At 39.8% G+C, this 69,334-nt stretch overlaps 2 protein-coding genes across 4 annotated transcripts in view; one reads left to right on the forward strand and one right to left on the reverse strand.

The window, feature by feature from the left end:
* The window catches only part of LOC149018826 (ABC transporter C family member 3-like), a 17,897-nt gene extending 7,944 nt beyond the window's left edge, over nucleotides 1–9,953 (reverse strand). Inside the window, exons 1-4 of the mRNA XM_089154434.1 lie at nucleotides 7,602–9,953; nucleotides 6,850–6,936; nucleotides 6,123–6,773; nucleotides 5,852–6,016 (exon numbers count right to left, since the gene is read on the reverse strand). Coding sequence (XP_089010560.1) covers nucleotides 5,852–6,016; nucleotides 6,123–6,773; nucleotides 6,850–6,936; nucleotides 7,602–9,923 — 3,225 coding nt within the window. The 5' untranslated portion in view covers nucleotides 9,924–9,953. The remainder of the gene's footprint in view (nucleotides 1–5,851; nucleotides 6,017–6,122; nucleotides 6,774–6,849; nucleotides 6,937–7,601) is intronic.
* Nucleotides 9,954–34,831: 24,878 nt separating this feature from the next.
* On the forward strand, nucleotides 34,832–41,888 carry PAP28 (purple acid phosphatase 28). 3 transcript variants are annotated; one of them, XM_089152955.1, is made up of 4 exons: nucleotides 34,832–35,282; nucleotides 35,377–35,524; nucleotides 40,461–40,885; nucleotides 41,082–41,888. In XM_089152955.1, the coding sequence occupies exons 1-4, from the start codon at nucleotides 35,094–35,096 to the stop codon at nucleotides 41,538–41,540; spliced, it is 1,221 nt and encodes a 406-aa protein (XP_089009081.1). In that variant the 5' UTR covers nucleotides 34,832–35,093; the 3' UTR covers nucleotides 41,541–41,888. The 3 variants fall into 3 exon arrangements, with proteins under 3 accessions (XP_089009081.1, XP_089009082.1, XP_089009083.1); XM_089152956.1 differs by having other exon boundaries at nucleotides 41,085–41,888; XM_089152957.1 differs by having other exon boundaries at nucleotides 41,070–41,150.
* Nucleotides 41,889–69,334: the final 27,446 nt, after the last annotated feature.

The raw sequence follows: 69,334 nt of genomic DNA on the forward strand, positions 1-69,334 counted from the left end.
ATTGACCCTCCGGCAACTAACTAAAGCTCATTTGAGAGACACTCCCAGGCAACAAAGAAGCCATGGGAAAGCCATAACTATTTGAAATCTATGCCAAAGAAGATAGTTGAATCTATTGGTTCCATCAAAGCCTCGCAAGTCGCCTTTCTGTTCTCAAATTGATTATCAACTTCTTTAATGTCTTTTGGCCGACTACACTACATAGGCTAGCAATCAGTTTGATGAATTGGTTGCATCTGGTACAAGTCCTAGTCAACATTTTATGGAGTGTCTAGTCAGTTATCAAGGGAGCAACACAAGGCAAGTAGCAAAAAACAAGTGGTGCAAGTTTTGAGACTTTGTAATCTATTTCTGATAGAACTTTGGAGTTAATTTTTTCAGATGTAGGGGCCCCTCCCCCCTATAGTCCATTATGGTTATCGCTACCATGTTATTTTTGTGGATGATTTCAGCAAATTTATTTGGTTTTATCCTATGACTGTCAAATATGAGGTTGTTGGTATTTTAAGAGGTTCAAGTTGCTTGTTAAGAATCTCTTTTCTAGATGTATTAAACGTTTTCATAGTGATTGGGGAGGGGAGTACAGAACTGTCTCTACCTTCCTTCAAGAAAATGGAATTGAACATAGACTTTCCTTCCCTCACACATGAACAGAATGGGGTTGTTGAGTGCCATCAGCACCACATTGTAAAAACTAGATTGACTCTTTTGTCTCACTCCTCTTTCCCAGAAAATTTTGGATGTATGCTTTTGAACTGTAGTGTTTCTAATTGATAGATTACCTACTCAAGTTCTAAAAAGTATCTCTCCTTACTTCAAATTATTTAAAGTAAAGCCTAATTATGATTCTTTAAGGGTTTTTGGTTGTGCTTGCTATCCTTGCTTGAGACCATATAATAAACACAAGCTGGAATTTCGATCTGCATTGCGTGTGTTTCTTCTTGGGATATAGTTCCTATCATCATGAATATAAGTGTTTCTACACTAAAAGGATTATTATTTCTCGTCATGTTGTGTTTGATGAAAGGCGAGAACACCTACCTAATTCCACCACTTTTCTTACTGTTAGGACCAAATCCACCCAAGGGTTTTATTTTGCTGACTCCTACTCTCCCGCACCTCCTTCCCGGGGCTTCATCTACTAGCACCCATGATTCTAGGGTTTCCTCCACTTCCTTGTCCGAATCACCTTCTCCCATTCAACTAGTTGTGGATCTCCCCTATGCACCACAGGAGACCCTACCTTCGTCCACCACAAAACCCTCACTCAACATTCATCCCATGGTCACTCGATCCAAGGAAAACCCTACGGTTTTCCTAACCTCTCATACCAATCCATACCCTACCCAAGTTGAGCCCACCTCCTTTACTACTGAAAATAGATTCCCATATGGGCAAAACGCTATGGATGAAGAGTTCACTGCTCTCTTGAGAAATGGTAATTATTCATTTGTTCCACCTCCTTCATCTCATAATATTATCAAATGTAAATGGGTTTTTCGGATCAAGTGCAAGACAGATGGCTCTAAGGCTAGATTAGTTGCTTAAGGGTTTAATAAACAAGAGGGCTTGGACTACAATGAAACCTTTAGTCTTGCTGTGAAACCAACTACCATTCAAATAGTTATGAAACTTGAAGTGTCTCGTTCTAGAACTACCACACAATTGGATATTCAAAATGCCTTCCTTCATGGTTTTCTGAATAAACCTATCTATATGAAGCAAACTCATGGGTTCATTTATTCTTTTCATCCTGACTATGTCTGCAGACTTCATTGCTTTGTTTGGTTTCAAATAGGTTCCCTGTGCTTGGTTTGACAGGCTCAACACTTTTCTTCTTGAGTGTGGTTTTATTGGTTCAAAAACTGACATATCCTTATTTATCTTTCAAGGATCTAGTAGACTATGTATATTTTGCTTTATGTTGATGATATTATCTTGACTATCAATTCTCTCTATTGACTCACTTTCTATGGAAACTTGGCGCTGGTTTTGCTCTTGAGGATTTAGGCTTTCTACACTATTCTCTTTGCATGTCTGTCTCCAGAGGACATGGTAGTATTCATCTTTCTCAACATTAGTATATCTAGGATTTACTTAAATGGGCTAATATGTCAAATTGCAAGCCTGTCTCTACTCCTATTTCCACCACTAACAAACTAAGTTCACAGCAGAATTAATGGTTGATCCTACACTTAATCATAGCATAGTTTGGGCCCTTAAGTTTGCCAGTATGACTTGACCAAATATTCAGTTTGTTGTTAACAAGGTTTGTCAATTTATACACTCTCCTACTCTTGATCATTTGTCTATAGTGAAGAGAATTTTAAGGTACTTGAAAGGGACTCTTTCTCATGGTAGTTTTATTTATTGTCCATCTTTAATAAGTTAATTGGCTTTTTTGGATGCCAACTCACTGGTTGCCATGATGATCAAAAATTTATTGGTGGCTATGCTTTATTTCTAGTGTGTAACCTTATTTGGAGTTCTCAAAAACAACACATTGTGGCTTGATCTAGTATTGAGATTGTATATCAAGCCCAAGCAAATGTAGCAAGTGAACTTTCCAAGCTTCAATCTCTACTTAAGAAGTTATATGATTATATGCCTACCCCTATACTTTGACGTGATAATGTTGGTGCCACTTACCTCACTGCCAATCGTATCTTCTATGCACATACAAAACACATCGAGATTGATTTTCATTTTGTTCAAGATAAAGTTGCAAAAGATCTTCATGTTCAGTATTTATCCACAGAGGACTAGCTTGTAGATATTTTCACCAAGCCTCTCACACATCAACGGTTCAACACTTCACTGTCCAACCTCAAGGTCTCATCTCCACCCTTGAGTTTCAAGGGGCGTGTTAAAGATATTTCTAATGATTCTCATGCTACCCTAGCTGCCTTCCATTCATCAAGGGTATTTTTGGAAGCTCCCCTACAGCCCTAGCCGAACCAACTACTTTAGCAGAAGATAACACTCATTACTTATCTTATTCAAGACACAAAATTCTACATTATCTCAAACACCTCAAGGTCTTCAGAAGTTTGCATTGTCTCAACAATTGAAGCACACTCAAAGGTGTACATTATCTCAATCATACAAGAGGCACAATCTATGTAAAGCCTTAATACCTAACTTGTGTAAATAGAACTCTAGAGCGTAAGAGTCCTAGACTTTTGCTGAACAAGGACTCTTGTATATATATGTAACATGCAGCACAATCAGAAACTAAGGAAGCAAAATTAATTTTCCCGTGGACATAGGTTGCACCGAACAACCAAACTAAATGTCTCTCTTGCTTCTTTATACCATGTTTCTAACAGAGTGTTGTTATTTTAATCAAAATGCGGACTTTGTGGAAGGGCTGTAGAAAGCGCGCACCTTATCTTTACTCAGTGTGAGTTCATTGATGAGCTATAGAGGTGAATTTGTCAGGTATTTTTCTTCCAATGGAATTCGAAGCAGTCCCTAGCCGATGGAATTCATGGCGACAGAAGAGTCACATTACAACCCTTGGAGGTGTGTGGATGAAACACTTTGTGCTTATTCCACACTATACTTGGCTGGAGTGGAATGCTAGGAAAATTGATACAAAGGGTCGTGGGGTAGAATGGATGTTCAAGGCACTTTTGAGGGAGTTGCAGGAGGATCTATATCAAGTAAGGGTGTCAATTATCCATGGTTACCGTTTTGCCCTACCGAACCATGCCAGCACCATACCGCATCATTTTCAAATTCGGTACAGTAAGTACTGAAACCATTTTTTGGAATTTGGTACAATACGGTTTCGGTTTCAGATATTGTACCATCAGTACATACCGAATACCATACCATTGTACCGAATACCGTATTTTTGACCAAATTTGTAAGGGTATTTTTGTAATTTGTTTAACTCTTATACCCATTACCCCTAAGACCCTAACTCTAAACTCCTTCGTTTTGTTCTGCTTTTCGAGTTCAAGAGTTCGAGTTCATCTCTGTTTTACGACGACGAGTTTTTGTTCTCTCTCTTTTTTTTGTAGCCGGCGAGTTCATATTAGGGGGGAATATTACTAATATAGGTGATGCCGGATGGGTGCAAACCCAAGACCTCCCCATGGGAGTTTGGGCTTTTATCCGTTCAACTAACCCACCATTGGCTTGACGACGACGAGTTCATCTCTTTGATCCAACAAGTTCATCTCTTCAATCACCAAAGCTTCGTGGGTTGGGTTTTCTTGCACTCTTCATTCGACTTTGTAGTTTGTACACCGATTTACTTTTGCTCACTGTTTGCACTTAGAGGTCCTTGAGAAAAAAAATGAAAAAAGCAAATCTTTTGAATTAAGTTTCAGTGGAATTTGGTTCGGCAAAATCCATCATTGTGAATTCCCTTGTCTTACTTCTAGAATTTGTACTGGTTGCTTGTTGTGATTCATTTTTCATTTTGCTCTGAAATCTTAGTTTTCTTCTGATTTTTGTTTTGAAATATTCTCCTTTAGTTTTAAGCATTGGCCGATATGGTAAATCTGTGTGATTCGGATTCGTCGAGCTGGGAAATTTGGAAGAAACTATATCAAAATGTGAATCTTCTTGGGCAGTTAAGCGAGGTGGAAGCTGATGAGAACCTGATGACTTTTGAAAATACATCATAATGGGTAGAAGCTGCTACGGTTTTAGGGTAGTGAGAAAGGGGGAATATGCAATAACTTTTCTTCTTGTTTTTTTCAGCCAAAGTTCTCGTGGGGTTGTTTGCAGGAGTTGCAGACACTAATAAGAACTCCTAAATCATAACGTCCATGTTTCAGCCGAAACTTTTAAAGGTGTTTTTTCATTTTTTTGGGGTGGGGTGGGGGAGTTGTGATTTCATTCTGGCCCCTATAATGAGATTTTGATCTCCAGAACCGTCAGTAATCAGATAACTTAAGCATTATATTTCAATATTATCTCCTGATGACATGATCTTATTGCTGAAACTGCTCTACTGTTTCAAGAATGTTAATCTTACCATCAACTCCTAGCTCTTACTATGTCCTAATCTGAGCTCGATACACCACTACGAACTCAATTAGCAACTAATATTTTATAATTACTTTGCATTAACCCAAGCTTACCCACTGAAGCCAACAGAAACCTGGCTCCACTATTTCTAAGATTTCCAAGAATCAAAACAGGGACTACATCCCTCTACTCAAGAAGAATATGTTTTTTTTTTATACAGGAATTATATCGAAACTGTACCGAACAGTGCCTTTTTTCTCGTACTGATTTTATACCTAACCATACCAAACCATTCCTAAAAGTATTATTTTCGGTATGGGGGTTTCAAATTCAGGACTGTACTGTACTAAATTATATAGACTTTCTTGCAAGATATGTTGCATGGGATCAGACTTCTAGCCCATTAGGGGAGTGACCTGACCATATCTAGAGGGAGTTGCAATGGGATATTATGCAACTCCCAGGGTTCAGGTTTAGTTAATACTATGTCATGTTGATCATTCTTTCTTGCTTTATCTCTAATAAAGGAACTAGTAAGTTTTGGGTGTAGTTGGGGCAACTGCTATTGCATGGACGAGTATGCGGTCCTGAGTGTGTAATCCTATCTTAATTTATTAATAAAATATGAAAAAAAGAGTGTAGGCCACAACTTTCATACCTAAATAGATATGCACATACCACTACATGAGATTTGGTGTGAACAGAAAAAAATTAAGAATTCATTGATATTACAAAGCTTTGAAAACTTATATTTTAGACTTTTAACCATAAAAGGGATTAGCAAAGCTTTTTGTGAAGATTTTATAATAAGAAATGGATATGAATAGAGAAATTTTGACCAAAGAAAAGAAGGATAGAGAATTACCTGATACCAAATGCATGTTACAATCATTGGAATAAAAATTATAAGCATTTTCCATGCAACTTGTGACATTACTATAGCAGTTCCCATAAATCCGACCACTGAGATAAGAAGCTGTTCAATTTGACGTGGAATGAAAGAATCAACAGTACTTTGATCTACTGAGACCTGTGTAAAAAAAATAGAGCTTACTTACTATTCAAATTTATGTCATATTTATGATGATCAAATAAAATCATTTAAATTCCAAGAATAAATAATCATATTCTCTAACCCGATTTAGAATCCTTCCACTTGGAGTAGAATCGAAAAATGATTGTGGAGCACGAAAAATGCAAAAATGCATCTTGGTGAAAAGCAAAGTGGCTGTTTTGTATCCAATGGTTACAATCAACATGGACCTTATCAGTGCACACAGAGAGCTTCCAAGAATCAGGGCAACATAAACAAAAATGAGAGTAGATCTTTTAACATTGGGTTCCGCACCATCTGAAATCGGGGTAGCCAACACCATCCAGTAACTACTAACTATTTGGAGAATCTCAACGAGAACTTGAGCAAGTAATATGAATGGCACAAAAGCCCCCTTATATGTTGTGCTAACATATTTCCAGTAGAGTAAAAGACTAACTCTATCTTTTTCTCTCTTTTCTTCTTGGACAAGCTGCTCTTCTAATCTTACAACCTTTTTAGTTTCACAGTCTTTTGATTCTCCTTCCTCATCATCTTGAATCAGCTTCTCATTATGTAAAATGTCATCATCTTCTTGACTATTAGTTAAGTTATTTGAAGTAGTTCCACAATCTTCATAATTAAGGTCTGCTATAGCTTTCTTATGTGCGCCGATTAATTCCATAAATTCATTTCCTAAACTAAGCATTTCTTCGTACTTTCCTACTTGAGTAACCCTTCCATCTTTCATAACCTGCCAGACAATAAATGCAAGTAATTACCTTGAACTAGTTTAGGTACTTGGAATAAAGAAGAAAGAATGGACTCACCAAGATAAGATCAGCCGAAGGTAAAAACTCTACTTGATGAGTAACATAAATTACAGTTTTTGATCCCAATATTCCCAGCAAACATTCCTGCCATAGAAGTCAGATGTCTTTCTCAAAAAGACTTTTAATTATTTAAAAGATTCAAAAGAGTCATAATTATTATTATTATTATCTTCATTATGATAAATGACCTTATATTCAATAGTCTGAAAAATTATATGGCACTTCAGTGAAACAAATCTAGTCTTAGATTGCCAATGGTGGGTCAGTTGATGGTTAAAAGCTCAAATTCCCATGGGGCGGTCTTGGTTTCACACCCATCTGGTGGCATCTATATTAGTAATATTCTCCCCCCCCCCCCCCCCACCTAATATAACTTCGCCGGCTACCCAAAAAAAATCTAGTTTTGGATTATCTACCCTCATCAGCAATGACATCTAAAACTTTCAAATCAACAGCGAGGTAACATGACACTATTTTATATGAGATTAAAAGGGACGGGTATGGGAATCCTAGATTTAGATGTGATAGTCATGATATTCTCAATTGTGAGGATTTGCTTTCCTCTTGATGGTACTACAAAAGGTGGAAAGTAAACTCTCGCTTCTTGCTGTTTGATTGTATTTGTTTGTTGTTCTTTTTACCCTTAATATAAATGATGATGTAGATTGAAATAGCATAATAATTCATTCCTCTTAAGAAAGATTCAATTTCTACTAAAAAAGAAATAGTTATTCTGTAATAAGACGTACCTTAAATATATGAGTTCCTGTGTGAGTATCCACAGCACTAAAAGGATCGTCGAGGAGATAAATATCAGCATCATGATATAAAGCACGAGCAATTTGAATTCTTTGCTTTTGCCCACCACTCAAATTGATTCCTCTCTCTCCTATGATAGTTTGGTCCCCAAAGGCGATAAATTCTAGGTCCTTCTTCAATGAACATGCTTCAAGGATTGTCTCATACCTTTCCTTATCCATTTCCTTGCCAAACAATACATTGTCTACTATCTTTCCACTTTGTATCCAAGGAGATTGTGCAACATAAGCCTTTTTCCCATTCAATTTAATAGTTCCAGATACCTTTGGTACTTCCCCTAATATGCATGAAAGTAGGCTTGACTTTCCTGACCCTACAGAACCACAAATAGCTACTCGCATACCATGATGTATTCGAAAATTAAGATTTTTTAATGTGTAATCAGAAGAGTCAAGGTCCCAAGAGAAATTTCCGTTGACTATCTCAATAACAACCTCGACATCATCAGTTGGAAGTGATTCTATTGTATTGGTATTTATATCTTCAAGACAAATAAATAATGCTAACCTATCAAGGGAAACTTTAGTTTGAACTACCATGGAGATCATGTCTGGTAGAGTATAAATAGGAACTTGCAATACCTCAAATGTTGCAAGTGCAGATAAAATGTTGCCCGACTCTAATGGAATTTCCATAAGCAGACAAAACCCAAAAGTAGCCATGGATACGAACATGGGAGCAGAAGAGTAGACAAATGCATTAATAGCTGATGTATAAAGTAACTTTCTCAACCATCTTGTTTCAAATTTCCTTAGTTCAAATATCTTAGCCAAAAATTTCATCTCCCAACTATGGAGTTTGAGAATCCTTATATTCTTCAACGTCTCAGATGTTACCTTCATCCGTTGATCCTTTGAGTCCATCAACTCCCTTTGAAATTTCTCTTGTACTTTTCCTATTGGGACATTTGCTAACATCAAGATCACCGTGGAAACAAAAGCCGCAAGTGAAGCAAGCCCAAGATTCATGTACAAGATCAATAATGCTAGAACAATTTGGATAGGAACTTTCCAGATATCATGCAAGTACCAACTAAATAATCCAATCCTTTCAACATCCACACTCATTAAATTGATGTTCTCCCCACTAGAGTGGGCTTGCTTTGATTGGTTTGAAAGTCGGAGACCCTTCTTATAGATTATTGAGAACAAGGCTGCACGAACCCTAATTGCCATCTTTCGCAATTGAAAAAATAAGTGTCTTTCTGAGAGGCACTTTACGAGCTTTGAAAGAAAGAAAACACCTACTAGCACATACCCTTTATAATTTAGTTGGTGAGGATCATTGAGATACCGAACAAAGCTACCAATAAGGTACGGTCCAACATAAGAAGCCAATGTACTTATGATGGAGAGTAGAGTCGTCCATAGAATTTCCTTCCATGTCAAGAGAATCAATGCTTTCACCAACTTGAGTGTGCTTATCTGACCACTATTACCACCAGACGCAAGCTTATTTCTGAAACAACCAAATAACACTTCGGCGCTATCAGAATTTGCCATTTGTGGAATGTCTTCAAGGTCTAGTGTCTTTTTGTACCCAAGTGCAAGCAATGGGTCCATCCAACCAAAAACAAAAGTACTAAAAATATTAGCAGTTGCATACGGTGTTTCACACTCTCCATTGACACTGGATCTATGCTTGTGGTCACTATTCAAAAAAGGCTCCAAAAGATGGAAATCAACATCTTCTCGTCCCTTAGTAAATAACCCAACATAACATAAGAAGAAACTAGTGATAATGGATATAGCATCAGAGACCCATAATAGGAGTTGTAAGGATGATTTTTTCTGATAAAAATGAAGATGTATAACAAGATAGAAACAAGACAGTAGGAAGTAGAAGACGCACCAGATCCTCAGTATGGTAGGGAATCTATGCTTGATTGAATGAGAAAACTGGGCGTACAAGTAAGAAGCAATTTCAAACCATGCAAGTGTTCTCAATACAAAATCCATTTGGGCAACAATTTTCAGATGAGACCAACCAAATCTATTCCCGGAGAGATAATTTAATATGCATAATAGAAGACTGTGGAAAGACAGACACATGCATGATATTAAGGCTGACCAATAGCATAAAAAGTGCGTATTCTTTAATATGGGTTTTGAATTTTCAAGGACGGACGTCATACGTCTCTTGCAAGCCCATGAAATGGCGAGAACAAGTAACAAAATTAGGTGTGAAAAAGCAGAAAAGCCGTGCATGAAAGTGGTTGCAGAAGATTGTGAGAAAAATATAAAGATATCCATATTTATCTTTGATTTTTCAGAAGCATCAATATTTGACAATTTTCCTTCTTTTATCTATAATCTTGTGTCTCACTTCAGGTAAGTCAGAACAGAAAAATGCTGTCAGACCCACATTGTAAATATCAGTGCTCCAATTCCATCTTATACCCTGAAAAACTCCCCCCAAAAAAAATGTTAGTATCACTGTTTAGTTGGAGCTGTAAATGATAAGACATAACAGAAGATGTTTAAAATTGAAGAGCAAGAGAATTAATAAGATTTTCTCAAAAATCAAGAATGGAAGTAGCTGCAGCTTTTTATGATTTATTCCATATTGGAGCAAGATTAAAGGAAGGACAAATATCTCCATATCCAAACACACCAAGTTAAAGGAAAACGAAAAAGAAAAAACAATAACTAGATTCAGTTACCCACTAAAGGGGGTTGTATGGCAATTTTTTTGTTTTTTTCTTTGTTTTAAGGTAAGAATAGTTTTTCCTTTCTGTAAGCATTTTTGTTGTTTCTCATTGTTTCTTGGGTACCAAAATCATGTATGATTAGTCAGGAAAAAAAAAATGGTAATATTTTAAATATAATGGATGTATCTATTTCTTGGGTTTTGGGATTTAATTAAATGAAGTGCCATTTTATTTCTATATCAAGAAAATATTTATGTTTAATCTTAGATTGGATACCGAGTTGTCGGATTCTAAGTTAATTAATAGGTATTTCCTATCAATCTTAGTTTATGACAATAGCTATTGCGTGTGTGAATTCACAAGGGATGATGGTTTACAATTAAGCGCTCCTATGTGGCGTAGGCAAATCGTGCGGCCGAACGATCCCACCATTCAGATCTAGGCATGTATGGATATGCCTATACAAATATACACCTAAATGTACATTCATGAATGGTACTGAATAGGTACCTTTCTAACTAATGGGTGCCCCCTGATTCACAAACAAGATAAAGCATTTTTCTTCCCCCCTTTGTGAAAAATTATTCGAAGTGTGCTAAAATTGTGCCAAAGCATTGGTTCATCTCAAAAATGAAAGAAGAAAAAATAAATAAACTGAATACACATACATAATTTGAGTTGTTTCTATCCCCTCCTCCTACCAAAAGAAAATTAAGAAGAAGAAGAAAAAAGGAGGGAACATTACCACCACAAACCTTGTGGAGATGGGGTGAGCAGTCCTGCCCATATGAACCTTCTTGCAACAGTTTCCATGATTAAGTTTGATATTCAAAGCCAAAAGTTTTAATCTAAATACCATAAAACTCTATTTGTTTCAACCAACATTATTTTCCAGAAATAATGATAAAAGCAATTAAAACATTCTAGGCTTAATAGAACACAAATTATTTATTGAAGTGTACATCATGTGTCTATATTACTTGGTAGTAAATTTCCTACAGTTCTACTTGATATGCCAGGCCAGTTTTTCTTCGTAATTCTAAATGTGCCAAGAGAAAACATTTGGCATCATGAAGCTTTTTTATTTATTTTGGTGAGAAATGGATTTACTGAAAGCATGTGAACAAGCAGTGGCTTTGTAGATTCAAAGTTTCTGAAACAACAGAATGAAAAGCGATTAGTCATCTGTCTCTCTTTTCTTGATTTAACTCTTGATCTTCATAGACAACATAACATAGTTCAATTCTCCTGAAAAGAAAGGAAAGCAAACAAGAATCCCAGAGGGTTTTTGAGAGATGAGATAGGGAGATGCACCTTGGCAAAGAAGCTTCAAGATGTTCCTTATTCCCGGATGGCAAATGTCTAACTTAATTATCGAGCACTTCTAAATAAACCAAACGATTTACCTTGCACCTCTTAAACAAAATTGAAACCTGAGAAATAGCTAAAGAAATGTAAGAAAGAGAAGCTCAACCCATAACATCCGGATCTCACAAAATTCACCCACAAATACTGAACGGCAACTTACTTTATTTATAGCCTTTCAAACTCAACCTCCTTTAGAAGAAGGGATAGAAAGGACAGAGATCTCATTGCTCACTTAAACTTGTAAAACTTAGATATCTCAACCATGGTTTGTAATTTCAGATCGGATAAGCAGAATTTGGTTAGATTGGCAGGGTATCAATCTAGACTTCACACCGACCAGTACCGGTCTGATCCACTTGTACAGCATTATATGATCCAAATTTATACACTTCCAACCAAAATCATACAATTGTCTATAATATGTATATCCTAGGTTCAATGTCAGAAGAATCAAGAATTTTAGGGCTTGTTTGGTTACATGAATTCAGAGATTTCAAATCTCTAGATTCGTGAATTTGAGAATTATACCCGTTTGGTTGTAAAAATCTCTAGATTCATGAAATCTAGAGATTCACTTTTTTACACTAAAAACGTAAATCTGTAGATTTATTGGTAAGGGGTGAAATCCAGAGATTTCAAAAAAACTATATGTTGTTCCATTGGCCTAAAATGAAGGTGTTGTCATTGTTGGCAACTTAAGTGGGTTTTTATATGGTACAGCAACACACAAAAAGGTTCCGAGAGAAAGAATCCAATTCAAATAAAGAAAACTCAAGAATCCCGTTTTTGAGGGTCTCTGTCCAGTTTTGATCAACCTTTTCATCGGATGGTCATCCAGTGTCCGATTGAGCCGATTTTTGGAGGAGAGCTTCACGACTTCTTGATCTTCAAATCCAACGGTGGGATTTTTCATTGGAGATCTCTAAGTTAGTCCGATTGGTACGTCAAAACACTCCTTGTTTAAGTCAGATAGGAACTCTGAGTTTGACTCAAACTCTGAGTCCAGTTTTGATCAACCTCTTCATCGGATGGTCATCCAGTGTCCGATTGAGCTGATTTTTGGAGGAGAGCTTCACGACTTCTTGATCTTCAAATCCAACGGTGGGATTTTTCATTGGAGATCTCTAAGTTAGTCCGATTTGTACGTTAAAACACTCATTGTTTAAGTCAGATAGGAACTCTGAGTTTGATTCAAACTCTGAGTTAAATTAATCTATAAAAGGAGAGCAAAAGAGGTGGACGTTTTGAGGAGCTGGGGAATAGCGTGGAGGTCGAACCAGAAGACGTTGGTTGGCTATGGAGATCTGAAGCTTGGGAATAAGAAGTCTTTTGTTTTGCTGAACAAGAAAGAAAGTGAAAGAGAAGAAAAGAGAAGCAACAGAAGAAAAGAAGGGAACATGGTTGTATGGCTTTTTTAAAGAGAGAAAACTGAAAAAGATTGAAAAGAGAAAAAAAAAGAGTTGAAGAAAAAGAGAAACAAGTATTGTTACCATGCATCTTACACAAGTTGAGGTAACCCGTATTCACAAATCTTTTTTGAGGAGCTTGGGAATAGCGTGGAGGTCGAACCAGAAGACGTTGGTTGGCTTTGGAGATCTGAAGCATGGGAATAAGAAGTCTTTTGTTTTGCTGAACAAGAAAGAAAGTGAAAGAGAAGAAAGAAGAAGCAGCAGAAGAAAAGAAGGGAAAATGGTTATATGGCTTTTTTAAAGAGAGAAAATTGAAAAAGATTGAAAAGAGCAAAAAACAAAAAAAAGAGATGGAGAAAAAGAGAAACAAGTATTGTTACCATGCATCTTACACAAGTTGAGGTAACCCGTATTCACAAGTGATTGTCTATTATTTTCTAGGTTATGATTAATGATGAAGAACCTAGATCATATGTAATTTGGGGAACTTGAATTATTGGTTTACATTGTGACCTAGCAAGTTGGAGCTTGTCTAGGGGGTTGGGGTTGGTGCCCTTGTCTGAATTGCATTTTAGACTATAGCAGGGATTGGTGTTCCTGGACTGTTGTAGCAGTCAAAATAATGTGACCTAGCAAGTTGGAGCTTGTCTAGGGGGTTGGGGTTGGTGCCCTTGTCTGAATTGCATTTTAGACTATAACAGGGATTGGTGTTCCTGGACTGTTGTAGCAGTTAAAATATCTAAGAGTGTATTGAGTAATATACGAAACCCTAGGTTGGGTATTATTCCGTGGATGTAGGCAATTTGGCTGAACCACGTAAACTCTGGTGCATTGCGTTTTTGTTTATTTCTCTTTGTTGCACATATTGGAGTGCCTTGATTGCAGAGTGGTGGTACATTGTCTGGTAGACCCAGCCACATTGTGGTGAATTTTTGAAGACACTGATTCACCCCCCTCTCAATGTCAATCTAGGAATAACAATTGGTATCAGAGCCAAGTTCCCGTGAAGAGAAGTGTAACCGCTTCGGGATTTGATCAGAGAGTTTGTAAAAATGGCCACAAGTGAAGGCAGCTCCAAAGACTTTGGGAACCATTTCAAAAGGAGAAATCTTTTGATTAAGAACGAATGCTACTCCTCTGAAGAAGAATCAGATGAAGACAATGACTTAACTAAGAACGAATGTTACTCCTCTGATGATGATAATGAAGACACTGAAGGTGAAATTGATTATGTTGGTGAATTGTACTCTGCCTTGCTTGATCTCAAAAAGGAAAGGAAGAAAAATAGAGAAATGAAGAATCAACTTGAAAATTCTGAGACAAAAATCAAGGAGTTGACTGTCACAATTAGTGAATTGGAGCATGTTATAAATGACTCATCATCTTGCCTCTCTCTCAAGTGTATAGAGTGTGAAGAACTTGAGAAAGAAGTTGGAAGGTTAAGATCAAAACTTGAAGGAGAACAAAAGAGGAGTTATTTAGAAGCTACCACATCATCCACTCCAGTTACATTGGACTTAAAGGACAAGACAGTTGAAAATCTAGTGACAGGGACTACTCATTTTACTTCTACTTGGGGAAGAGATAAGGTACTAGATGAGATCTTGAGTGTTCAGAGGTCACCTCATATTAAAACTGGTCTTGGATACTCAAAGGGGGAATGTTCAAATGTAAATAAGACCAATGGAAATAGAAATACAACAAATCCAATGAGTCTTGATGAGGAGCACCAAAAGAATCTATATATTGGAAAGACCAAGCCAAAGATGAGTAAAGAAGGCAATACTGGAGCTTATCATGAAACATTTAATGGTCAAGGCTTTAATGGGTATTGTTATGGATGCAACAACTTTGGACATAAAGTGGCAAACTGTAGAAGACAAAACAAGGTTGTGGCATTCAACAACACAAACAGATTTGCTCCATTGGATAAGGTTAAAATAGAATGCTTCAGGTGTTTCAAGTTGGGACATATTGCAAGATATTGTTGGACTGCTCTTCCTTCACAGAAGGAGATAAACCTTCCCCAAAAGCTAGCTCAAAGACATACACAAACAATTCAAAGAAAATCGAGGGAACCTATTGATGTATCAGATAAAGCAGTTTGGGTTGAGAAAGGACAAAAAGGGAAAATGATAAATTCCTTGGTAGTTCAAACAGATTTCAAGGCTCATAGTAGTGAGACACCTTGGATTCTTGATAGTGGGTGTTCCACACATATGACAGGTGACAAGAATAGGTTCTCAAGCCTTGATGTAGTGAAAGGTGGTTCAGTGAGATTTGGCAACAATGATGGGGCCAAGATTGAAGGTAGAGGCTCAGTTAAGCTGGATGAAGGAAAGTTAAAATCCAATAATGTTCTATATGTGAGTGGGCTCAAATACAATCTTCTTAGTGTGAGCCAAATCTGTGATGGTGGATATGAAGTTCTTTTCACTAAAGAAGGTTGTGAAATCAAGAAGCCAAAAAATGGCAAAGCAGTGGCTTTAGGAACCAGAACAACCGGAAACTTATATGTCTTATCAAACACTAGTGAAGACAGGTGCATGGTGAGTCAAGAGGATGAAAGCTTGTTATGGCATAGGAGATTGGGGCATATAAATCTCAAGAATCTTGCCAAGCTTAGTAAAAGGGAAGTTGTGAGAGATCTTCGAAAGATTAAAAGGCCTTCAAATCATGTATGTGGTCCATGTCAAAAAGGTGAAGTGAGTTTGGAGTTTGTTCTCACAGAAAATCAAGTGGCTGATATCTTCACAAAACCACTGTCCAAACATAGTTTTGAGATTAAGAGTAAAGCTTGGGATTGTGGCTCCAAGGGGGAGTAAGTGAGAAAATACATAGAACATCATTTCTCCATAGGATAGGAAGGTGCGGTGTGCACTCCTATGGAAGAGTCTATGTAGGGGGAGCTCTATGGTAGGGGGAGCAAAGCATCCTTTGTACTTGTTGTCAAAGGGGGAGAGAAAAGAGAAAAGGAGGTTGAGTTGCCAACAATTCCAAAGGGGGAGATTGTTGTTCCATTGGCCTAAAATGAAGGTGTTGTCATTGTTGGCAACTTAAGTGGGTTTTGATATGGTACAGCAACACACAAAAAGGTTCCGATAGAAAGAATCCAATTCAAATAAAGAAAACTCAAGAATCCCGTTTTTGAGGGTCTCTGTCCAGTTTTGATCAACCTCTTCATCGGATGGTCATCCAGTGTCCGATTGAGCCGATTTTTGGAGGAGAGCTTCACGACTTCTTGATCTTCAAATCCAACGGTGGGATTTTTCATTGGAGATCTCTAAGTTAGTCCGATTGGTACGTCAAAACACTCCTTGTTTAAGTCAGATAGGAACTCTGAGTTTGACTCAAACTCTGAGTCCAGTTTTGATCAACCTCTTCATCGGATGGTCATCCAGTGTCTGATTGAGCTGATTTTTGGAGGAGAGCTTCACGACTTCTTGATCTTCAAATCCAACGGTGGGATTTTTCATTCGAGATTTCTAAGTTAGTCCGATTTGTACGTTAAAGCACTCATTGTTTAAGTCAGATAGGAACTCTGAGTTTGATTCAAACTCTGAGTTAAATTAATCTATAAAAGGAGAGCAAAAGAGGTGGACGTTTTGAGGAGCTGGGGAATAGCGTGGAGGTCGAACCAGAAGACGTTGGTTGGCTATGGAGATCTGAAGCTTGGGAATAAGAAGTCTTTTGTTTTGCTGAACAAGAAAGAAAGTGAAAGAGAAGAAAAGAGAAGCAGCAGAAGAAAAGAAGGGAACATGGTTGTATGGCTTTTTTAAAGAGAGAAAACTGAAAAAGATTGAAAAGAGAAAAAAAAAGAGTTGGAGAAAAAGAGAAACAAGTATTGTTACCATGCATCTTACACAAGTTGAGGTAACCCGTATTCACAAATCTTTTTTGAGGAGCTTGGGAATAGCGTGGAGGTCGAACCAGAAGACGTTGGTTGGCTTTGGAGATCTGAAGCATGGGAATAAGAAGTCTTTTGTTTTGCTAAACAAGAAAGAAAGTGAAAGAGAAGAAAGAAGAAGCAGCAGAAGAAAAGAAGGGAAAATGGTTATATGGCTTTTTTAAAGAGAGAAAACTGAAAAAGATTGAAAAGAGCAAAAAAAAAAAAAAAAAGAGATGGAGAAAAAGAGAAACAAGTATTGTTACCATGCATCTTACACAAGTTGAGGTAACCCGTATTCACAAGTGATTGTCTATTATTTTCTAGGTTATGATTAATGATGAAGAACCTAGATCATATGTAATTTGGGGAACTTGAATTATTGGTTTACATTGTGACCTAGCAAGTTGGAGCTTGTCTAGGGGGTTGGGGTTGGTGCCCTTGTCTGAATTGCATTTTAGACTATAGCAGGATTGGTGTTCCCCGGACTGTTGTAGCAATCAAAATAATGTGACCTAGCAAGTTAGAGCTTGTCTAGGGGGTTGGGGTTGGTGCCCTTGTCTGAATTGCATTTTAGACTATAACAGGGATTGGTGTTCCTGGACTGTTGTAGCAGTCAAAATATCTAAGAGTGTATTGAGTAATATACGAAACCCTAGGTTGGGTATTATTCCGTGGATGTAGGCAATTTGGCTGAACCACGTAAACTCTGGTGCATTGCGTTTTTGTTTATTTCTCTTTGTTGCACATATTGGAGTGCCTTGATTGCAGAGTGGTGGTACATTGTCTGGTAGACCCAGCCACATTGTGGTGAATTTTTGAAGACACTGATTCACCCCCCCTCTCAGTGTCAATCTGGGAATAACACTATACATTTGCACATTCACAATAATCACATCAATCAAATAGTTTTTTAGGATGAATCCACAGATTTCATTCCACAACCAAACATCTAATTTTATAAATTATAACTCCATAGATTTGAAATCTATAGATGTGAAATCTCTAGATGTTTGAAATCTCTGGACTCATGTAACCAAACAGGCCCTTAATAAATCAAACCTAGGAATTCAGCTAGGGGTGGTCTCGTAATTACAAGTTACATTTCAGAACATAGGTTACAAATCAAGAACCTGGTGTCGAAGGTTTCTGCAATGCCGAAGTCTTTGGAGGTAATCTTTTTACCAATCTCATTTCAACAATTTTTGCTGAGAGACTTTTTTTCAATACTAAATTAGTCAATATTCAGTTCTCATGGTTGATAATAGGTGGATTTGTTTCAATTATGTTAATGGTTCTTCTTTTCCATCAAGTTTGCAACTGAGCTCTAACTCTCAAATTTGCTGCGAGCAAATTATTCTAGATTTTCTAAATTTCTATATGGAAAGTTCCTACTCATCCTAGGTTGAAAATATTTTGCAGAGCCCTAGTCAGTGCAATTCTATCTCAAAAGGCTTGGATTGATCCGTCTTATAGGTTTAGTGGAACTCCAGCTGAATTGATCTAAAACATTTTTCTTTCTGTGATTGTTCTAAGTGCATTGTTTTAGTTTCTCGATCGTTATTAATTCGTAATTGTTTTATTTGAACACAGAGAAACATAATAGGAATGGCTGATCGAGCTCTGATTACAAGTTAGGTTTTTCACAAGGTGAACTTTTGTCTGTGTCATCTACTCATCTGAACATTAGCCACCTCCCAGCTAGCTTTGTATCTTATTGTTTGGGATATCCATGTTAGGATTGGATGACTCTGGCATAACGTTACTAAATAATTTGGAAGGTAGCCAATACCTGTAATAGCCAAGCCCCCGTTTAATTGGAGCTGGAACATGTAAAGAAGACCCAATTACCATAAATATCCCTCCCTCGATGATATGAACCAAGGGGTCACCCAAATCACTCCTGAACCAGATCACACCATGTTGTTCCATTGGCCTAAAATGAAGGTGTTGTCATTGTTGGCAACTTAAGTGGGCTTTGATATGGTACAGCAACACACAAAAAGGTTCTGAGAGAAAGAATCCAATTCAAATAAAGAAAACTCAAGAATCCCGTTTTTGAGGGTCTCTGTCCAGTTTTGATCAACCTCTTCATCGGATGGTCATCCAGTATCCGATTGAGCCGAGTTTTGGAGGAGAGCTTCACGCTTCTTGATCTTCAAATCCAACGGTGGGATTGTTTATTGGAGATCTCTAAGTTAGTCCGATTGTACGTCAAAACACTCCTTGTTTAAGTCAGATAGGAACTCTGAGTTTGATTCAAACTCTGAGTTTAATTAATCTATAAAAGGAGAGCAAACTCCAGCAGAAGAGGGAGGACGTTTTGAGGAGCTTGGGAAGAGCGTGGAGGTCGAACCAGAAGACATTGGTTGGCTTTGGAGATCTAAAGCTTGGGAATAAGTTTTTCTTCATCTTCTTGAACTCCTCTCGTACACTTGCGTCGTACTTTTTCATAACACTGCGTTTTTGAACAATAAGAAGTTGTTGTTGAAGGAAGTCTTTTGTTTTGCTGAACAAGAAAGAAAGTGAAAGAGAAGGAAGAAAAAGCAGCAGAAGAAAAGAAGGGAACATGGTTGTATGGTTTTTTTAAAGAGAGAAAACTGAAAAAGATTGAAAAGAGAAAAAAAGAGTTGGAGAAAAAGAGAAACAAGTATTGTTACCATGCATCTTACACAAGTTGAGGTAACCCGTATTCACAAGTTATTGTCTATTATTTTCTAGGTTATGTTTAATGATGAAGAACCTAGATCATGAATGTAATTTGGGGAACTTGAATTATTGGTTTACATTGTGACCTAGCAAGTTGGAGCTTGTCTAGGGGGTTGGGGTTGGTGCCCTTGTCTGAATTGCATTTTAGACTATAGCAAGGATTGGTGTTCCTGGACTGTTGTAGCAGTCAAAATATCTAGGAGTGTATTGTGTAATATACGAAACCCTAGGTAGGGTATTACTCCGTGGATGTAGGCAATTTGGCCGAACCACGTAAACTCTGGTGCATTGCGTTTTTTGTTTATTTTTCTTTGTTGCACATATTGGAGTGCCTTGATTGCAGAGTGGTGGTACACTGTCTGGTAGACCCAGCCACATTGTGGTGTGTGGTGGACGTGTCCTTGTGCAGTTGATAGCTACGAGTGGTACACTGTCTGGTAGACCCAGCCACATTGTGGTGTGTGGTGGACGTGTTCTTGTGCAGTTGATAGCTACGAGAATGTTCTAATTAATCTTGTTTCGAGATTAAAGAAGCTTCACATTGAAGTGAATTTTTGAAGACACTGATTCACCCCCCCCCTCTCAGTGTCAATCTGGGAATAACACACCGCATCTGCTGTAAACATGCAGGATTCAAATGATAAAGGTGTCGTACCAACAGCGACTAAGCATGACACTGAGAGACCACAGAGGCAGCGAAGGAGGCCTGTTACCCTAGCAGATTATGTGACTTGTGTGGACCATTAGATAAAGTAGGAATGATGTTATCCATTAGATGAAGTGACATTGTTAACAAAAGAATGTTGTAAGAAATATTAGAGAGGAATATTACCAATTGGGATGTACTGGAATTAGGCTATAAATGTTGTAAGGGAAACTTGAAAGAGATATTGAATTCAAAACTTCTCATTCTCGATCTTCTTTCTTCCTTCCCCATCTATTCTCTGAAGGTGACCCCCTCGAAGCGGTCGAATCGTTCCCAATCCTTATCATTGGTGCTTTCACTGAGAACTCAAATGGAAGAAGGAACTCGCCTCCGCATTTTGGATGAATCAGTGAAACCGTTGCAGGATACCACGACGTCCTTGCAGACAACTACGACTAAGTAGCAGCAGGCCATGTCGAAGCTCATTCATCTGGTCTCTACTTTGGACGGCAGAGTTGAACAAGTAATGCGCAAATTGGACACCATAGCAGAGGAATGGAGTGTTGCCGGCGTCCTAAGAACCCCACCTAGTTCGTCCATTACCGAAGATCCAGTCGCAGCACACCCTACTCCACAAATTCCTCAGACCAATTTGAACCCTATCCAAACCCGCATCCTATGCTTGGATTTTTCTCGCTTTGATGGGAACGATCCCATAGGTTGGATCTTCAAGGCAGAGCAGTTCTTCACATATCCTGGCACCGGCGAAGCGTAGCTATTGATCATTGCAGCAGTACATATGGATGGCTCTACCTTACAATGGTTTCAATGGATGCATAAGGAGAAACAATTTTGTTCATAGTTGTATTTCACCCGCCAGTTAGAAATTCGGTTTGGACCTTGCGATTTCAAAGACCCCCAAGCAACCATATGAAGTTGTAGCAGACCAGTACAGTTGCTCAATATCAGTGCACTTTGAGATACTCGCCAACCATATTTGTGTTGTGTCCGCACCCTTCATGGTGAGTTGTTTCATATCAGGTTTACACTCAGACATTTGGCACTAAGTGATGGCATTTCGGCCCTCTACCATATCTCAAGCGGTATCTCTCGCTAGGCTACACGAAGCTAAGATTACTAAGAGTCACCATACTCAGTTGCAACAATTACCAGGGCGTGGATTCTAGCCACCACCCACTGCCAACAATACTTCCGACACCCCTGCAGGCTCCCTCAATTCCAATCAAATGCCTCAATCCCCTGGAAATGCAACAACGCAGGGAGAAGGGTTTGTGTTACAATTGTGAAGAAAAATATTCCCCCGGACACCACTGTAAATCTCAACAGTTATTCCTCTTGGATTTTAAAGATGCGGACGACAGGGATGTACCTCCTTCGGTGGAACTAATTGTTGATCTTCCTAACACACCCCCAGCCGAACAGATGCAACTCATGAGCACCAAGCTCTCGTATTTGTCCTTGACAGGAGAATTTTCTCTGACCACTCTACATTTCATAGGGTACATCGCCAATGAGCCAATCCAACTTTTGGTCGATGGTGGCAGCACGCACAACTTCCTTCAAAGTTGCCTCACTGCTCATTTCTCCCTTCCAATTGAAGCCGTCCCGGCCATCACAGTGTTGGTGGGTAGTGGGAATCGTCTTCGATGTGAAGGCGTGGTGCACGGCCTCAAAGTGAAGCTTCCTACCCACACCATCACTATTGATGTTTTCATCCTTCCCATGTTCGGTGCAGGGTGTTCAATGGTTAGCCCAGTTGGGCCCCGTCAAATTTGATTACACAAAACTCACCCTTAACTTTTCATGATTGCGGCCAGCTGGTGACGTTATGTGGCGAGCCAACATCCACACCCACACAGTTACAATATCATTAGGTATGCCACTTGGCTAAAACCAATTCCCTTGTTGCTCTATTTCAGTTAGAACTCCAAACCAACTCTTCCAACCATCTCGCGATGATCCAACTTCTGCAAGAATTTTCTGCTACTTTTGCAAAGCCAAAGGGCTTACCACCAACACGGGACCAGGATCACCAGATCCATTTGCTTCCTTCAGCACTGGTGAACATGAAACCCTATCGGTATCCCTACCATCAAAAAGCTGAGATCGAGCGCCAAGTGTGGGAGACGCTTATTGCCGGAATTATTCACTCAAGCACCAAGTATTCCTCCCCGGTGTTGCTGGTTAAAAAGAAAAACAACACCTGAAGGTTTTGTGTGGACTACAAAGCCCTCAACGCCATTACAATTAAGGATCAGTTCCCCATCCCCACAGTAGATGAGCTGCTCGATGAACTCCATGGGGCCTCCTGTTTTTCAAAACTTGACTTACGCTCAGGTTATTATCAAGGGTTGATCCGTGAGGGAGACATCCACAAAACAGCATTTTACAGTCACTACAAATTTTTGGTGATGTCGTTCGGCCTATCCAACGCCCCATTCACATTCCAAAGCCTGATGAACTTGGTATTCACCCTTTCCTGAGCTACTTTGTCTTTTTTTTTTTTTTTTTTTTTTTTTTTACGATGTGTTGATCTATAGCTCAAACCATCATCACCATATCTTGCATCTACGTATGGTGTTGCAAACTTTGGTGCACCATCAACTCTTCGCTAATCGGGACAAGTGTGCCTTCTGCCAAAGCACCATTGATTATCTCAGCCATTGCATCTCTACACAGGTTGTTAGTGTGGATCCGGGGAAGATTTCCACTATTACAGGATGGCCCCAACAACATCAGGGAACTCTGGGGTTTCCTCGGCCTCGCTTGCTATTACCGCCACTTTGTCTGTCGTTATGCCCATATCGCAGCTCCCCTCACTGACCTCTTGGAGAATGGCAGATTCGTGTGGTCTCTAGTGGCTCAGCAGGTTTTCCTTGCTTTACAGACCGCAATAATAACCACACCAGTTCTACAATTGCCAGATTTTTTCCCTCACTTTCACCATGGAGACTAACACATCGGGTGAGGGTATTGGTGCAATTCTCTCTCAACAAGTACATCCCATTGCCTACTTTAGTCGCCGTCTCTCTCCAAAGATGCAACTCGCCTCCGCTTATGTGCTTGAGATGTACGCCATCACACAGGCTGTCTCCCATTGGCAACAGTTATTTGCTCACAGCACCTTCACCATCCTCACCGACCAGCGAAGTCTATAAGAACTGACTACCTAGGTAATCCAAACACCTGAACAACAACATTGGCTCTCTAATTTATTGGGTTTTTCCTTCCAGATTCTGTATAAGCCAGGACGCGAGAATTCTGCTGCAAACGCCTTGTCTCGTGCCTTGTTCCACTGCGAACGCCTTGTCCCATGCTACCCTGTTTGCCTTCTCGTGTCCACGTTTTTGACTTTCTGGACCAACTTCGCACTGAAGTCGCATCTGATCCTGAATTTAGCTCCTTGTGCACCGCCCTACAAGTTGATCCTCAAACTCACATCAGTTATTCCTACCGCAATGGGTTATTGTTCTATCACCAGCGTTTGGTCCTCCCCGACAATTCTCCTCTGCGTCAAAGTTTCTTGGATGTACTTCACACCTCGCCAATTGAGGGGCATGCCGGGTTTCTGTGCACCTACAAACAGGTCATCGCAAGTCTCTATTGGAAAGGCCTTCGTGACTTTGTCCGCCAATGTCTCTGCATGTTTTATTTGTTAGCAAATGAAGGTTCCCAGCTATTCCTAGTGGTTTACTTCAGCCACTGCCAATTTCAACGACAGTGTGGGAGGACATCTCTCTCGATTTCATTGTCTCTCGTCCATCCTCATCTAGGAAGACGACCATTTTATCTGTCATTGACCGCTTCAGCAAATATGCGCACTTTTGTGCACTACCCTCTAATTTCTCCAGCTCCAGTGTTACCGAAGTGTTCCTTATAGAAATTATTCGTTTGCATCGGTTCCCTCGCTCCATCGTCAGTGACCACGACAGTGTGTTCATCAGCCAATTTTAGTGTGAGCTATTACGCCTCTATGGTACCACTCAATCAATGAGTAGCACATAGCATCCCGAAACCGACAATCAAATAGAGGTTCTGAATAGAGTCGTTGAATTGTACCTACGCTGCTATGTTGGTGATGCCCCCAATGATTGGGTTCACTATTTACCACTTGCCGAATTATGGTATAACACTGCTTCTCATGCTACTGCTGGCATGACCCCCTTTCAGCCCTATATGGACGCTCTCCGCCCCAACTAACCAATTATATTCCAGAAGCAATTGCTAATTTGGTCGTCCCCACGTCCTTAGCAGTTGGGACATCATTCTACAACGTCTGAAAATGAACCTACATAAGGCACAAACTCGCATGAAGTTTTATGCTGACCAGCATTACACCGGAGTTATGTATGCTATGGGTGATTGGGTTTTTGTTTGCCTCCGCCCCTACCGTCAAACTTCCTTGGCCATCCGCAGCAACCAAAAGCTCGGCCATCTTTATTTTGGTCCTTACAAAATTCTTGCTCGCATTGGGGTTGTGGCTTACAAATTGGACATTCATGCCATTGCGTGGATTCATCCTGTGTTCCATGCTTCCCTGCTGAAACTCTGTCAGGGTGATCCGACAGCCCAACATGCACCCCTTCCTCCATCCTTAGGTCGTTTGCCCACTCTGCAGCTTCCTCAATCAACGTCAACTTCATCGTAGTGGCACCACTATCACCCAAGTTCTTGTCTGGTGGTACGACTTACCCATGGAAGATGCCTCCTAGGAGGATCTTCACATGCTGCAATCCCTCTACCATGCCCTGAACCTTGAGGACAAGGTTTGTTTGGAAGAAGGAGGCAATGATACGAACCAAGGGGTCACCCAAATCACTCCTAAACCAGATCACACCGCATCTGTTGTAAACATGCAGGATTCAAATGATAAAGGTGTTGTAACAATAGAAACTAAGCGTGACACTGAGAGACCACAAAGGCAGCAAAGGAAGACTGTTGCCCTAGCAGATTATGTGTGACTTGTGTGGACCATTAGACAAAGTAGAGATGGTCTTATCCATTAGATGAGGTTACATTGTTAGCAAAAGAGTGTTGTAAGAAATATTAGAGAGGAATATTACCAATTGAGATGTACCGGAATTAGGCTATTAATGCTATAAGGGAAATCTGAAAGAGATATAGAGTTCAGAACTTCTCATTCTCGATCTTCTTTCTTCCTTCCCCAGCTATTCTCTAGAGGTGACCCCCTTGAAGTGGTTGAATCATTCCCAATCCTTATCACCCAATTAATTATGTTAAGCCTAACTAAAACCTCCAACTCAAAAATTAGCGTTTCATAGAAGAGAAGAAGAGGAGAAGATCAGGAACCTAGAGGCTAAGGAGATGAGGGAAGGCTGTTATATTGTTGCAAGAACACCTAGGGCTATTGGATTCAAGAAAAACAAATTATGAATTCAGTTAAGCATTGCTTCTTCATTTTCTAATCAATGTTATTAGCTTCTTTTGAACTTGTTGGATTCAAACCTTAGAATTCATTAGATGAAGTCTAGAACTAGGATGAAACCCAAGGGTTTATGAATGCAGCGATTGAATATGCATTTCCCTCATTGGAAAGTGGATAACCCAAAAAGAATGAGAATAATTGAGGTAGATCAAATTGGTGTTGTAATATCCCACCTAGACCCTAACTAGCCCAATGCTATGTTTTAGGACCTATGCCTGGGAGGACAAGTGTGAACATGTTACGGTCCATTCAAGTGGAAAACACAGCACTAAAACCTGAACCCTAGGAGATACAAGAATAGGACTCCATAGAGGGTGTTGTAATTAAAGAAGAGAGGAAGAATGGCCCTTATATTGAGGGTATGGGAAGGTGAACAACATATTTCCAGGGGCTAAATAAATCAATTAAAGGAGAAACTCATGCAATGATGGGCTGAATCAAGGAGAAACTCTTCAAGGTCTAGGAATCAAAAACCCCAAATTTTGGATTCAATCTTGGTGGAGGAGTGCGAGCAAATCCCCAAACCACTTAGGCGAGCAAATCCCTAAACCATCCGGTTTATTTACTTGTGATGCATTGAACTGAATGAACCTAATAACCTGCTTGATGTAAGGTTTGGTGACCGGTTCCCATTTTATGTGTATTTGCCACTAGTAGTTTATATAGTGGTATTATTACATATTACTTCTGATGTCAAATAGGTTGCACTCGCTCATGCATTTGGAACGTGTGTGTGTCCCTTCATGATCTCGATGGAACTGACCTCATGATTGTTCTCTTTTTATTAGATGATGGAATAGGTGTAACTCAAGACCAAGGAGGGGATGGCAATGTTGTCACCGCCGAGCAGGAGGATACTACATCTGTGGTCCAAGGGTTAGTCTGCATTGCTGACTCGGCCCGTTGGGTTGGAGACTTGGAGTGTGGCAGCAAGTTCCTAGGATAGCTAGAAGCAAGCAAGCATTGTCTCTCCTTTCAAGTTTCTTTGAAGTTTTCACTTCTGTTCTGGATCCTTGATTTCTTGAGGGTTTTAAGACTCAATCTTCGGATGGACTGTCCATTGGTCAGAGTCTTTGCTAACAAATCCATCCTCTTCATTCATATTTAAGAGTCGTGGCCTTGAATTTGATTCTAAGTAACCAACTCTTCTTGTGGTTGCTGTTCTCTCTTGATCTTCTTGGTATTGTGTTGGTATTGATCGACTTCATACATCGCGACTCCTTTCACCTGAGGCTCACCATCTCTACTTGTCATCGTTTTTTACTCAAGTGGTTTTATCTATTCTTTACTATGTCGTCATGGCAGTGTACAGGTGCTATATATAAACATTATATCTAAATGATACGTATATGTCACTAAACAATAAGTACAATTGCGGTATATAAAGTGGGATGGGCATCCATGGTTTGGAAGTCTAAGCTTCTTTCTAGGCAAAAAAATATTCACGGTGGATTTAGCAAAGACTGAGAGATGTTCTACCATATTTAAAATGTATAGATTGAAAAATAACTCAAGGGAGAATAATCCACCAGCATATTTTTTGGCAAAATAAGCAATGAAGGAGCGATTTTCAGGTGTAAATGGTCCATGACCATGGCTGATCTAGTTTTCTCTAAAATGGGAGGCAGCAAGTAAATTTAGATTTTAGATTTACCCCTGGTGCTCCTTCTGTTGAATGTGCACCGTGCTCGTTACAGGGTGAGGGGAAGGGTTTTGAAGATTTGCAGGCAATTTTGGGTCCAATGTCGCAGCAGATGCTGATTTCTCATCTTTTTGGTCATTTATTTTCCTTGGCTTGATTCTCTCATCTTCTTCCTCCAATCTCCTCCTTTTCCATCGCCTGATCCGCCTCGCCGATCTCTTCAGGCCTGCAAGTTTGCTAGCCCACAACCGTAAATTTTCTGGGCCTCGTCTAGTTCGATTTATGGTGAAACAATGAAAAGAACTAGAATTTTTTACAGGAGCCCCTTCCGTTTCCATTGGAAGCTCAGTGCACCCCCTTAAAATTGTAATTTTACAAAGCCTTTGACACCGTTAGGTTTTCGTTAGTTTTAACGTTAATTTGACAATTTTATGCTCATTTGAATAAATTTATTTAAAATCCTAAAAAAAATTATGCGAACCCCCTCCATTTCAATTGGAAACACTCAACACATCTCCAAAATCAAAATCTTACAAAGCCCATGTCCACACTTCACACCATCTGTTTTCTTTTAACCATGATATGATTTTACTTTTTCACCCATACTTAATAAATTTATATAAAATCATAAATAATATTTTAATATTCATTTTATAATCCTAAACAATGTTTTGATGTCACCATATTACTCCAAATTATGACTGAAATTTTCCTCAAATCAAAAAAAATATTGCATGATCATTTTATCACTCTATGGCCAATGTGGTCATATAAACAAATTAATTTGACTTTAATTAGTTTACTACATACCTTCACTAATGGTGTAAAGTGTGAAGGTGCCTTGTAGCATGCTTTCATCATCATTAAGAAAAAAGTGGGTTGGAGTTCTCTATTTAATTATCCCTGCGAAAGAGGGTTTCCATCTTCCCTACGAAAGAGGGTTTCCGTCTTCCTTGCGATCAAGGTTCTCATCTTTCCTGCGATTGGGGTTTCCATGCTCTCAAATCTGGGATTTCTTTCTTTTTGGTCTTGGGCTGATGATTGTGTTGAGCCTTTTCTAGGGTTCAATGTATTACCTCCACTTTCTGATGTGAGGTTATTTGTATTCCTACGAGAGGATTTTCTTTTTTGTTTCTTGTTTTCAAATATTTTTTTCCTCGACAGTGCTTCTTTCTGGTTGTTGACCGAAGGTATGTTCGTATGATTCCGCCCTCTGTTTGTGCAGCCGGTAAGTGTATTTCTTCCCACCTTACCTACCTTTGAGACAGCAAGTTATCATTGGTTTGTTCGTATAGCTCCTCTATTCATATTGTTCCTTGTCCAACTCTAGCTATTTCGATCTTGTGGCAGTTGTTGCTACTGTTTGGGTAGAAATTGTTTCTTCAATTCCTATGCTCTTGGTCAATTCCAATGCTCTTCGTATTTGTTTTTGTATAGCGAATGATCTTTGTTTTGTTTGTTTGTTTTTCTCTATGTCTGTAAAAGGGGTAGTAGGTTAAATACTAACTTGGTGTGGTTGGGTTTAAATTATCAGTGGTTCGTGAGGTACTTGTGTAAATTGCAAGTTCGAAAAATATTCTTTGTTTGCGTCACCACTCTAATCATGAAGCTATTAATGTGGAACTGTCAAGTTGTGGTCAATCTCTGACAGTTAATTATTTGTGCCAGTTATGTAGACGTTCTAGGCCAAGTTCACTATTACTCTTGGAGACAAAACAATCTGCCAAATACATGGAAATGCTCAAAATCAAGTTGGGTTTTTGGATATGTTACTAGTTGATCCACAGGGGAAATCTGGGGGCATTTCGGTGATGTGGAACATGAATTGTTCAGTTTCCCCTTTCTCTCTTTCTACTTATCTTGTCGATTTATGGTTTCTTGGAATGTTGTGGAGGCAAATGTTAGGGTGACATTATTATATGGGGCATCTATGCATACAGGACGTGGAAAGATTTGGCAAGAATTGCGACAACTGGGTAACTCTGTTCATGGTGCTTGGTTGGTCTTAAGGGATTTCAATGAAATCCTAACTCATCAAGATAAAAGGGGTGGCTGAAGGAAACCTCAATCTCATTTAGATGCGTTGAACTCTACACTTACAAGTTGTGGTTTGATAGTATTGCCTAGTTATGGAAGTCATTTTTATTGGTCCAACAAACGGAAAGGGGATGCTAACATTCAAGAGGATATTGACTTGGTATTTTATAATTTAGAATTGTTACATATATTTCTTGATCTTTAGGCTTTAAACATGTTCGACTTGGCTCAGATCACACACCAATGGAAGTCAAACTTCTCAAGGGAGTAAAGAAACCACAAAAGTTTTATTATGGAGTCAAATGGGAAGAGTATCTAGAGCTCAAGGATAACATTTTAAAGGGTTGGACCACGCCAAAACAGGGTTCAGATGCTTACAGACTTCAACATAAGATCTATAATTTTGCGAAGACCTTACGGTTATGGAGCAAGGAAAATACTAAAGTGGCTTCCAAAGAAATTCTTAAAGTTCAACAACAATTGGCTGATTTACAAGCTTCAAATTTGGCAGAAGATGTAACAATACAAGAGGTTGCGTTGTCAAGGAAATTGGCTTCTTTGATGTGAGAAGAAGAGAGATTTTGGCAGCAACGGGCAAAGGTTCAGTGGTTGAAGGTAGGTGATCACAATACTTCCTTTTTCCATCAAGTTACCTCACAAAAACGGCAGCGCAATCATATTTCAAAGCTGAAATCGAGTATTGGGCATTGGCTGATTGCAGAGTCCGATATAATGTCAGAGATTTGGACTTATTTCAGTAATCTCTTCACCACTTCTCAACCCCAATCCCTTTATATTTCTTGTCAAGCTTTGCACATTGTGTGTCCTATGATGATAATATTAGATTATGTCGAGACTTTTCTAAGGAAGAGATTAAATTTGCGTTGTTTCAAATGAAAGGGAAAAAGTCTCCAGGGATGGATGGATTTCCAGCTCGATTCTATCAGAAAAACGGGATATTATAGGGGAGGACTTCGTTAAGGGCATTCAACATTTTTTTTATAGTGGTTTTTTATTAAGAAGTTTGAACAATACCATCATTTCTCTTATTCCCAAGAGAAAACACCCTCAAGAGGTTGGCCATTTAAGGCTAATTAGTCTTTGTACTGTTCCTTATCGAGTTATTGCTAAACGTTTAGCTAACCGTTTGAAAGTTCTTTTGCCCAACATTATCAGTGAAACTCAGAGTGCCTTTGTTGTTGAACGATCCATTTTAGATAATGTGTACTTGGCTCATGAATGTCTTCACTTCATGAAGAAATCTACATCTAAGCATGGTTATTTTGCTCTCAAACTAGATTTGTGTAAAGCATATGACAAGTTAGAACGGAGTTTTTATTGAGGATTGTTTAAATTTTCTGAGGTTTCAGTCAAAGTGGCGGGTGAGGTGGATCATGCAATGCATCACCACAGTTACTTTTCAAATTAAAGTTAATGGTCAATTATCGGAGAAGGTGGTTCCAACTAGGGGCATTAGACAAGGCAGCCCACTTAGTCCTTATATTTTCATTCGTTGTCATGAGGCTTTGTCTAGGAGATTAAGTGCAAATATTGGTATTCCTAGGTTGCCGGGTTTGCGAATATCTCAACATAGTCCTGCTATTAAGTATATTTTCTTTGCTGATGATTGTATGATTTTTTGTCCTACAAGTGAATGAAATGCTCATCATATAAATTTTATTCTTTAGGAATATATGCATGTTTCGGGACAGCATATTAATTTGGCTAAGTCTTCTGTGTTGTTTAGTAAAGGTACAGTTTTGCCTGTTCGGAGAGCTATCACTTCTATTCTTCAGCTTGGTGAGGTGAGTTCTCATGGTACATATCTGGGTTTACCATCTACTTTTGGTAAGTCTAAAAGTCAATTGTTTGTTTCTTTTTGTGAAAGAATGGCTAAAAGGTTGGCTTGTTGGAAGGGTAAGTTATTATCCATTGCTGGCCAAGAAATACTTATTAAAGCAGTTGCTCAAGCTCTCCCAACTTTTGCAATGTCAAATTTTCTATTACCGAAATAGGTAACATATGGGTTATCCCAACAAATTAGACTCTTTTGGTGGGGTAGAGGCTCTCAGACGGGTATTTCTTGGGTATCATGGGACAAGCTGTGTAATTCAAAAAAGCATGGTGGTTTAGGATTTCATCATTTAAATCTCTTCAACAAAGCATTATTAGCTAAACAGGCTTGGCGATTACTTCAGAATCCTAGGTCCTTGTGGGCCAGAGTTGTTAAAGCCAAATATTTTTCTAATGCTGATTTTCTTGATGCCAGGTGTTCGTGGGGATGCTCTTGGGGTTGGCGGAGTTTACATGCTAGGAAAGAAGTCCTTAAAAAGGGTCTGATTCAAAGTATAGGTAATGGTCGTCAAAGGTATTTTCTGACCCTTGGATTCCTGATTTACCTTTAAACCGTAGTTGGAGAGATCCTCCTCATGGCAATCCTTTATGAGTTGGTGAATTAATCCACTGGCCCTCACAATCTTGGGACTATTCTAAATTGCAGCGATGGTTTTCAGCTTCTGAGCTTAGTGCAATTCTTAAGATTCATATTTCATCTGAGGCTTGCAGGATAGATGCATGTGGAAACATACTCACACAGGTAATTTTACAATTCGATCTGCTTATTTTGTGGAGTTAACAGGCTCTTTGGGTTCATCTTCTCGAGGCACTGCTTTTGTCTCTTCAACTTTTTGGACTACACTTTGGAGAGTTAAGACACTGCCTACGATTAAGATGTTTCTCTAGAAAGTAGGCCATAATGCTCTCCCTACAAATTTAAATTTGTTTCAACGAGGTGGCTGCTATACTCCTTTATGCCTTTATTACAAATGTGCCCATGAATCAATTGTTCATCTTTTATTTCATTGTTCTTTTGCAACACTTTGTTGGAAGGTCTCTCCACTTCGGTTGGATACAAATCTTTTCCATGGCCATCACATTGAGGATTGGTGGACTTTTATTGAATTTCTTTCGGCATACTGGTAATTTAGATTGGGTGCATACTACTTGGAGTGTAGTAGCTTGGTTAGTTTGGAAGGCAAGGAATGCTTATCTGTTTGAAGGGTTTGAACCTAGCTTAAATGGTTTGTTGCAGGACATTAATGGCCTTTATTTTGAGGTTGCTTCTACTTCAACCACATCCGGAGTGTTTGGTTCTAATATGTTCATTGCTCCATCAAGAGTAGTCTTTAATGATTTGCATCTGCGAACATTTGAAATTGATGATATCTATTTTTTTCATGTTTTCTCAAATGGTTTCATGGGATCCAATAACTTCTCGAAGTGGTTGTGGAGGGGTTATCAAGACATCCTGCGGGAAGTGATGTATGACATTCTTCAAGTTGCTTCTACTATAGGGATAAAGAATATCAAGCTCTTCTCTGATTGTAAGGCAGTGGTTTCCATTTTACATGGTGATTCTGATGGTCTAGATTGGCCTTGTTCTAACTTAGTTCAACTTATTAAGAATCTTTTGATGGGGTTTGACAATTGTATCGTATTACATATTTCTCGCGCAGTAAATGTTTCTACTTATTTGTTAACTAGAGGGGCCCGTTGTTTGGGTATGTCTAAGGTTTGGTTGATGCAACCACCACATGGGCTTGATAATTTGTACAATGTTTCTGCTGGGAGAACTTCCCTAGATTTGTTTATTTGAATGAAGTTTGTATGTGTTTGGGCAAAAAAAATGGAAACAAAGGATGTTCATGTAAAAAATTTTTACAAATATCATTTAGGATTCAAAAATTTATAAAGTGAGGATAAAATTGTAAAAGCAAATTTGAGACAAAAGGAAACTTGACGTTGTTAAATGTGGAGGTGACTTTGTAAGGTTTCAATTTTGAAGAGGGTGTGCTGAATTTTCAATTGGAATGAAGGAGGCTCATATAAAAAAACTCAAAAGAACTATTAACCATTACTTTGTACCACTTGGCAGAAGAAATTTTTTTTTAAAATTACTTTTACTAAAAAAATGACAATAAGTAGCATTAAACAGTGAAAGTATTAAAATGGCAATAATAGTACTAAGATTCTAACTATTTAATCCTCTTCCAGAATCTAAATTTTTCCTTTATTTTTTCCATCGTTAAGAGTCCTCTGCCGAGCATAATTTTTAACACAATTCAGTTCATAGGTATTACTTTTAAACCTAATTGTGAAGTAATATTTTAATACATTTTATAGACTAAAAAATTATATTTTAATGCATCTTATAAAAAAATCATATTTAATGCATAATTATACCTATACGTTTTGTGAAAGTTAGACTATTAGCCGGTTAAATCCGAAATCATGGTTATCAAATACTTTGTTAGATGATTAAGCTTAAATTCAGTTAATCAAAACTTTAATTTTCAAACTCAGATCAACCAAACAGTTTTTCTATTGTAAATAACCAGATTTACTTGAACCTAAATCGCAAATCGAAGCCCAGATTCTCCGACAACCAAACGCTTACTCAGTTACACGTCCTCAAATCAGGAGGTATACACCATGACAAGTGTACTAATTTAATCATTTACTGCCAATAAACGTTATTGCCAATGAAAGGATAAAGAACATCACCTCTCAATAAAGAGATTGTGGGTTCAATCTTTATGGGCGGTATTTATAATTAGACCTGTAAATGGATAGTCAAAATCTGCCTTCGAATTCACATTCATATTCGTTTAAGGGTATCTCTATCCGAATACTCGTATCCATCAGTTAAGCAACTGGATTCGGATTCGAATAATTGTTTATCGGATCGGATTATATTCAAATAAAAAATTATTCAGGTTAGAGTAAAGTATTAAACATTTTTCACAAAAAAAAGACTGAGAATCGGATTCAGATATGGGTAATCGGAAATTGTAAATTGAAAATAAAAAATAAAAAAAATTTGACAATCACCAATCAATAATCGGATAGTTTATCGGATCGGATTATTATCTGATATCCGATAAAGTTCCGGATTTGAATTCGGATGTCTTCTCTAAATTTCTGGATTCGGATTCGGATTCGATTTTGTTAATCGAATTCGAATTCAAAATACTGATGTATCTGAGCCAAATCCGATCCGATCCGTTTACAGGTCTATTTGTAATATCCTCATCTCCAATTTCCCTATATATAAAGCATCTTTATTTAAAATAAATAAAAATTTTTAATCATTTATGGATAAAAAAGAATAATCAGTAAAAGTTCAGTTTTTTAAGGAAATCGGATATTAAATTTTTAACAGAAATTAACAGAAAAGTTCTAAAAAAGTGAAAGTTCAGGAGAGTGCTAATAATTAAACTGCAGTTTGCGAAGTGTTAGAATTATTTTCCAAAATTAAAAATAAGAAAAACAAATAAACAAAAACATCTCAAGCTCATTGGACAAGGAATACAGAACTGATGATGCGTTGTCTGTGTCAGACCATTCTCTACCAGCTAGAAACGGAGGAAGAAAATGGAAGATGGAAGAGAAGCAAAATAACAACAGCAGAAGCGAAGGGAAATTGGGGAGGCGTTGAAGGGCATAGATACACCACCGAGAAGAATCTAACACTGCAAATTCTAGTTTTTGGTTTGAAACTGATCTCGTTGAACCAAAGGGAATTGCAGGCTTCATTACCTCTCCAGAGATGGAGGGTACTGCCACAGAAAAATGGCTGATCCTCCCTTTCTTCATCGCATTCCTTTCCGCGATTCTCTACCTTCTTCAAACCCAAATTCTTGGTAATTTGATGGTGGGTAACACAGAACCAAAGATCAAGAGAAAACCTGATCTTCCTCTGAGATTCAACTCTAATGGCTCCTTCAAGATCCTACAGGTCCGTTAGTTTTCTTTTTAACATTGAAGCTTTAGTTCTTATATGTTCTAATGAAGTGGGTTTTTTTTCTCTCTTTTTGTTGGGGATTTTATAGGTTGCGGATATGCATTTTGGGAATGGAATCGTGACCAGATGTAGAGACGTGTTGCCATCGGAGTTTGAGTTCTGTACTGATCTAAATACAACTCAGTTCCTTCGGAGAATGATTAAAGCTGAAAAGCCGGATCTTATCGTTTTTACAGGTGTGATTTTGTATTTTATTCTGATCAAATTCATGAATCATACACAGATTGGATGAAAGAGTATAGAACTTCTTGTTTGAGATCTCAGGACTCGTTCCAAATAAGCTTGGAATTTTCTGTGGTATGGTTCTTTTATTATGATATAATTTAGGAAATCATATTGAGCTTGGGTAAAGTAGCTTAGAATTCCTTGTTTTTGGGATTGATACTTGTTCCTACTTAGCTTGAAGTTCTCGGTGATGCTTCTCTTCTGCTCCTTTTTTGTTTTTGTTTTTATTTTTTACTTATAATTTCTCTATAGACTTTGATTTCCTTTTATTTTGTTTTTGTTATCTAAATTATGGATTTTGTTTGGTTGCAACGAGAAGTAAAGAGAACGGAAGGGGAACTTTTAGCCCAAAAAAGGGAAGTTTTGTAATCATAACCTATGTGATTTCATAAGCTACTTAAATTTCACACCATATTTAGGAATGATATATTTTACATGTGATCTTTATTTATTTGTTAAAATCAAAAGGAAATGGATGCAAAGTACTGTAGTTTGATAACCAAATATGGAATGACTTGGTGTAAGTCATGTTATCACATACAGTAATTAATACAAATGATTATGGAAGTTTTCTATTTTAAGTATGAAAAACTCATTTTCCTTCCCTTAAATTCTCTTTGCAACTAAATGAAGCTGCAGTTTTTTTCTTTTTGGTTGAAGCCTAAGGAGTTAGATTCCTTTTGTGTTTATTTGAGTACTTTCCAGATCAATTGCTTCTTTTGTTTTATGTGTAGTGATCTTCTCCAAATGCTTTTGAAGAAGCTGCAACACAGGAATCCATGACCAGAAATAAATAGAGAGACTTCAAGCTGTGCTTGTTTGACAAGAAATCGATAAAAATGACAAGAGAAAACCACTTCACCGTAGTTATGTTTTGTGGATTGGAAATTTCATGTGTTTGGTTTGATAGAGATTCTTCTGATGGTTTTTAAATTTTGTCTTCAATTTTGGGAAAAACTCTCCCTCAATAGTTATGAGCTAATATTAAATTACACCCAATATCTTTACCTTAAGGCTATATTTATAACCAAACCTTGATTCCCTTCCTTCTTGTGATACTAATCTCAAGCGGGTGCTTGTATTGAGTTGAACACCTCGTGACCCACACTGATTCTGTACCCAATGGGCTAATTAAATTAGTTGCACACTAGTGCTGTTATTTGGTGATAGCTGAAAACCTGTAAATTATAGAAAACATTACATGTAGGTCCTTCTATTTTACAGCATCTCATAATGAACCTCATGGCATGGAATTAAATTTTTATCACTATCCTTGTTCATGGAACTACTACATTAAGGCTCCTGATAAAAAACTGTTGGAGTAAGATTGCATAGGAAATCCACCCCCCACCCCCCCCCCCCCCCCCCCCCCCACCCCAACCCCCCACCCCCCCACCCCAAACAAAAAAGAAAACCTTACGGCATTGGGTATGCCCTCATCTTAAAACAATATAGAACTAGAGGACAGAATATTACAAAAAGCTATATATTGGAGGTTTAGATTCAAACAGAACAAGTATTTGATATATGCTATTCTTTGAATTGGTGACTGTCCTACTCTCCCATTTGGTTTATATTGTTTCTAGAAGATATAATATTGGCTACAAGTAATTAAACTACTCTCAGTTTAGAGAAATGTTGTTGTTTTCTAAGAAGTTTGATTGGTCAAATACTTCTATTTTCACATGGAACTATTAGTATTAGGTAGAACATGCTATCTTTAGGAAAGTTGAAAGTTCACCTACCACTAAATGTCCAATTTTTGTTTTTGAACTGGGGATTTGCTTATTTGTTAATAATATCTTTAGTAAATGAAATCATTTATTTAAATAATATTTGGCATAAATAACAGCCAAGGTATTCAATATCACAGAGGTGTCAACTGCCTAGACCTCAAAATGTTTGCGTACCTTGATGGTGCCTTGAGAACTATGTTTCACCCTTCAGGAAGGATCTTTGTTAGTTAACAATTACATGGATTAGTTTGATGATCTAATTGCTCATACAGGCTTGACCAGGAGCATAACCAGCTAATTTCGCTCAACAAATTGGAATTGTTGTCTGAGATCAGACATTGATTGGGAGAGAGCAGCAATGGTAGTTTCATTGGCTGCTTTGAGAAGCTATTTTAGCAGATGATTTGCCTAAGATGACAGCCATTGACACCCAAAATCTGGAAACAGTGGACAAAAGTTTCCAGCCATTCAACTTGTTGGTTTCACAGAGTAACACCCTCAATAGTGAATAAGGATAAAACATTAATCTCTGACACCATTTGAAAAAGATTCTATAACAGCAAGATAGCATTTGCTAATTTCTGTCAGCACTGTTGTAACAGAAACTCTATTCTTGCTGCTGTTGAAGCCAACCTGGAGGTTCATTTTTATGATCCTCAAGAATATGGTACTGCTGACAATGCAGGCAGAAGCAATAGTGCTGATATTGTAGATACTGGAAATGATGATGATGACAGTATTGGCAGAACCCAAGAGCTCGCTGCTGTGAAGCATGAAGTGGAGGTTAAGACTGAAGAAGACTATGGGCATGTCAACCAATTGCACTTTCTGTTTAGAGGTTGAGCATGTTATGTTATTCCATCCAGTTCTTTGAGCGATGAAACCACGTCTTTTACTATGTGTAGATTGTAGGAGAAAGCTGTCCAGATTTCCTTCTATCATCAAGCCTGTGCTTGTGGGCCTATGTGTTGATTTATCAAGGCCACATATCAAGCACATATACCAGTACAGATTCTGACCCATTTTTGCCATCAAACAGCTGTCTTTAAATAAGAAATTCTCTTCCGATTTAATGGGCTAAAAGATGCCTTGTGTGGAGGTTTTTTTTTTGAAGTACAGGCTCTAGAAAATATAGACAGATCGTCTTTTGAGATATAAAACTGTCAATATAGCTACTGTTTTATAAGCCTCATTTGATTGTTTAGTTATTAACCAAGTTAAATAAGTTAGATTCTATTTTGAGTTGTTATAGTAGATTTAGCTTGGTTTCTCTTCTGGATTGTAATCTGAACATCTCCATGCAAGGAAGTGATTTAGTTGATGTTATGAAGGTAGTCAATAAAGGACTGGGGCTCCCTATAACTCCAATGTCTTGATGATTAACAAGAGAATTAATTGTTAACCATGTCAGAGGCCTAGGTTGAGTGGGAGGCTATTTCTCCCCTTTCTTCCATTATGGATGGATACCTATTTTACATTATGCAGAATCTGCGACTATCAATCATCAGAAAAGCAGCTGAAGTTACAGTGCACAGGGCTTGAGTTTGTACATGTTGTGAATAGCACATCATGACCAGTGGAAACCAGATATAGAGATCATTTTCCAATCCTTGTGGCTTACTGCTGTGAAGAATTCTTCAGAGATTTTTGGGGGCCGGAACTCTAAATCCAACCATCATCACGGGCCCTTCTTAGGGCAAGCCTTCAATATTAGTAGAACCTCCATCTGATGGCTGCATAAACTGATCTGTCTTGTCATCCGGCCAGCAGATACTTCTCTAGTTATCACACTGGTGTTCCAACATATTTCTTACTAAGTCTGTATTTCTATAATGATCTGATGGCTAGTAGTTTCGGTGACTAGCAATTGTTAGGAGGCTTTCTAATTTGAAACATTCTACCATATCTGAGCACTAACATCTTTGATTTAGTATGCAATTCTAAGGTAGTGAGGTCATCCCCTTTTGACATATGTGAGATGAGAAGGTCATTTCACTGCAGAGAAGCTTAATTGCTATTTCTGAGATCTGTTGAACTTCTGGTTATTTAACTAGTTAATCTATCCTCCAATCAACCTGGACTGATTCTGCTTAGTTCTCTTATAGCTGGATATCATATTGAAGCATTGTTGGGTATTACTGAGGGCTGTATTTGTTAAATATTGTATTGCAACTGTCAAGAGCTTCTGTTATTTAGCACCGCTAGAACAGATGAAATGTGATACTATTGACATGATCGAAGATCCTGCTGTTTGGTCTTTAGTTGTCTATTATGATGTAGCTTTATATTAGACAATGCATCTTCAATTTCGTATTTTACATACAGAACTTGGAAAGGGATGGAAGATATATTTTCTTAGGTTGATGCAGATAAAACACAATTGGCCTTCTTATAATGGAAACCAGCTTTGGGTTCAGTTATGTATATGTAGAATCTCTTCATCTTTTTTGGACCTGTAATTTGGGTGGAAGCGAGGGTTACTATTTCAGTTTCTATCAGGATTAACTGGATTTGTATTTGCTTTATATCTTTAGAAGCTGTCTTTGCTCAACCATTGGAAAACAATTATAGTGTGGATATTTGCTTTTATTCTCCCTAGATCTTTTATGAGTGATACCTTCCACTAGATTGAAGAGTTCAATTTTTGGAACCCTTTAAAACCCAACCCCTCCTACCTTGAAAGGGAAAAGAAACATTTGTTTTGTCTCCCAGTTACCCTTCTATTTTTTTCCTGTGCTCAAATGTTGGAAACCAATTGGAGTGTGGATATTTTGCTTTATTTTCCATGGATCATTGAAAGTATTTTCTCTAGGTAGGATTGAAGAACTCAATTTTTAGAATCTTTTAACCCAACCCATGCTCTTTTTAAGCAAAGAGTAGACAGAAAGAAAAAAGGGGGGGGGGGGAAGGAACTCGGCATCTCTCATTGTGTTAACTACTTTCGCTAGGATTGAAGAACTTGATTTTTAGAATCTTTAACCCAACCCATGCTTTTTTTAAGGGTAGAGTAGACAGAAAAAGAAAAAAGGGGGGGCGGGTGGAGGAACTTGGCATCTCTCATTGTGTTAACTACTTTCTTGTTCATTTTTTTCCAATCTTCTTTTTCTGGAGAAATCCCTAAAAGCACCTTTTGTTAATTTTTGTCATCCAGGAGACAATATATTTGGGTCCAGTGCAACAGATGCTGCTGAATCTTTAGCCAGGGCTGTCAGTCCTGCCTTGGAGTACAGAGTTCCTTGGGCAGCAATTTTGGGTAACCATGACCAAGAATCTACCATGAGCCGGGAGGAACTGATGTCATTTATTTCACTAATGGATTATTCGGTCTCTCAGGTCAATCCATTTATGAGTGACTCTGCTGATGGTGTTGAAAGAAGCACAATAACTATTGATGGGTTTGGGAACTATAATCTCAGAATTCTAGGAGCTTTTGGGTCTGACCTGGCCAATACCAGTATCTTGAATCTCTTATTTCTGGACAGTGGAGACAGGGCTACTGTCAATGGTGTTCGAACTTATGACTGGATCAAGGAATCTCAGCTCCATTGGCTTCATAACTTTTCTGAGGGCATAAAGGTATAACACGGTATGACATGGAGCATTGAGATTTTTCTGTTAGAAGTGCATGATCATATACTCAAGCATATTTATATTCTGAATGTTTGCCTATATACAACTGTGATCTCTGCCATTGAAATTTATTTATTTTTTTCCTTAACTGTTTTTTATTCTACATTTGGATAATATTAACATGTTGCAGGTTGCACACTAGCAGGGAAACAGATTGGAACAAGAGGCACAGTATGGCATCAAATTGGGTCCTACACCGGCACTCACATTCTTCCACATTCCAATCCCAGAAATTCGGCAGCTCTGGTATAAGAAGATTGTAGGCCAGTTTCAGGAGGCAGTGGCTTGTTCTGCTGTCAACTCTGGTGTCTTGTCAACCCTTGTATCCGTGGGAGATGTGAAGGCTGTCTTCATCGGCCATGATCATACAAACGACTTCTGCGGGGAGCTTGAAGGTATATGGTTTTGCTATGGTGGGGGTTTTGGATACCATGGTTATGGTAAAGCAGGTTGGCCTAGAAGAGCAAGGATAGTTCTGGCTGAGCTAGGAAAGGGGGACAAGACTTGGACGGGAGTCGAGCAGATCAAGACTTGGAAGTGTCTTGATGATGAAAATCTGACCAAGATTGATGAGCAAGTTTTGTGGCACCGAAAGTTATAGAGGTGATCAAAAACAAGAGCATGATAACCACTTGCTGCATTCAACTTTCATGTACATGTTTAGTGACTAGAAATTATTGGTGGTCCAAAGTTTCTTTTGGATTGGAAGTCAAACTTATTTCTTCTTTGCTTATGTTGTAAATTTTGTATGATCTCTTGTTCTTTCAGATTGTGTTGGACTCAGTTTACACGGCAGGATTAAAATTCTATACGGGTGTCTAGATTGGTTTTTATCGACCCCAAAACCCATAGCATGTTGAATCAACTGAAACAGGCTGAAATACCAAAAATTGGATCAAAGTGAAGGAGTTGGAGCCAATACAATCCCAGACTGTTGGACTTATTGCATTTTAACAGTTTAATAATCTAATGTTGTAGTATTTTTAATATAATAAATATTTGTTTTTATTGGATTTATAAGTGCATAAAATTTTCTTTTATTTATTTTAGAAAAATGTTCTTTATTTAGTCACACATTGGAAATTGGGAAGACAGAATTCAAGTTAATTAATAGGTGCTGCCTATTAACTATGATTTATAATAAAAAGGCACGCCAATGCGTGTGCAGTGTACGAGCGAGGATAGTGTACGGTCCGAGCTTGCGAATGTGCAGGCATTTCAATGCCCATAAATGTCATCTTGCTTCTCAATGGCAAAAAATAAGAAGAATTTGAAATTTTCTCTGTATTGAAGTTTTGTCTGTGCTTGCAAACTTGGGGAAAACAACTTTGAGTTGGCTTCTTTGTATCCTGGGAGACGGTTCGCCAATACCTCATAGCACCTTTCGTGGGGCGAATTACATTTTAAGGACAACGACTATAGTAGCATGCCTAGAAGTTCCAGCTTTCACACTGTGATCTCGTGTTTCTGATACTTGTAAACTTTTACAGTTACAAGGTTAGTTTCATTGAATTTACACTTTCTTTACTAGTTCCCTGACCAGGCGAAGGAGATGATGGTCAGTAAAGGGAGCTATGTAACTTTTCCACCAATTTCATTTATCAGATTTGAGCAAAATTATTCTCCAAACTTTTCTGATACGATTTTGGTTTTCAAAATTCAAACGTGTGCATATGTTTGATAGATTTCCTGAGCAATGTGGATCTATTGGCCTTTCTATCTGCAGTGGATGTTGGGAGTGCCTTGAGACCTCTTTGGGAACTCCAATGGATCATCTCCTTCGTGATAAAAGTATGAATATGGTGCGTGAAGCTCACTTCTACAAGTGGATATGATCTACTACCAGTCGAAGGTATGCTCTATATAAGACATCACCTACCCACAAGGTAGAGGACGGACGAAAACACTCAGATGCTTACTATCTAAATCGCATTCCTGTTATTCATTCCTTAGCTCTGTGCTCTAGCAGAGCCGTTTGTGATTAAGTTCATCAACTGACTTAGCCTTCGGAGGTGGACTCCCGCCCCCAGCGGTCGGGCCACATCTGACGCTTTATTTTGCAGGTCATTCTCAGGAGATCTAAGGGCTGAGCAGATTTTGGACACATCATTTGGCGCCGTCTGTGGGAAACGTTTCAAAAAGCTATGGTGACTAGATCAGCGGCAGCAGCAACAGATGCTGCACAACGAGATGCTGGCTTTCAAATTCCTAGAGTAAACAATCCGAATATTCCTCAAGGAAGTCGACCGCTCGAAGTAGATGGTGGTCAAGGAGGTAATAATCCTCCAGATTCACTCCAGTATCAACTGGATCAACTAAAACTCCAGATGTTGGAGGTAAGTCAGGCACTCCGTGCGCTGACTAGACAGGTGGTAATACCACAAGAGCCCGACCATCGTGATGCAGGAAGGCGTGCATCACAGCGGGATCGAAGACTGATGGATGAACAGAATATCGGTCAAAACTTCCGGGAAGGCGACCGAGTACCTAGGAGAACTGAAAATCTCCCTAGGCGTGACGATTGGTTCGACGGACCGCAAGGGAGTACTACCGATTCGAATACAAGGTTGGTTACAGGAGTGAGAACTCACTCACCAACTGTTAGATGCGTTGTTTGTGATGATGATCGTGTTGTTCGTGATGATGATCATGTTGTTCGTGATAATGATCGTGTAGTTCGTGATAATGATCGTGTTGTTCGAGGCCATGATCGTGTTGTTGAAGATCGGTTAGCACATATTGGTCAAGAATTGTCTAATATCAATCAAAAGCTCGGGCAATTGGCGAGAGGAAGGATAACTGACGATATCTATTCGGTTATTCGAAAAACTCCATTTGCCGAGCCCATTGCTGGATATCAATTTCCTCACAATTTCCGTTTGCCAACTTTTTCCACATTCGATGGCTCTGGAGATCCCACGGCCCACATCAGTTATTATCAGCAGACTATGGCAGTTGCAGATAATTCTGATGAAATTCTTTGCAGGGTCTTTGGTTCATCTTTAACTGGAGCAGCGACAAAATGGTTCTCAAACCTCCCCTCAGGAAGGATCGTGAATTTCAACGAGTTGGCACGCAAATTCATAGGGCAATTCCAAAGTGGAATCCAGATTAAAAAGACCGAGGAAACCTTGTTTACTATTAGACAAGGGAAGAATGAATCAATTCGGGAATACTTGAAAAGATTCAACAGGGTTACAATGGAGATAGAGAATCTAGATGAGCAAGTAGCTAAAACTGCTTTGTTCATTGGACTCATTAATCGATGACTCTTGGAGTTATTACTTTAAGACATGCCTACAACTTATGTTGAATTGGTATAGAGATGCCAAAAGCAAGGCGAAGTCACGGAAATCTAAGACGCCCGCCAGGGGGACAATAAAGCCTCTGCGAAAGAGCAGAAGGCTCCTGAAAACAAGCAGAAGCCGACCAAAGCCTCATCAGGCGTGATCGAATATTCTGCGAGGCAGAATATTCGTGATCGAGTTGGAAAGCCTCATCAGGTGTGGCGGTAGAGATCTCTCGACCAAAGTGAGTATACTCCATTAAATACTCCTCGGGCTAATATTTTAAACATTATCAAGAAACGGAATATCTTGAAGTGGCCTCCGAAGCTTCCTACTAAACCTGGGGAGCAGGATCGAGAAAGGTATTTCCGTTTCCACAAGGATTACGGTCATTATACCAATGATTGCAGACATTTAAAGGCGGATATTGAAAGATTGATATCCCAGGGACATTTGTTCAAGTTCATCAGTAGAAGACGAGAGGAACCACGCGATGCAGCAGTAAAGAGGGACCATTCGGTTAGCCCAGATCAACCAAAGGAGGCTCCTAAATCTAAGAAGGGTAAGGAGGTGATTGATGCTACTCGGTCACCGATCCTTACAATCTTTGGAGGTCCCGAGCCTGAATCACTTTGGAAGCTGAAAGCGAAATCCAAAGTTGTTGGGACCGGAGAGACACAAAAGCGTAAAAGGCCAAATGGTGAGGGTTCGATCACCTTTGGCCACCATTTGGCGAAGAAGATGAAAGAGGTGTTTGTTTACCTCATGATGACGCCATAGTCATCAAGGTAGAGATTGCACGCCGAGAAGTACACAGGGTGTTAGTTGACACCGGGTCTGCTGCAAACCTATTATCTTATGCAGCCTATCAGAAACTTAAGGTGGATGAAGACTTGATGGAGCCGTCATCCACACATCTATATGGCTTTGCAGGATCATCTGGTGGTTCGGGATCTCCCTACTTACAATGTAATCCTTGGGAGACCATCTTTGTCGAAGTTAGGTGCTATCGTTTCAACGAAGCACCTCAAAATAAAATTCCCGACTGAGATGGGAGTCGGTCAAGTTTCATCTGACCAGAGAATTTCTCGGCAATGTTATGTTGCATATCTGAAAGACAAGGAAGGCCCGAGGAAGGTAACGGCGTTACCAATTGAAGTACGAGATGATCGGGACGAAACAGAAATGCAAAGGCCCGAGCTAGTAGAAAAACTGGAGCAAATCCAGTTGTATCCCGATGATGAAAAAAGAGTTACTTATATCGGGTCTGAGCAGCTAGAAGAATTCAAAGGGGAGTTGAAGTCTTTTCTTCAACAAAATAGTGACATGTTCGCGTGGTCTACACATGCCAGGAATTGATCGGCATGTTGCAGAGCACAAACTTTGGATAGATCCAAAGGTGAAACCAGTTATCAAAAAAGGGAGAAATTTCTCCATGGAAAAATACGAAGCCGTTCGGGGCGAAGTTGAAAAATTGAAGAGTTCTGGTTTCATCAAACCAATTGAATGGCCAACGTGGTGATGGTCAAAAAGGCAAACGAGAAATGGAGGATGTGTACAGATTACACATATCTCAACAAGGCTTGCCCTAAAGATTGTTACCCGTTGCCTAGGATTGATCTGTTGATAGATGCAACTGCAGGATATGAAACCTTGAGTTTCATGGATGCCTACTCAGGATATAATTAGATCCTCATGAACAAGGAGGACGAAAAGTTTATGGCTTTCATGACTGATCATGAAAGTTTTTATTATAAAGTCATGCCATTCAACCTGAAGAATGCAGGAGCTACTTATCAGAGGGCCGTCAACAAAATTTTCAAAGACTTGATCAGGAAAAATGTCGAAGCTTATGTTGACGATATACTAGTAAAGAGCATTGCAAGGGCAAAATGTAAAACCCAGCCCTAACCTTGACCCGGAAACCTTGTTATTTGTAGGTCCAGTGACCCGAAGTAAAGTAAGAAGTCAGCTTTGGGCCATCCCAGTGGAGGACTTGGTGTCTGGATTTGAATCCATAAGAGTTGATGATGAAGTTCTATTTATGGAAACTGAATCTTGATGAAGATCGGATTAGTTGATGGACTTGGAGTGCTCTCTATCATTGTTTGAAGGCATTTCTACCTATTAGGTAAGTCACTTGATATGTGTGCAAAACCCCTTCAGGATTGGATTTGATCTGGGTCTTCAATTCCCCGGTGGAATTGCTTTGTCTGCATTGGTCGACGATTGGTCGACTGGACTAGTCGACCAATCCACTCGACCAATGGGTGCTGTCTTTGGCAATTAGGTCTTGCTTGCTCTATTTAAGTCCAATCTCGAGTCTACTTCGTATTTGCTGCCTCCAAACTCTTTGGAACGAACCAAAGACCTCTGCAAGTCATCTCCCTTGCATCCTTGGTGATTTTCTTGACGGATCTTCGTCAAAACTCTTCCTTTGCATCAAAGGTATGTCTACACTCTCTTCTTCTCCTCCATCTCTGTTTTTCTTTCCTTTTTGAGTTGAGACAGTAGAGGAGATGCTGCATTCTCTGTTGCAAACATCTCTGGACTTGTCTCTCATGATCATCCTAAGGATTAATGGCTAAAACAATGATCTTAACCATGATCATTGCAAGCTTTTGAAGGAATCATGATCAAACCATGATCTAGTCTTTGTTTAACTTCTGATTTGAATTCCGATCTCCTTGGATCTTCTATATTGATCATGTTAGTAGTCAATTGCTGTGTTTTCTTTTCATGATCCATGATCTATCAATCTCTAGTTGTTTCTCTTCTACCATACCATGTTTTCTTCATGAATCATGATAGTTACATGTATGGTAGGTTTTGTTTCCTTATTTAGATTTATGCTTTTAAGCCTATTTCCTTGAAGATCTAAGTATGCTTTTCATGATACCTTTACCCGAATCAATGATTCATTCTCCTATTGTTCTTGTCTTTGATTTCTATCTTGAATTCTTCAAGATCCATGATTGATCTAATTATGGTAACTTTTTGTTTCCTAATTTGGATCTTGATGGCTTGATTCGATTAGTGTTTTGAGGTCCCCTATATGTTAGGATACTACTGATGTAGTTTACCCCTTGATTAGTACCCTTTTGAACCACCAAATTCGGATTTTATATCTCAAAACTCCGATTTTTAGGCTATCGCTCATCGCTTGGTCGATCGATTGGTCGACCGGACCAGTCGACCAATCCACTCGACCAATGAGTACAGACAACTCCGGGATTGGTCTGTGTTGGATGTTTTGGTATCTTTTCTGTAGGGATCTTTCCTAATATGTTGTATACACTTGTTTAGGACCTTCTTCTCAAGTTTGCCAAGATCTTACTTGATTTCTTAGGATTCCTTTGCGAGTTATAAAAGGTAAGGATGTTTACTTCTTTAACAACATAGATAGCATGAATCTAGTTTCTATATTTGAATATCATTGATTTGTTTCCTTAATTAGATTCTTACAATGATATATTACTGTTGCATAATCTTGATTACAGTAGCAGTACTTGTTTATGATTAATTGATTCATGAATGATTTACTTACCAATTATATACAAGTTGATTGTAATTATTGATTTCTTTCCATATATGAAGTTACCATATATGTGATGATATGAATTGATGCATGTGTATGCTTAAGTATGGTTTGGAAAGGAGAGGTGTCCTTTTGACACTTCTGTCCTTGGACTACTACGGGAATATTATGGGATGTTTCCGGAGAGGCCCTCTGGACACCTTCCTAAACTGTTGGATGACATATCTAGGATTGTCTAGTAGTGTTTGGCTAGGATGTCCTATTATGTCAGACCCTAATCGGAGGGGTATTGAGACCGAACGACCCGTGGTAGCAATGGGGATTCATGGGCGCTCAAGACCGGTAACCAACCCGTGAGAGGACAGGAATCACATTGTGGGGGCCATTTATTGGTAGGGTTGCATATGGATAGACTTGGGCTCACGGGCGCTTAAGACCGGTAACCAACCCGTGAGAGCTTCCCGTTTACCATATGTGGATGACCAATAGGGTTGATGAGTCCGTAGTCAGGGACTATGAGGACTCTAGTGTGAAGGATACCGGAAAGGATCGTCAGGAACGAGGAATGGATGTATCTGGATCTGACTTGATGTAACTAAGTAGAAGACTTGCATTTGGCTAGGCTTTACCTTGACATGCGCCGGTACTTAGACCAATGGTGATGTGAGAGAGTGGTGACCTATACCCCCAGCCATGGAATGTCCCAAGGGATGCCGGACCCATTACCAACTGATGATGAGTGATTGAGACCTTCCTAAAGAAGTACGGTGCTATGACTTAAAGCATGTCTGCCAATAGAGACCAACATATGTAGAGTTAGATTCATTCATTCATTGCTTGTCTCATACCATATTGCATTTATGTTTGTTCTGAAATCCTGTCATTTATGTTATTATGGATTTAACTGCCTTACTGAGTTTCTTTGAAACTCATTCCTTTATTGTACAATGTTTGTTAGACTATTCTGCAGGTACTGAATATTATGACGGCCCCTATGAAGAAGCGCAAGGAGAAGAGGCATATCTCCAGGAAGGTGATTGCGGTTACAACAATTACAATGAAGATCCCGCGAGTGGTTATGCTCTGTACAATGCTTAGTCCGACCATTGAGTGGAAGCGTCCTTGTGCTGTTTATGAGATTTATACTTATAGGGATGTTGTCTATAAAGTTGAGAACAATTTAGTTACCCATTGTACCTCCTTAGGGATTAGATTCATGTCCGCTTATTCTCTTTTAGAACTACTTTTCCGCTGGTTGTAGAGTGGGATTTTGCCTCACTTTACTTATCTGTTTTAGACACTCTGATTATATCTAGTACTCTGATTTATATATGATTCATTCTTTCCTTATTTGGATCTATGGTTTATCTTCCGCACTTTTATTATTATTGTTCATGATTATGTTATTGTTTATGTGGGAGGTTGATTACTCGATACCTGATCTTCGGGCTGTGGATCACACTCTCGGGTATGCCAGATAGGGTACCGGCTGGGAGGATGTGACACAAAACATATTGAAGATTTGACGGAGGTATTTTCAGTATTGCGAAAATACCAAATGAAGCTGAATCCGGAGAAATGTGCATTTGGAGTTTCTTCAGGAAAATTCTTGGGCTTCATGGTATCACAAAGAGGTATTGAGGCTAATCCTTCCAAAAAACGGGCTTTAATTGATATGGAAGCCCCCAAAACCGTCCAGGATGTGCAATGCTTAATGGGGAGAGTAGCCGCTTTAAACCGTTTCATCTCACAATCAGGAGAAAAGTGTCTACCTTTTTTCAAGGCCCTCAAAGTTTTGAGGGGCAGTAAGGAGGCAAAATGGACCGAGGAGTGTCAAAAAGCTTTCGAAGAACTGAAGGAGACGTTGGAAGACCATCGCTATTGTCCCGACCGGAGAAGGGAGAAGTCTTACAGCTATATTTAGCAACATCCCCTTCGGCAGTCAGCGCAGTACTCGTTCGGGAAAAGGACAAGAAGAAATGGCCAATTTATTACGTTAGCCACGTACTACTTGACGCGGAGACACGGTATTCTCAGATCGAGAAGCAGGCTCTAGCTCTTATGATAGCAGCTAGGAAACTACGGCCATATTTTCAAGCTCATTCAATCGAGGTATTTACTACTTTTCCCCTTAGTAAAGTTCTTCATAAACCTGATTTGTCTGAAAGAATGGTGGCATGGTCGATTGAACTCAGTGAGTTCCAAGTAAGCTTTAAGCCTCAAACGGCAATCAAAGCTCAAGCACTAGCCAACTTTGTAGTAGAGACTACGGCAACCATGGAAGAAGTTACCAAACCCACTATCCCGACAGTGTGGGAGGTATATGTGGATGGTTTGAGTAACAAGGATGGAGCAGGTGTCACATCCACCCAGCCGATACCCTATCTGGCATACCCGGGATGTGATCCACAGCCCCAAAGATCCATAGTCCAGGGACCACACCATCCACATCAACGATAACACAATCATGAACAATCAATATTAGACTAAACAATTGATAATAATAGAATTCAGAAATGAGATACCAAAGATAATCAGAGTACGGAAATAAATATCTTATCAGATAAAATTAAGAAGACAGTGGGCAGAATCCACCCCTTCGACCAAGCGGAAAGTGAGGTCAAAACTAGTTAATTACAAATCTCAAGTTATGAAGATAAATCAAAAGTTATTACAATTCCTCCAAGTTTAACAGACACAAAAGGAAAGGGGTGGGCAGCTACACATAAGTCTCCTCCACAATAAATAAGTTCTCTTCAAAAGTGAAGACCATAGAGATCCACATGGCTGCTCCCAAACTATCCAAGGGCTAACCCTGATACGCCAAAGGATCTTCTTTGGTATCGTCACCGAAGTCTTCATTGTAGCTAGCCTCCGGATAGTAGTATGAGGTATCCGGGTCTACCTCGGGGAACATACCATCAAAACAATCACCTGTAGAGTAGTCTAACAAAACATTGCATCAGAAAAAGGAATGAGTTCAACGGAACTTAGCAAGGTAGTTATTCCACAACACATAATCCACATGATAACCATAAAATGATGCAGATGATATGAGACATATGATGTAATATGATTCTAACCCTAAGTATGCTGGTCATCTATGGTAGACATGCTTTAAGCCGTAGCACCATACTTCTTTAGGTAGTCTCAGTCACTCATCACCGGGGGAGAATTGGGTCCTGCATCCCTCTCAGACAAATCCATGGTTGGGGTTTCGGTCACCGCTCTCTCACATCATCATTTGGTCTAAGTATTGGCGCATGTCAAGGTATAGCCTAGCCCAACGCAAGTCATCTACTTAGTCATATCATGTCAGTTCCAGATACGTCCATTCCTCCCCTCTTGGGGATCATTTCCGGTATCCTTCACACTAGAGTCATGAATATTACTCACCGGACTCATCAACCCTATTGGTCATCCACAAATAGTAGACGGGAAGCTCTCACGTCCCCTCACGGATCATTTCACCGGTCTTGAGCGCCCGTGAGCCCAAGTCTAGCCATTTGCAACCCTACCAATAAATGGCCCCTTTTGGGTATCCGCAATGCAATTCATGTCCTCTCACGGAGTGGTTACCGGTCTTGAGCGCCCACAAATCCACACTACTACCACGGGTCGTTCGGTCTCAATGCCCTTCCGAATCGGGTCTGATATGATAGGGACATCCTAGCCAAACACCACTAGACAAGTCCTATGTATGTCATCCAATAACCCGGGAAAGCGTCGATGGACATCTTTGGAGAACATCCCATACTATTCCCTCCGATGTCCAAGGACAGGAGCACCAGTAGGGTACTCCTCAATCCCAAGTTATACTTAAGCAATCACATGCCCAAGTTCATCATATTAATTCACAAGATAAAACATCATAGTAAACATTATATTCATAACATTGACATAATTCATCATATATTGAAATTGATAAACATAATAAGGCATTGTAATAAAACAAAGGTAAACACAATGCTACTATTACAAGACATATGTAGCAAGTCTAAAATGGGAAGAACATGAGACAGAGACTATGTTCACTATGTTAGGAATATCAAGTCAAAGTCACACATCTTAAGTGATTGTAGCGATAACTATCCTTACCTTGAGTTGGAGAAGAAGATGGTCCAAGATCACAAGCAAGTGGCCCAATTAGTCTTAAAACCCTAAACAAACATATATGAAGGATTAGAGAAGAAATCAGAACAATTGGAGATCGAACGAATCAAAACTAGGCAAAAGTTGTTGACAGCAACTCTGTTGGTCGATACATTGGGTTGATTGTCACATCCCGCCCCAATATCCACCCAGGGGGTACCCTATCTGGGTTACTCGGGAGTGATCCATAGCCCAACAGATCCAGTTTAGGAACGATCATATCCACTTAGCACAATAATATAATCAAAAGCAAGAACAATTTATGGTATTCAAGTAATCTAATAATAAAAATTAAGAAAGATCACGAAGGATCACAAAGAACATCAGAGTGCGGAATAACAAGTACCAAATCAAAAGACAACTGTGCGGAGGATAGATCGAAATAAGGTAAAGGTTACAACTAGATCCCCAAAGAAGGGAAATAAAAAGGTAAGCAACTAAGTTATAGTTTCTTCTAACTTATACAATGTCTCCTCAATAACATAATCATAAGAAACTAAGCCAGGCCGGATCCACTCTTGACAAATATGAGTGTTGAACTGATAACCTTCGCGATGTAGTCATTGTAGCCAAAGTGGTATGAATCACCAACTTAGTCGTCAAAGTGTTGACCGTCACAGTCAACAATATGAGTACCTGCAGAAAAGTCTAACACAATATGTTGCAAAAAGGAGTGAGTTCAAAAGAACTTAGCAAGGAAAGTTATTCCATAATACATAAGCCATATAATATCAATCATGAAATGATGCAGATGATATGAGACATAAGATGCAAATATGATTCTAACTCTAAGTATGCTGGTCTCTATGGTAGACATGCTTTAAGTCAAAGCACCATACTTCTTTAGGTAGTCTCAGTCACTCATCACCGGGGGGAATTGGGTCCTGCATCCCTCTCGGACAAATCCATGGTTGGGAGTTTCGGTCACCACTCTCTCACATCACCATTTGGTCTAAGTATTGGCGCATGTCAAGGTATAGCCTAGCCCAATGCAAGTCATCTACTTAGTCATATCATGTCAATTTTAGATACGTCCATTCCTCCCCTCTCGGGATCCTTTCCGGTATCCTTCACACTAAAGTCACGAATATTATTCACCGGACTCATCAACCCTATTGGTCATCCACAAATAGTAGACGGGAAGCTCTCACGTCCCCTTACGGATCATTTCACCGGTCTTGAGCGCCCGTGAGCCCAAGTCTAGCCATTTGCAACCCTACCAATAAATGGCCCCTTTTGGGTATCCGCAATGCAATTCATGTCCTCTCACGGAGTGGTTACCGGTCTTGAGCGCCCACAAATCCACACTACTACCACGGGTCGTTCGGTCTCAATGCCCTTCCAATTCGGGTCTGATATGACAGGGGCATCCTAGCCATACATCTAGACAAGTCCTATGTATGTCATCCAATGATCCAGGAAAGTGTCGATGGGCATCTTCGGAGAACATCCCATACTATTCCCTCCGATGTCCAAGGACAAAAGTACCAGTAGGGCACTCCCCAATCCCAAATCATACCTAAGCAATCACATGCTTATTTCCATCCATTACATATCAACAATACATTATCATATTGAAAACATGTCATAACATGTCATAATATAGTGTATAAATAAATGACAAGAATAAGTAACATGATAAACCAAGTAATTAAGCATGGTGCTACTGTCATAAGGTAACTACAGTAGTCATATGATGTTTAAAATCAACTAATAAGTTAAGTCTACTAAGTTACCAACAACAGTGTAAAAGTCATACAGTCTATGTTATATGGCAATAACCGTCCTTACCTCAATTTGTGAAGAAGATGATATGAAGTAACAAGAGAATGGTCCAATTATAGTCTTAAAGCCCTAAACAAACATATATGAAGGATTAGAGAAGAAATCAAAACAATCGGAGATCGAACGGATCAAAACTGGGCAAAAGTTGCTGACAACAACCTTGTTGGTTGATACATTGGGTTGATGGTATCGACCAATAGTATCGACCAACAAAGTCTTGGACAGCAAAATGGGATTTTTGGTTTTGGCTCAAAATTGGTCTTTCGGGTCTCGGATCGATACGAAACTTGGAGGGGATGATAGGAACAGTAGCAGGAGACTACGTAGCAAGAATTAACATGATCCAATGCTCAAATTGAAAACCCCCAATTTGAGGTCCTAGGTTCAAACATGCAAGAATCATGTTCTTCAATGAAATCAATTGCAATTGCAAGAGAACTTAGGAATTTAATCAATAGAATGATGAACAACAGAATATAGACAATTACTAACATATAATCAGACCTAATTGAAAGAGAGAATCAGATTAAGAGATGAATTCATGTTGTAAAGAAGAAGAAAATCAAAATAAGAAAGCAAGAACATCATGTATGAGAATCATAGCATGGAAAGGATAAAGAGAGGTTTAATCAAAGTAAAAGAGCTTGTAGAAGAGGTGGTTGCAAGGTTGCAGCACCTTCTTCACGAAGTCAGTAGCAAGAACAATATGAGGTAGAAGTAGATTAGAGAGAGAGTGAGAGATTACATACCATGGAGAAGAGATTAAAGAAGAGACACAATGATTCTTGAAGAAGATCAACACCCAAGCCAAGGAGGAGGCGTAGAGGAGCTTTCCCACGTTCTCAGATGTTGAAAAGAGTGAAATAATGATTTAGGTTCGAGGTTTCACTTAAAAAGGAGAAAGGAATATCCAAAAAGCACCTTTTTATTCGAATCTGGGCTTGTTGGTTGATACCTTTGGTTGATAGTATCGACCAACAGAGTCTGAACAGAATTTTCAAGAATAGTTCAGCAACTTCGAATAGGGATTCGGAAGGCTATACAAGGTCAAATTGAGTGAGGTTTTCTTCTACATGTCAATAAAGAAGTGTAGTTTCTAGAAATACCTTTGGATCAAGCATGGGAGTTCATTAGGTCCACCAACTAAGCTTACCTTCTTTAATGCTCAAGCAGGATTTTCCAGACATAGTTCAGCAACTTCGGACAGGGATTTGGGGGGCTATACGGGGTCAAATTGAGTGGGGTTTTCACCTACAAGTCCATCAAGAAGTCTAGTTTTGGGAAATACCTTTGGATTGTGCACAGGAGTTCATTAGGTATTTCAACTAATTCACCCCTCTTCGGTGCGCAGATTCAAAACTAACACTGATTCAAGTGAGGGGCATCATCGTCAATGTCCATGGGCTTGGACTCCGACACCAAATCATCAACCAAAAGGGTCACAAGGACTTTTCCCACGACTTCGGGTCATTGGACCTACAGACAAAACAAATTCCGGGCCGGGTCAGGGTAAGGATAAGGCCGGACATGGCCTCCTAAGGCTTTCAAGGATAACAACATTGAAATCAAGGTCCAACTTCAAGGTCTAACATTAAACAAGTAGTTCTTTGTCCCAAAACAAAAGGGGTATCCCAGGTTAGGTTTGGGCTGGATTTCACATTCTCCCCCCCCCCCTTAAAATAATTTTGTCCTCGAAATTGGGAGAGTACTTGGCTTCTAAGGAGATGGTGGTACTTCGCTTTTATCTTGACTTTTCTTCTCCCAAAATCTTCGGAAAACAATATAAAAATAAATCTAACATGCTTTGAAATCAAATCGGAAGTATGATTATGGCTTCTTGAAGACTTCACAAGGATCATGGCAAAGATCAATATGAAGGTCATAAAACCTTAAGAATGACAGGAGATTGTAGAAGAGATGGATGCAAGGATGCAACATCTCCTTCTAAATCTCAATCACAAAGAATAAAACATAGTAAGAGTAGATCAATACAACACAAGAGAGATTACTAACCTTTGATTGAGGGACAGGAGATGAAAAGCTTGAAGTCTTGAAACAATTAGAAGGAATATTAAATCATGAAGATCACACTTGATTTCTCTTTGAAATCATCATGTGGAGAGTTCACAAGGTTATAGGGTGTATGGAGATCCACTCTAGAATAGCAAGGATAGAAGGATCAGTCATGGGAATGACTTAAGATAACCCTCTTATCAAAGGGAAGTAGAAGGCACAAGAAGAAATAGAAGGGAGAAAATATCAAATTCGAGGTAACTTCTACCAATTGAAACTAGGCAATTCGTACGACAGAGAATAAATCGAACAATGTATATGGTAGGTATGCATTTGGCACAGCAGGAAGGTTAGGATTTGGTGGGATTTCACATCGATGGTATCGACCAACAAGTATCGACCCAAAGAGTCTCGGACAGCAAGCTAGATTTTTGGGTTTTGGCCCAAATTTGGTCTTCCGGGTCTCGGATCAATACGAAACTTGGGGAACAGTCTAAACACACTATAGAGTCCCTAATTATCAAATAATGAACATCATCCAATGGTCAAATTAGAAATCCCCAAATTGCCATATCAAGTTCAAGAGTTGGAAATCATGGCATTGGTTATTACTTGATGCAAATTGGGGAAAAACATAGTGGATTAGGTAGGGAATAACTTAGGAGCCATATTGAAATCATATGCAAGGTTTAGATTAGGTTAATCATAGGCTTCATCTCAATTTTGGTAAATAAAGTAAGTTAGTAAGCAACAAATCATGGAAATGCATAGTTAATGGTCAAGAGGTAAGTAAATCATAGCAAGATTGGGTAGAACATCAATGCATGAGGTAAAGAAAACTCATGGCAAGGTGTTTGCAAGGTTGCAGCACCTTGGCCATAGTCCAAACAGTAAAAATGAGAATAAAGATGAGTGAGAAAGAGACTAGGAGAGAGAGTCATACCTTGAGAGTAGAGTAGGAGAGTAAAAGTGAGTGGTTGGCAATGATTAGTGGGGAAGATGCTTCACCATTACCAAGGAGTTCTTGGGAGTCTCATCCACATTCTCAGGTGCCTCAATGATTAGAATAGGGTTCAAAACACGAGGATGGAATAAATAGAGTAGGGAATATTCCACAGAATCTTTAATTCGGATTCAGCAACACTGTTGGTCGATACATAAGGTCAATGGTATCGACCAAAAGTATCGACCAAAACATGTTTTTGCCATAATTTTTCAGAATAGTTCAGCAAATTTAGGTGTGGACTTGGAGGGCTATACAAGGTCAAATTGCATGGGGTTTTCTCCTATAGTTCACTCAAGAAGTCTAGTTTCGAGGAATACCTTTAAATTGTGCACCGGAGTCCGTTTGATATCTCAATTGTCTCACTCTTCATCAGTGCGCAGATTCTAACTTAACACTGATAATGTGCTCAAGGAAGGAACAACATCATGAATGTCCATAGAATGGAGTTCCGACACCACATCATCAACTAGTAGGGTCCACAAGTCCCTTATACCACCACTTCGGGTCTTTGGACCTACAAACACAACAATTTCCGGGTCGGGTCAAGGTTAGGTAAAAGTTGGATTTTACAGCAGGGGCTGGAATTCTCTTGAAAAGTCCGGCAAGATTTATTATTCGATATGCATTAAGATTTGCATTCGAGGCAAGTAATAATGAGGCAGAGTACGAGGCCCTAATAGCTGGACTTAAATTGTCAAAAGCATTGGCGATAGCAGACATAACTATTTGTAGTGACTCAGCTTATTGTCAATCAAGTACAAGGGGAGTATGGCGTTAAAGAACCCCGGTTACAAAAATATCAAGAGGTTGTGCAAGCATTGCAGAAAGAGTTCAGGAATCTAAAAGTATGTCAGATTCCAAAAAAAGAAAATACAATGGCAGATGAGCTATCCTAATTAGCCAATGCTAAAGAAAAGAATTTAGACCCTTCAGTTTACATAGAAGAGATAAAATTTCCAAGTTATCACGAGAAGGAAATTTCCTATACTGAAGTGGAGCGTTGCTGGATGGATCCAATAGTTGAATATCTGAGAGATGATAAACTATCAGAGGATCCGAAAGAGGTGAGATTAATCAAAGTGCGATTGGCGCGATTCATTATGCATAATGGAAGGCTGTACAGAAGATCTTATTCTGAACCCCTCCTGAGATGTTTGGGTCCCGAGGGATCGGAATCAGCTCGGATGAGGTGCATGAAGGAATTTGTGGTGCTCACATGGGCGGTCGGGCCCTGGCACACAAAATTATGAGGCTTGGGTTATATTGGCCTAAGCTCCAACAAGCTGCTATGGAATATGTTTGCCGGTGTAGCAACTGTCAAATCCATGCTACGGTATCTAAATGCCCAGCTGAAACCATGACTTTGATTTTAGATCCCATCCCTTTTGCGATGTGGGGAATCGATATCATGGGCAAATTTACCAAGGCGTTAGGCGGAAGAGAGTATCTTATAGTAGCAATCGACTACTTCACCAAATGGGTCGAGGCTAGCGCCCTGGCAACCATCACTGAAAGAAAAGTGGAGAAATTCGTGCTCGAGTCAATTATATATCGGTTCGGGATGCCAAAAATAATTGTTACCGATCATGGCACCCAATTCAATTGTCCACAATTTGAGCATTTTAAGGAACTTATTTGATTGAGCATCGTGTCATCAGTGGCATACCCCCAAAGTAATGGTCAAGTAGAGGTTACAAACCGAACACTACTTGAGGGAATAAAGAGAAGACTCGAAGTTGATAAAGCCTTGTGGTTCGAAGAATTGCAGAATGTACTATGGGCCTACCGAACTACGGTTCGGACACCTACAGGAGAATCTCCTTTTAAATTGGCTTATGGATCTGAAGCATTGGCACCTGTGGAAGTGATGGTTGGAACACTGCGCGACAAAGAGTTCGAAGAAAAAGCGAACGAACAAGGACTGCTTGATAGCCTTGATTTGTTGGATGAGGTTCGTGCAAAAGCAATAGCACGAACTCAACATTATCAACGGAGGATAGCGTCACAATGTAATTCCCGAGTGAGGAATCGTCGGTACATAGCAGGAGACTTGGTATTGAGAAATACCTTAGCTTCATATCCACGTCATCAAAGGAAATTGGACCCTTCATGGGAAGGACCATATATGGTTATTAAACCAGTCGGTTCAAGGGCTTACAAGCTGAAGAACATGACAACCTAGAAAGAGTTGGATCGTTCGTGGAATGCCAAGCATCTGAAGAAATATTATCCTTGAAGATTATCATTTTCGTTCATGATGTAACAAATTTCAACTCAATCAATACAATTATCAGTTTTCAACACACTGTCTTTTGATTGGGGGGCATCATACAACACTCAAGAACAGATCCAACGGACAAAATCAAAAGGCATCGGTTTAAAACCCGAGTGAGTTCCTTCTCAGACTTATTGAATTTCTCCGGAAATTCTTAAGTAAAGGCATCGGTTTAAAACCCGAGTGAGTTCCTTCTCAGACTTATTGAATTTCCCCGAAAATTCTTAAGTAAAGGCATCGGTTTAAAACCCGAGTGAGTTCCTTCTCAGACTTATTGAATTTCTACGGAAATCTCCAAGTAAAGGCACTATTCTGAACAGCTAAGACCTATTGCAACAATGACTCAAGTGATTGACAAAGTTCAAGATGAAGTTAATTCTTTATTTCTTCGAATGACCAGAAGAGGCCAACCTTTACATCAAACATACATATGAGATAACAAGAGTTGGGATACAATCTTCGTTTGGTCAAAAAAAAAGAAAGTCATCGTCGATGATCATTAAGAAGTTAAACAAGATCGAAGAAGCTTTGTCAGAAGAAACACAGAGTCAAGAAGCAACACAGATTCAAGAAGAAGAAGAAGAAGAAGAACGGGGTTGAGAAAACATATATATCATTTGTTTTTTTCCCTTAAGGATTGCAAAGCATTCTACAAATACAAAATCCTCCGCAATTCCATACTCTTTATCCAGCTTGACCGAAAGAAGTCTGATCTTTGATCAAACCTGCATTCAGGGCAAGCTCTTCATAGCTGAATCCTTTCAAAGGAGAATAAGGAGGAGAATCGTCGAGATAATGCATGATGTCCGGATCCGGGGGTGGAAGGTCTCTTGCATCCTTGGTCCAAGCAGGAAGAGGAAGTCCCAGCTTGGCAAACACTTCAGGATAACAATTGGCGTGGTGGGGAGTCGTGTTGAAATGAGGATTTCTCCTTAATATCAATTCCCATACTTCGTTTTTGCCATCCCGGTATGCCTGCAAGTTATAAGCGTTCAACATATCAACAAAAGGCTTACTGTGCAAATACTTGAAGATGCAAGCCCTGCGAACATCAGTTGGGAGGGACTCGGGCAAAGGGATAACAGCTTGCCTTTGGGGTAGCGCTTCAGACCCTTTCGCCCCTGACTTCCCTGCTTCCCGTTCCAGCTGACGGATCTTCTCCCTGGCATCATCCAAATCTGAGCAAAGACGTTCGATCTCGGAATTCTTCTCTCGTGTAATCTCCCAAGCTAGGTTTCCAAGACAAGCAATCTCAGCGTCTTTGGCTTTGGAGTCTTCCCGAAGCCTGGAAACTTCATCACTCAGTCTACTGAGTCTAGAGGCTACTTCCACTTGGTTGTGGAAGTTACTAGTGAGACTCCTGCAATAACTTTAGAGTTAGTCATGAGCAAAAAAAAAAAGTCTTCAGAACAAAAGGTAATGAAGGAAAACTTACATCACTAGTGATCTCATAAAATCACTGGTTGGGATCGTGGAAAGGGCTCTACTCTCGGCAAGCATCTAAACAGCAGTGCACCATTCCAGTGCCTTGTAAAAATCGCCTGTCACCAAGTCAGACCTCTTCAACGAACAAGAATGATGAGCTACATCATCAGCCAACCTAGGGCGCTTCCTAGTGGCAAAATCCTCCAGCTCCAGAGAAGGAGAGGAGGAGGATGCCAAACAAGCTCTAGAGTTGGAAATAGAAGCGGCACCGGCAGGGACCGCATCTTCCTCAGATGCCAGCATAGTTGCCTCAAATTCCCAGATGGTCTTCATCAGGGAAGACCGAACGGTCTCTGCAGCAGGGGCATCAACAGTACAAGCAACGATAGCGGGAGCCACGTCCTCCTTGGAAGACCGAACAGTCTCTTCAGGCAGAGGGAACGTGGGAGAAACATCAGCAGAAACTGTGGGAATATGATCTGAAGATTCACCAACAACAGTCTCCTCACGTTTAGAAGATTCTCCAACGGCAATCACCTCAAAGGAAGCAACCTTCGTCGGTTCTTGCAGGAATTTTTCCCTAATAAAGTCCAAGTTAATTCTGGGAGGCACTGCAAATACAAAAAAGCAGTGTCAGTACGAGAATCCAACAACACACAGAAAGGGAAAACCCTAGATCTCTGTTAAACATGAACTACTCTGAACTTCCGTCATAAGTAAACCCCAAGTATGATTACTGTGGAGCTTACTCAGGGAGAAGAAGAGATTCGTGACATGGATAGAGCAGAAAACCTACTCGTTCAGATTTTGATCAAAGATAGTGTTGGAGGACAAGAGTACGGACACAGCAAAGGAAGACGGAATGTCGTTTTGCAAATTTATCAGACAGAAATAACTTGCAGATAGCGAGATAAAAATGAAGTACCCTTGAGGGGCTTAAATAGCCCCAAAGAGGGATGCGATGGTTGAAAGCCTAAGACAATCAAGGGACAAGATCGAAGGGACGCTTCGAATTCCTAGAAACACAGGATCAACGGTCAGGGGATAACGGCGCTTCAAATTCAAAATTCGAAGGTTAAACAAAGTTTCCATGTGGAACAATATGCACTTGATACGAGGATACTGCCAAGTACCAACCGTCGCACCAGCATTAAAAAATAGAGTATTTCCAACTCCTTGGGAGGAGTGTTTGGTATACGAATACAGGAAAAGGTTGAACTTCGTCATAAATGAAGGGGCAGTTGGGAGTAAAAGTTTAGATGGCATAAAGTTCAAGGCTGAACACATCTCTCCCAAATGCATCTTCATGATATCCCGAATGTTAAGGTACAAGTTAATCTACGTGATAACTTACATTATTCACATATTGTTCTTAAAACAATTTTTAGGATATGAGATGAGGAAGTATTAAGGCAATCATTGGAAGAGTTTGAGAAAACAAAGACTGATTTCCATTTCTATTAAAATTGTGGAGGGCCAACCCTTACAAAAGAAAAAGGAAAATAAGGAGATGGTTTTCTATGATTCATCCTCATCGTCGACCGAAGGCTCTTTCTCATGATCTTTCTCCGAAGCAGGCTGTTGAGGTTCTTCGGGAAGAGCCAACGAGTTAGCAAGATACTCCTCAATATTCGGGTCTGCTGGAATAGGATCCTCCTCGTCCAAAGCCCAGTCGGGGAAAGACAACTTAAGCTTCCCAAAGATTTCCTTGTGACACACCTCTCGAAAGGGAGTTGTGTCGAAGGAAGGGTTAGATTCAAGGATCTTTTCCCAGACATCATTATGCCCCGCTCGGTAAGCTTGAAGGTTGAAGCAGCCCATCAATTTGGTAAAGGGGATGCTGTTCGGGCTTGCTGGGAATTGCCATCTTCAACAGACGTTCATTATCCAAGGACTTAAACTCGAGGCTTTCACCAAAGGCAGTACCCTCATTTTTATACATCTTGGCCTCGCGTTCGGCAGCAACGGCACGAGTAATTGATGAGTCAAGTTCCTTCTTCAAGGAAGTCATCTCCTCATCGTGCTTCTCCTTCAACTCATCGGCTACTTTCTTCAGCCGGTCTACTTCAGAATTGGCCTTTGCCAAATTCTCTTCGCAGGTTTGCAGCAAGGAGCCATTGCGACCAACTCAGTTCAATGCCTCCATGTGTTGGTAAAAGCTCAACACAACATTCCTGGAAAGACAAAGAGATTATTAGAAAATCTCAGGGCAGATTACAAAGCAGTTGGCAAAAGATCAAGAAAAATAGTACCTTGTGGAATGATGAACAAGAACGTCATCCTCCAGGGCTTCAAAGGCCTGGCGATCGGCAGGCAAAAGGCCGAGAGAGCTCCATTCAGCAGCTTTCTCAGGATCCTGTGTTGCCCGATCTATCCGCGTCAGCGTCCATTGAGGCATGAAGATCTCCTCATAATCATTATTCCTCTTGGACTTCTTCAGAGCGGAAGCATCGGCTGAATCGTGCTTCCTTTTAGTTTGAATGGGAGAGGGGAGGTCTACCTCTTCCATTGGTCTTTTCCCTCTCCTCGAAGCCTCAACCGCTAGCTTCAGGTTCCTAATACCCTTATAAGAAGGGTCTGGAAGGGGAGCAGAAGCTACCTATTCTACAGTCAGGGCTCGAGGAGACCGTTGTTCAGCAGTCACAACAGCCCTGGCAGCCTTTACCCGAAGACTTTCGGGATTCATTCTTGGAGGCACTGCAAAGAAGGACGAGAGTCAGAATTGAAAAAATTCACAGTATCATCAAGAAAGTGAAACTTGGTGGTTAGGAAGCTCACGTTGAGCCAACCCCCAGTACTGAAGGATGGAGTTGTATTCCATCTCATATCCATGTATCTCTTGATACCATGGAATTGACTTGATCTTCCCGATGGCCGTTTTGTCTTCTTTGGATAAGGGAAGGACCCGATTATCCTCAGAGTATGAAGTGTACTGTTTCCAAACGGTCGGGAAGTTAAGATCTAATTGAAGCGCTCAACAAAAAAAATACCGCTTGCGCCATCCTTTATGATTGGAAGGGCAAGTTCCTTTGGCAAGAATGCTACCCGTCTAGTCAAGCTCCACTTTATTGGGCTTGGAAAGCACAACCTAACCGGGAGGATGGGAAATAGAAAGAACATGAAAATGTACAAAAAGAGGAAGAGAAGGCGTGATGCCAAGTTCAAAGCACAAACCCAAGAAGCCGACGATGAGACACCAGCTATTGGGAAGAAACATTCCGAGACAAATGTCCCAATGATTCAGAATGGCTGCAAACAAAGGATTGAAAAAGGGTAAGTGAACACCGCTTTCTAATGTATCAATATACAGGGAAAACTCACCCGGAAGGGTCGAGTCAACTCTCTCATCAGAATTGGGAGCCATAAGATGGTACGAAGAAGGAAAATCAAAACCCTGGACAACTAAAGGAAGATTTTTCTCGTTATAGGAGGAAGCAACGTTATCAGGTCCACCAATGGATTTGGTAGCTTGTTTTGACTGCCCAAAGGACTCGGCAGTCATCTTAGGAGTCATGGATGGTCCAGACTCAAGAAGGGTAGAAGAAGTCTCAGTTTTTTCTTCTATTCTTTTTTTTGGCTAACTTCTGCGAAGTCATGCCAGAGAGCAATTAGGGTTTTCTTGTCACTATCCAACTGCTCAGAGGAGACAGAAACAAAGACCTCGCCACCACTATCACCCTTACTAGCGTTGGGCATAGGGGAAACTTCAGAAGAAACCCTACTGTCCTCCATTACTGAGAAATATGACTGTGGTTTCTAGAGAAAAAGAAACCTAGAGACAAAAGTGAACTTTGCAAAGGAGCCAGTAAACTTACTAAGTCAGTAAGGCAGAAAGCTCGAGAATGAGAAAAGCGTGAAGGCGCGAAGAAGACGACGAGGTTTTAAAATTCCAAACAAGAAGAATGAAACCTACGGAGACAACGGATCGCTTTTAAGCACCCGCACGAATGTTCGAGGACGTGTACGATCGAGATGAATTCGGCATCAACGATCGAGATTTGAAGACGGTTCAAAAGTTTGAACTCACGAATCCAAAGCAGGCGTTCAGAAACCGTCGTTTTGGATTGCGTGAGAAATGATAGTTTCGGCTACAAAAGGACGTGTGGCGTCACCCTCACAATGCTTGAGGAAAAAGCGACACAACCGCATTAAGTGTGAAATGACATTTAAATGGGTTGAGGATTATGCAAGGCTATTGTTCGACGAAGAACCCAGTTAAAAACAAAGCCCTCGGGATCAACCGAATGCTTGGTTTGGGGGGCTCGTGATACGGATAAAATATGATCTAACTTGGTTCATTCTTGGTTCGACACTCGACTCCGGTCGGGACGAAAGGAATCGACTCGCTTCGGAGCGAGCCGGGTCCATGAGATAGCTTGTTGAGGAAGAAAACTTACTCAGTCACAAGCACGCCCTAATCCGATACTTTCGGAGTAGGTTAATCAACCTAGTGACGGCTAGCAGAATTCGGCGGCTGCCAATCATCGCTATCATATGGATAACCATTTGATAACAGTCGGATTATCCTAGGAGTCATTTACTAGTCCAAACTAGTAGAAGTCTATCAGTCAACGAATCTATCTGTTAAGATCCAACGACTATCCGAAGAAGGCTCAAATACATCCAACGAAGAAGATTCGAAGGTACACTCTATATAAGACATCACCTACCCACAAGGTAAAGGACGGACGAAAACACTCAGATGCTTACTATCTGAATCGTATTCTTGTTATTCATTCCTTAGCTCTGTGCTCTAGCAGAGCCGTTTGAGATTAAGTTCATCAACTGACTTAGCCTTCGGAGGTGGACTCCCGACCCCAGCTGTCGGGCCACATCTGACGCTTTATTTTGCAGGTCATTCTCAGGAGATCTAAAGGCTAAGCAAATTTTGGACGCATCACTAGGCAATTCCAAAATTCCATAAAGAATCAAAGAAATATGCAAGTACCTTTTGTTGTATTATTTTTAATATAATAAAATAATATATATTTCATTTTATTGGATTTATAAGTGCAAAAATTTTCCTTAATTTATTTTAGGAAAGTATTTTTTATATAGTCCCACATTGGAAACCGAGGTGTCGAAATCTATGTTAATTAATAGGTACTACCTATTAACTTTGATTTATAATAATGAGACACGCCAATGCGTGGGCTGTGGGTAGACAGATTGAGTTCCTTCTCTAAGTAAAGGCATCGGTTTAAGACCCGAGTGAGTTCCTTCTACAAGGCATCAGTTTAAAACCCGAGTGAGTTCCTTCTCAGACTTATTGAATTTTTCCGGAATTTCTTAAGTCAAGGCATCAGTTTAAGACCCAAGTGAGTTCCTTCTACAAGGCATCGTTTAAAAACCCGAGTGAGTTCCTTCTCAGACTTATTGAATTTTTTCTGAATTTCTCTAAGTAAAGGCATCGATTTAAGACCCGAGTGAGTTCCTTCTACAAGGCATCGGTTTAAAACCCGAGTGAGTTCCTTCTCAAACTTATTGAATTTCTCCGAAAATCTCTAAGTAAAGGCATCGGTTTAAAACCCGAGTGAGTTCATTCTCAGACTTATTGAATTTCTCCAGGAATTCTTAAGTGAAGGCATCGGTTTAAAACCCAAGTGAGTTCCTTCTCAAACCTATTGAATTTCTATGGAAATCTCTAAGTAAAGGCATTGTATTGAACAACTAAGACCTACTTCAACAATGACTCAAGTGACTGACAAAGTTCAAAGATGAAGTAATTCTTTATTTCTTTAAACGACTAGAAGAGGCCAACCTTTACATCAAGCATACATATGAGACAACAAGTGTTGGGGTACAATCTTCGCTCGATCAAAAAAGAAAGTCATCTTCAGTGATCATTAAGAAGTTAAACAAGATCGAAGTAGCTTTGTCAGAACAAACACAAAGTCAAAAAGTAATACAGATTCAAGAAGAAGAAGAAGAACGGGGATTGCGAAGCATTCTGCAAGTACAAAATCCTCCGCAATTCCATACTCTTTATCCAACTTGACAGGAAGAAGTCTGATCTTTGATCAAATCTACATTCAGAGCAAGTTCTTCATAGCTGAATCCTTTCAAGAGGAGAATAAGGAGGAGAATCGTCGAGATGATGCATGATATCCGGATCTGGAGGTGGAAGGTCTGTCATATCTTTGGTCCTGGCAGGAAGAGGAAGTCCCAGCTTGGCAAACACTTTAGGATGACAATTGGCGCAGTGGGGAGTCGTGTTGAAATAAGGATTTCTCCTTAATATCGATTCCCATACTTCGTTTTCGCCATCCCGGTATGCCTGCAAGTTATAAGCGTTCAGCATATCAACAAAAGGCTTACTGTGCAAATACTTGAAGATGCAAGCCCTGCGAACATCAGTTGGGAGGGACTCCGGGCAAAGGGATAACAGCTTGCCTTTGGGGTAACACTTCAGACCCTTTCGCCCCTGACTTCCCTGCTTCCCGTTCCAGCTGACGGATCTTCTCCCTGGCATCATCCAAATCCGAACAAAGACGTTCGATCACGGAATTTTTCTCTCTTGCAACCTCCCAAGCTAGGTTTCCAAGACAAGCAATCTCAGCATCTTTGGCTTTGGAGTCTTCCCGAAACCTGGAAACTTCATCACTCGGCTTATTGAGTCTAGAGGCTGCTTCCACTTGGTTGTGGAAGTTACTAGTAAGACTCCTACAACAACTTCAGAGTTAGTCATGAGAAAAAGAAGAGTCTTCAGAACAAAAGGTAATGAAGAAAAACTTAAATCACCAGTGATTTCATAAAATCACTGTCTTGGGATCGTGGAGAGGGCTCTACTCTCGGCAGGCATTTGAACAGCAGTGCACCATTCCAATGCCTTGTCAAAATTTCCGGTCACCAAGTTAGACCTCTTCGACGAACAAGAAGGATGAGCTACATCAGCAGCCAACCTAGGGTGCTTCCTGGTGGCAAAATCCTCCAGCTCTAGAGAAGGAGAGAAGGAGGATGCCAAACAAGCTCTAGAGTTTGAAATAGAAGCAGCACCAATAGGGACCGCATCTTCCTCAGATGCCAACATAGTTGCCTCAAATGCCCGAAGGGTCTTCATCAGGGAAGATTGAACGGTCTCTGCAGTAGGGGCATCAGTAGTACAAGCAACGACGAAGGGAGCCACATCCTCCTTGGAAGACCGAACGGTCTCTTCAGGCAGAGGGGCATGGGAGAAACATCAGCAGAAACTGTGGGAATCTGATCTGAAGATTCACCAACAGCAATCTCCTCACGTTTAGAAGATTCACCAGCGGCAATCACCTTAGAGGAAGCAACCTTCGTCGGTTATGGGGCAGTTTTTTTGCAGGAATACGCCCTAATGAAGTCCAAGTTAATTCTTGGAGGCACTGCAAATACAAAAAAGCAATGTCAATACAAAAATCCAACAGCAAACAGAAAAAGGGAAAACCCTAGATCCCTGTCAAGCATGAACTGCTCAGAAAACCCGTCATAAGTAAACCCCAAGTAGAATACTATGGAGTTTACTCAGGGAGAAGAGGTTAGTGACATCAACAGAAAAGAAGACTTACTTGTTTAGATTCTGATCGAAAATATTGTTGGAGGACTTGAGTACGGATACAGCAAAGGAAGACGAAATGTCGTTTTGCACATCTATCAGACAGAAATAACTTGCAGATAGTGAGATAAGGGTGAAGTACCTTTGAGGGGCTTAAATAGCCTCAAAGGAGGATGCGATGGTTGAAAGCCTCAGGCAACAAAGGGACTAGATCGAAGAGACGCTTCGAATTCTTCAAAAAGCAGGATCAACGATTAGGGGAAAACGGCGCTTCAAATTCAAAATTTGAAGATTAAACGAAGTTTCCACGTGGAACAATATGCACCTGATATGAGGATACTGCCAACCGTCGCACCACCATTAAATAATAGAGTATTTCCAACTCCTTAGGAGGAGTAATGGGAATGCAAGGAAACGTTTGGACTTCGCAATAAATGAAGGAGCAGTTGGGAGTAATCAGAGGCTGAACACATCTCTCCCGAATGCATCTTCATGATATCTTGAACGTTATCCCTCGTTAAGGTACAAGTTAATCAACGTGATAAATTATATCATTTACGTTTTGTTCCCGGAACAATTTTTTGGATAAGAGATGAGAAAGTATTAAGGCAATCATTAGAAAAGTTCGAGATAAAGATGACAAATTCTATTTCATTAAGAACATGGAGGGCCAACCCTTATAAAAAATTAAAAGAAAACATGACTTCCTATGATTCTTCCTCATTGTCAGCTGAGGAGTCTTTATCAGGATCTCTTTCCGAAGCAGGCTGTGGAGGTTCCTCGGGAAGGGGCGGTGAATCAGCAAGATACTCCTCAATATTCGGGTCTGCTGGAATAGGATCCTCCTCTTCCAAAACCCATTCGGGGAATTCCAACTTAAGCTTCCCGAAGATTTCATTGTGACACACCTCTCGAAAGGGAGTTGTGTTGAAGGAAAGGTTAGATTCAAGGATTTTCCCAGACGTCATTTTGGCCCGCTCGATAAGCCCGAAGGTTGAAGGAGCCCAACAATTTAGAGAAGGGAACGCTGTTCAGGTACTTTCGAATGCAGTCCCTCCAAAGATCTGGTTTAATATGTTCGGGTTCGCTGGGAACTGCCATCTTCAACAGACGTTCATTATCCAAGGATTTAAACTCGAGGCTCTCGCCAAAAGCAATAGCCTCCCTTTGATGCTTCCTGGCCTCACGTTCGGCAGCATGGGCACGAGCAATTGACGAGTCAAGTTCCTTCTTTAAGGAATTCATCTCCTCATCGTGCTTCTCCTTCAACTCTTTGGTTGTTTTCTTCAGCCGGTCCACTTCAGAATTGGCCTTTGCCAAATTCTCTTCACAAGTCTACAGCAAAGAGCCATTGCGACCAACTCGGTTCAGCACCTCCATGTGTTGATAAAAGCT

Source organism: Hakea prostrata, chromosome 4 (assembly GCF_041222555.1).
Source record: "Hakea prostrata isolate BN-2017 chromosome 4, UWA_Hpros_2, whole genome shotgun sequence".
Classification (NCBI taxonomy): domain Eukaryota; kingdom Viridiplantae; phylum Streptophyta; class Magnoliopsida; order Proteales; family Proteaceae; genus Hakea; species Hakea prostrata.

Excerpts from the sequence above, each read along its gene's own strand:
- PAP28 (XM_089152955.1), top strand. The coding sequence starts at position 35,094 with ATGGAGGGTACTGCCACAGAAAAATGGCTGATCCTCCCTTTCTTCATC. Across the intron at positions 35,283-35,376 it reads GCTCCTTCAAGATCCTACAG|GTTGCGGATATGCATTTTGG; the intron begins GTCCGTTAGTTT and ends GGGATTTTATAG. Across the intron at positions 40,886-41,081 it reads ACTTTTCTGAGGGCATAAAG|CAGGGAAACAGATTGGAACA; the intron begins GTATAACACGGT and ends GTTGCACACTAG.